Source organism: Malania oleifera, chromosome 6, assembly GCF_029873635.1.
Source record: "Malania oleifera isolate guangnan ecotype guangnan chromosome 6, ASM2987363v1, whole genome shotgun sequence".
NCBI lineage: Eukaryota > Viridiplantae > Streptophyta > Magnoliopsida > Santalales > Ximeniaceae > Malania > Malania oleifera.
The window spans coordinates 51,043,004-51,115,092 of NC_080422.1; the positions used below are offsets into that span (position 1 = coordinate 51,043,004).

The 72,089-nt window shown below is 36.5% G+C and overlaps 1 protein-coding gene across 1 annotated transcript; it reads right to left on the reverse strand.

Moving 5' to 3' along the window:
- Positions 1-7,238: 7,238 nt before the first annotated feature.
- Positions 7,239-36,508, reverse strand: LOC131158261 (uncharacterized). The gene is made up of 4 exons (XM_058113001.1): positions 36,162-36,508; positions 35,199-36,027; positions 34,687-34,853; positions 7,239-7,850 (listed from the first exon to the last, which is right to left on the reverse strand). Exons 1-4 carry the CDS (start codon positions 36,374-36,376, stop codon positions 7,643-7,645), a joined length of 1,419 nt encoding a protein of 472 aa, XP_057968984.1. The 5' UTR covers positions 36,377-36,508; the 3' UTR covers positions 7,239-7,642.
- Between the last annotated feature and the right edge of the window lie 35,581 nt (positions 36,509-72,089).

The window sequence follows — 72,089 nt, forward strand, 5'->3', positions numbered from 1 at the left end:
AAGTTGTGTCTTCATGCTTTTTCTTAAAATTTTTCTCTTTGTTTTTCTCCTTGAATTTCAATTTTTTACACTCCCGCTTCATATGCCCCTTTTTATGACAATAGTGACACTCAATATCTCTTTTTGAAACTAAGCTGGACCGGCCTCTTGATTTATCATTGTGGTGAGAATATCTACTTTTACTTCTGCCACTCCCCTGATTTTCTGTCACAAGTGCCTCTGAATGAGAAGAGTCAACTGATTTTCTTCTAATTTCTTCATTTAACAAACTGCTAGTTACTTGGTTCATAGTAACAATTCCATCAGGAGCCGAATTACTAACTATCACAACCAAAGTCTCCCAACTTTCCTGCAAAGAGTTAAGAAGCATTAAGGCCTACAATTCATCATCAAAAACTATTTTCATAGTAGCAAGTTGATTGATAATATTTTTCTTCTCATTCAAATGCTCTGTAATAAAACCACCATGTCACGCCCTGAACCCAATAATTGAACCCAAGGGTGACAAAGTAACCTAACCTATCCCTGTATCACCAAAATCAAGATACAATACAATGAATGAGGGTCCAAACCCATGGGATTCCCAGGCACCCTATACACATTCACATACACAATAGAAACACAACGGAAGATAAGTCTTTCTATACACAATCTGTACTATACCAGAGTCTATACAAAGGAGTCCAACTTCACAACAATACAACACAACCCGAGTGACAACCATAACCACAAAAGTGAACCCGATACAGTCCTAGTACTTACCCAAGTATCTCTCGCAGTATACCGACCACTATGCTCCCAACACCAGGACACTAGTTTCGGTTACTCGAAGTATCTGAAAAATATATACGTATAGTAGGGGTGAGACACCTCTCAGTAAGGGTAGATACAGGTTATATTTGTGTCTGCCATTTGATTGTTATCATGATAGCAAAACATACACAGTTAAATGCAATTTGCAGTATTTCCACAAACAGTTTCAAAACAATGCATACACGCACACACATATAATCAAGTAATTCGGTGTCGTCAAACCCTTTGGCTCGAAGCTGGCCTGCAATACCCAGCGTTGGCCCATAGCCGGCCCATGATACACGGCGTCCCCAGCACATGGCGAACCCCAGGCTCCCATGACATCGTAACAATACAAACTAGTGGATCCACACCCTTCGGTGATCAGCCAGTAAGGCTCACGCCCTCGAATATAGAGCCGGATATTCTTACCAAACATGGCAGGTGATAAGCACACACCCTTGGATATAGAGCCGGACACTCTTCAATATTTGGAATAACTTGGAACCCAGTTCTTATTGCATTTCATCAAAAACACAACCATGCATGCTCATATAACCAAACAACCCACACCCATTTGGTAATCTATAAATCATGATTTTTCAAGCGTACACAGTTTAATAGAGTCAAGGCATGGCCATCCCCAACACAATACATAACACAGTATACCAAAGGTTTTCCAAAAAAAACCAGGGAATGCAGCCCAGTACTCCCTTTTTTTCCCAAAAACTATTGCATGAAAAATTCACAATTTTACCCGTTAGATTTCCCCAAATGAGTAACCAAAACGCATATAGGACCGTAAATCATAGTTCTACCAAGTCTGATTTCAAAAATAACCGACATAAACTAAATCCCCTTACCTTTTCCCGAATGACAAATCTCGAACTCCAAGGCCCCTAAACTGCGAACCGAGTTCCAAAACCTACAACCCACAGTACAAAACTCACTCACAACTCTGTTACCTACAAGACTACAGAATCAGAACTGATAACCGAGTCTTACCTCTATTTTGGGCTAAAACCCGAGAATGCCCGAAATGAAAATCCAATCCGTAGAACTTGTAGAAAATCCTTCCTTGATCCTTGTGGTAACGTCGGATCTACGATTCCCACTACATACGGTGAAGAAATCTAGAGAGATAGAGAGTACGTTGAGTTTCTACAGAGATAGAGAGAGAATTTGAGTTTTCTTAGTTGAGAAGTAATGAAAATATCTATTTATAACCCTTCTCTTAATTAATTAATTCCCTATATCACGGTTCAAGTTCGTACACACCATATTTATATTTCAAGTTCACCAATTTTTGAAAAAGAAAGGCTTTATTTGTAGCCGACTTTCTATCATAAAGACCCTCTAATTTTTTCCACAATTCATGTGCCGAAATTTTGGTAGAAACATGAAGAAAAACACTATCATCAATCCATTGCCGGATAACACCAACAATTTTCCTATTAAGTCTATTCCACTCATCATTACTCATGTCTTTAGACTTTCGGCTATCACCCTCAATAGGTCCATCCAAATCTTTGCAAAATAAAAGATCTTGCGTTTTTGTTTTCCAAGTTATCCAATTGCTTCCATTGAAACTAATCATACGACCAACATTACCATCCATTATTTACGCAAACCTAATGAATCCAAATAACACGGCTCTGATACCACTTGTTGGGAAAAATATTATATATGAACTAATTCCCACAAGTAAATCAATGGAGTAACGCAAATAATAAATAAAAATGAGACACACAAAATTTAACGTGGTTCCCTCAAATGTTGAGGTACGTCCACGGGGCACGGTGGTCCAAATCCACTATTACAAAAATGTTGTACAAAGTGGATACAAAAAGGCATAAGTCTTACAAATACACAAGAGTGTATAAACGAATACAGCAAGATGAAATGACCTCACCAAAATGATGTGAACAAAACTCCCAAAAAAATAACCAGAAGAGCACAGCCAAAAAATATCCCAAATTGTTGTTAATAATATACAACCGGAGTCACACGAAGATGAAGGTAGCAACAGGTTGTTGCACTAGAGAAGATGACCGGCGCTAGCACAGGCATGCTGCAAGAGCTGGCTGCAGGTGCTGGCTACAGGCGTTTGGAGCAAGTGAGGTAACATGTGAGCGAAAATTAGAATAGAGGGGCCACACTACTGTGCTACACCAAAAATGCTTAGGCGGGTAGAAGGGAGATGAAGAGGCTGCCTCGAGCATGAGGCTTGGGCTGCTGCACAAGAGCTGATTTTTTTATTTTTTTTTTCGGGAGTTCTAGAACACAGCTACTCTGGGAAGCCAATAATAAAGTAATAAAAGTGGAACAACATTCAAGTATTGGGCCCCACAAGGAGGGAAACCCAACATAACAAACCAACTATTGGAAAAATTATTAATAATAGTACTAAGAAAAGAAATAATATGAAGAAAAGATATCATTAGTGACACTAAAAAGGTAATGACATTTGCTTGAAAAATATTACTGTAAATACCTTTGACCCAAGAAATTTGATGCTGCTAATAAAACATCAATCAAAAAATAATAAAACATCAATCAAAAAATATTTAAGCAACGAGGGATTGCAAGAATTCTTCAAATTTAAATTCAAAATTCAAATCTAAGAATTTTGAAGAAATAAAATTCCTCAACCTATGAAATTTTTATTACTTTTTTCATGATTTTAAAACTGAAGAAACAAGAATCCTTGGTTAGTTTGAGTCTTTAGGAGAAAAGAAAGGAAAAGAAAGGAAGTTCATTGGTGAGAAACAAAACCAAAAAGAGAATAATAGAATAAAGGAAAATGAAGGAAAAGAAAAAGAAAATAAACTTTTAGAAGCTGAAATAAAAGAAAGAAAAAGGAAGAGGAATTTGATTGGTGAGGAATTCATTTATTTTTGGATGATTTTCAAAATTCAAAATCTCAGAAATGAAAATTATAAAACCTAGAAGCTGCAGGAGATTCTGGACGTTCTTTTTTTTTTTTTCCTTTTTCTTTTTCTTTTTCTTTTTCTTTTTACGTTCTTAACATGCAGATGAGCGGCATGTGGGGTGCATGCGTTGCCAGCGAGGGGCCTCTGGGGATGCTATTCCTGCTGATAGCAGATCAGGATGTGGTGAGTCTATTGGTGCCGGTGTGTCAAAACAACTCTGGCAAGGTGGAAAACTAAGGGGTCGTCAGCTGGAAATCTTCAGGTGGCGCATGGGCCGTCACCGAGTCACAGAAATTAACTGCAGGAAGGATGAAATTTGGGAATCTGCTTCAAGTGCTGTATGCATGCATGCATGTTGAAACTCCCAACCTCGACAATCACGTGAAAATCTTGAAAGAGTGAAAAATCTGAAGAATTTTTTTGATCGCAACCTTAGGGAAAAGAACTGGAAAAAGCAGCGAACTGATAATTGTTCAGAATTAAAAGCAGAGAGAGAGAAGAAAGAGAAGTAGAGAAAGAAGAAGACAAGAAGAAAAAGGAAGAAGCAGTATACTCTGTCTTTCTGCCCTTCAATATTTGTCTGACTGCTATTACTAATAATAGTAAAAACCATAAAAAATATATTTTAAATCCATAAAAAAATTAGCACAACATTTATATGAATGATCAGTGTACAATGATGACTACTTTGTCTATCCAAAATTATGTTCTTAATTAACAATCTAATGATAAATTTTCTTGGCTTAAACCTTTAAATAAATTTATTTTGCTTGATTTAATTAGCCTACTGACGCAGTATAGGACTCCACACCCACAGCACCAGGCTCAACACATACCAGGCCTCTGGCTGGCACCAAAATCTGTAGGATTGATCAAATCTAAACTCAAATTTTTTTCTTGAAAAACTGACGTGTAGTTGACCAAAGTTTGGCCGAGGCCCTCAGAACTATTGCTTTTTTCAAGCATTTTAATTTCTAATCACTTTAAAGAACATTAAATTTTTCTAAAGCCTAGGGATGCCTCAAACTTGAAATTGAGTTAGACATTACAAATTTTAAGTTTGCTCTTGAAAGGACAATTTAACTTTCTATACTTTGGGAAATTTTTTAAGTATATATAGTAAAAGAAGGTATATTAGATAGAGAATTTTTTAAGTGTTTTCATTTAACTCAAATGGGGAGAGTTTCCTTATTTACATGTAAATTCTCAATGAAATGTTATTTGAATGATTTTACAAGTAAATAATCTAGTCATTTTGCTGGATACAAAAACAACAATAAAAAGGGGGCAATATGCATCGGACATGCTTTTTATCCACTCACATCTAGCCCAAAGGCATGCATGTAATGCAGATTAGATTGCTTAGCTTAATGATACCCCAAGTGCTAGCCCAGGTGCGTGGGTGCAACTTGCACCCCTAGGCACACCTGAGAAAATTTCTTCGAGTACAAACTGGTACTTCTGAACATAAGACTTTCCATCAGAATCTCTAAGTGGAAGAGGAGCCCCATCATACATACTCTCTAATGAATAATTTTCCATGTGATGCAGAAGCATCTCAAATCCCCGAAAAGGAAGGCCAACTAGCGCAGATTTTACTCCCAATTACTGTAGGAGTTACTATCCCCAATCTTTTTATTTCAATTCTGACTAAAATTTCAAGGCTTCAAGAATCTAAAGTACAAAAAGCCAAATGAAAATTTCAGTGCCAGTGTCAATTTCACTTTCAATTTTGATTTTAGAAAATGATGAAAACTAGTAGTAAAGTATGGAATTTTTTATGAAATTTTAGAACTGTTGACAAACATAATAATGCAAGAATTAGAACTAAAATACTATAGTAAAATATATCAATGACAAGTATGTGTATATAAGGTGCAATAACGGAAACAACAATCATGTTAAACATATTGAATTAGCATTAATGAAGTTCATAGATCATTTAAATATCAGTTATTATGCAAACATAACTATTCTACGCATAAAAGGTCGCACACATAAAATGTTTTCCTTAATATAGTTATCATTTGGAAGGCTAAGGCTCCTATCAAGATCAGGACTTTCATGTGGACTTTGGCGTTCATAGTACTAATTTTATGACTTGTATCACGTATGTAACAAAATTTCTTCTCCATAAGTTCAGTTAAGAATCTGAAGGATGGACTATTAACTCTTTCCTTCTCTTCCAACTTACATAAAGACGGCCAAAAATACATGCATTATGGTCCCAATTAAAATCAGTCAAAAGCACAATGGAGTTCCTCAATCATCATTTTCCTATAGCTAATAGTTTGTGGAAGCCCAAGGCACTCTCCAACCTTAAGGTTTACGCGTGGATGGCCATCCTTAATAGAGTTAACAACAGCAATCTGCTGCATATTAGAAGAACTTACAAGGCTTCGTATCTTGACAAGTGCATGATGTGCTAGGCTAGTGATGAGTCTCATCCTCACTTATTTCTGCGCCGTTTTCATGGCTTGGCATTTGTGGAATAAATTCTATTTGGTTTGTTTGGTGAGTACAGGGTGTGACCTAGTTTTGTGGAGGCCCTCTTAATGATATCTTTTAGAGGTTGCGACAGCGTGCATTTCTTGCTGTTTTTTAGTGGTTTAATTGGAGAGGAATGCTCACATTTTTTCAGGATCATATTTTGCATGTTCATTTGATTTGGGAGAAGATTTGCTCTTTTTCTGCACTGTTATGGGCATTCTCTTCTGGCATTTTAAGCATCGTTTGTTTCTCTATGTTTGGTGTTATCGGAAGGATTTATTACCTGATTTCTCGTATTTCATTGTGGTATTGTCTTCTTTTTTGCTTCATCATGGAGGAATACTCTTCCTCCTTGTCATGGTCTAAAATTTTGGAAATTTTTCACTGAAATTTCAGTCAATCTCAGGCTTCGGGAGGGTACAAAACAAATCGGGTTTCTGTTTATTATTTGCAAAATGTCAGCCTACTCATAAATTTTCCGGGGAAATTCTATGAACATCAGCCAAAATTTCGACAAAAAAAATTGAAAATAAAGGGAGCAAAATTTGGGGGCTTTTTATTTTGCTTCTAAATTATCCACAATCATCCATCCCAACGTTTCATTCATAATTACCATAATATATTATGAATTTCCAATATTACATTAGATCAAAATTGAAATTTCCGCATATTGGAACCCTAAAAATTCCTATCTATCTCAAAACTTGTCTCCTTTTACATTCCTCCATTTAATAAAGTATCGTTTTCTATACATGACATTTTAGTTATCTGAGTCAAAAGTTCAGTCAATATGCAATAAATGATTGAACAACTCTTTTAAGTGTAGCAACATGCCTCTCTAATTGAGCTTTTCATTTCCATTCATAAAGACAATGCAGTCAATTCTGGCATATCACCAACTACATAAGGCCTATTTTAAAAATAATCAATGCCAACAAAATATATAACGCAAAAGAAAAAATCATAAGTTTTCATATGGAAAGTGAAAAAAAAAAAATATATGTAATACATAAATTAACAAAATTTTGATTTTGTAAATTTATTTTTTTTAAAAAAATTTGAAGTAAATTTTTTACTTACTTTTTTTTCATATTCATTGTTTAAATAAAATTCCTGATACAAACAAAACTTAAATAAATTTTAACTAATAAAACTCTATATTACTATTTAAATGCCACTGCATTGTTTGATCCCATCACTCACTATGAAGAGTTGGGGCGTGGGAATAAAAACGTCACAGTGATTTTAGTTCCCAGTCCCTAATCAAATTTAGCATCATCTGAAGTACCTGTCTAAATCAGATCTGGGAACAGCACAAACTGGTCTCTTTGCCTTTCATAAATGCAGAACTCATAACTGATGAACCCAGGATGGGCCATGGCCAAAACTTCTGTATCAAAGACCTCCCCATGGAAGTATGGTCAATTCTAATCACCAGTCAAAGCTCGCGGTCTATGCTCAATAGTAAAAAGAGACAGCCCAGTCTGTGAAACGGCTCTCACAAATGCCATGTTTGCTGTTAAAGTTGGAGCATGCCAGTAATCTCCAGTGCCAAAAACAACCTTGTTTTTCAATGCCAACTTTCTGGTTGTTGGTAGGCTCATTATGCGTGTTGAAGGACTATCAGGTACAACTCTGTCCCAGTTCTCAATCATGTTAGTACAGAAAAATATTGATATAATCAGCTAGTAATAATGCATGAAAGTAACAGGTGCAAAAATTAGCAATCAGTAAAATAAAAGGCATCAGAGAATTATCACCAACAAAGCTACGCAGTACACCAGGTCTACAAACAAAGAATCTAACAGTGCTTTCAGAACATAGCAAGTTCAAAAGGTAAACAAGGTAAGGCAGAGGTGGAGGTTGGTACAGAAGGAGCTAGGAAGCACTGACACTCTCAACAACCTCCAAGTGTCGATGTCCAATGTATGTTGGACATAGATACTTGTCCAACAAGGCCCAACACTTGTCAAAAATCAAATTTTTTAATTTGATTTTTTCCAGAGACCTAACACATCCAGAGACAGTCAACACACCTTTTGGGTGTTTCTTGCATGGTTTTGAATTGCGGTAGCGGGTAGTGTAACGTAATGATAACAAGTGTAACGACAAGCAGGAGTAGCGGATGTTACATTACGGGAAGTGGGTGTAATGGCTGTGAATTTTTTTCAAGCACACACAAACTTGTGTATTTTGGATCCTTTAGTTCAACCAAGTTATTTGGTAAAGGCAAGAAGTTTACATTTGTTTTAAACCACCATTGATAGAAAAATTACGTGCGCATGTATTTATACTTCTCATTATTCTTATGTGAGATAAATTCTTATGTGTGCTAAATTAATTAATAAAAAAAAGACATTATACACTCCATTAATCTATTAGACACATAAAACAAATGAATAATACAAATATAAAACAACTAAAAAAGAAATAAGGTCAAAGTAGATGCTCCTCACCTCTTGGGAAGTGTTATGGGTCAGCAGCAAAGCTGCTTCTAGACATTGTAGGATGAGGAAAGGAGAGAGAACCCAAATGCTCCAACCCAAAAAGGAACAGATTTGGCAAGTTTACAGCCCTAACAGAGATTAATGCAGGAGGTTGGAGATACACCCTACACAGCAAGCTGGAGGAATTTTGCTTTTCTGGAAGCTTTCAATGAGATAGTACAAGATATCTACAGCTGCAGTCAATCAGTATCAATGAATCATTCCTATCCCCAAGAGAAAAGTCCACGCTTGTGCTTTACAGCAGAGAGCTTCAGTTACCTTGCCAACCACTGCAGATGTCTCCATCCCTTGATGAAGCTGGGAGTAAATCCCTCTGAGGTAGTTTGCTCTTGCTACCCCCAGATGGACCTTTAGCTTTGTGCAGAAGACACACATAGCTGCAGGGACTTTCAAAACCAGTTGTTAGAGAAAATAAATGACACTCTTTTGCATGTCCTGTGAAAGCTCGAATCAGGCTTTAGGAGACAGCTGGCCACAAGCAATATGATTTTTTTGAAAATTCTGGGCCAGGCCCCCACACGCCCAAAGTCCTCAAGGATGTGTTGGCTCAGTGGCTAGGCTAGGTGTCACGGTCCGCCTTTTTCACACCGTTGTGAAGGGCCGTGCGGCGCTAGCTAAAGCACTCTTGCTTAACTAGCCAGCCTTTTGTTTACCAACATTCATCCACGAAGCACTTTCATTAACATTCAATCAGATAGCAGCGGAAATAATAATCAATTCATGAAAGCCGTGGCAACCAAGCAGTAAATATTGAAGCAAACGTAATTCATTAACAAATCCTCCGTTGACATGTTGTACTTAGCGAGGGAGGCAAGTAGGCTAAGCACGTTGACAATTGCTAGTGAGTTTTACAATGATTGATGAACACTCACCCTCCCCTAAAGAGCTTTCTAGGCCATTCTCACTCTAGCACTAGGAAACATCAAAGTGACCGAGGAGTCATACTGCCTTATTTGGCTTACAATGAAAGAAATACTAGAAAATAACCCTACACTAGTATTTACATGATGGAAACCCATCCCAAACACACAAGATAAGCGGTCATAGGCAAGCATAATGCCCTGAACAAGCTTAGCCCGTGACATTCTCCCCCACTTATGCGGTTGACGGCCTCGTAGACTTTTGGCGATAGGTACACTTCAACTTTGTCCACGAATGGCTTCAAATCTTCCGTAGAAATCCAGCTGATTTCTTTGTCATCAAGGCGCTTCCACTTCACTAGGAACTTCTGCCGCTTCTTCCTTGAGGATATGAACTTTCTGCCTGCAAGGATCTCTTCAACATCATGTCTGTCAGGTTGCACTGTCTTCAACTCTGCGCTGTTTGACTGACTTCTGCTCAGGTCGTTGGTGTTGGCGTTGAATGGCTTGAGGCAATTGACATGAAATTGAGGTTTTCTCTGCTGATCTGCCCACTTCTTCATTTGCTTAGAAGCTTTCTCCAGATAGGCTTGGGCAAACTCTACATTCTGTCCTCCTTCACTGGTGAAGATGTACGCCCTGGGACTCTTTCGTCTGTACGGCTCGCCCACTGTGTGAGGTAACAGTGGCAGCTGGTCTGTAACAAGCTCAATAGGGCTCTTGTTAATAGTTGAGCGCCTTTGGGCGTTGCCACAGAATGGAGCCACATCAAGTAGTTGCACGCCATTCTTCTGGTTGTCATTGACACAATGGCACAAGTACTCATCTAGTAGCTCTCTGAATCTCTTCATCTGTTCGTCTGTCTGTCGATGATAACTCGAAGAGATGTCAAGGTGTGACCTGAATATCCTGAAAAACTCTGTTAAGAAGTTGTCAGTGAACATTAAATCTTGGTCACAAATAATAACTTGGGGAACACCCCAATATCTCACAATAGTCACAAGGAACAATTGTGTCGTCCCCTCTGCCGAACAGTACTTTGGTGCGGCCATGAAAGTACCATACTTCTTCCGCTCCCCCTTGTCTTGTTGGCAAGTGAGACAAGTTTTGGTATAATTAACCACATCATCCCGCGTGTGCGGCCAATAATACCTTCCCAGTAGTCCTGTCATTGGAGTCATTCTCCGCGAATACCCCTTAACGAACTTCCTGTAGAAACTAGTAAGGCCAAGAAGGGAACGCAACTCCTTCACTGTCGTGGGGATCTTCCGTTCTTGATTCATCCTTACCTTCTCCATACCCCTCCGGATACGACCTTGTTCAACGGCTTGACCAAGGAATTTGTTGCTCCACCGAGCGAAAGAGAAATTCTCCTTCTTCAAATTCAGACTGTTTCCCTTCAGCCTGTCGAACACCTTCCGTAGATGCTCTTCATGTTTCCTCTGAAACGACACCGATGCTCCCAACGGTGTTTTGGAAGGGCGAACACACCCCGCTTCCACTTCATCAAGCTGTTTCCCCAACTCTACTATCTCTCTAGGCGCAATCCAACATGGCCCTTTAGCAGGTGGTTTCACTCCTGATAACAACTTGATCTCTTGCTCCACAGTCCGTCGTGAAGGCAAATTTTGAGGCAGCTTATCCGGCAACACCTCCTTATCCTCATCCAACACCGCTTGGATGGGCGTAGGCTCCAGCTCTTGGCCTACTTCTTTGTCTACCACCACCGTGGCTAGACGTGTCTGCTCACCCTGACCCAATCCTTCATTGAGTTGTATGGCTGAAAGGGACTTCCCTTCGTCTCCTTTCGTTGCAACGACTTGCACCATGCACGAGTGATCTCCCATCAGACACAGGGAACCAGCCGAAGGCATCAGCACTGCCCTCGTCCCCATTAGGAACTCCATTCCTAGAATGACTGGATAGTCATCCAATGGCACCGCTGTGAAATTCGTATGACCTTCCCACTGTCCAAGCTTTATCACCACTTGCTTGGCTACTCCCAGAGTAGGCTGGGCTACAGAGTTAACTGCTTTCACGCGTTCTGTATCCTTCTCTAAGGATAAGTTGAGTCTTCCTGCTTCCAACTGCGAAACAAAATTATGAGTAGCTCCCGTATCCACCATAGCGCGAGTACTCTTCCCATTTATCCTCAAGTCCACAAACATTAACCCTTTTGCTCGTGTAACTTTCGGTGTTTTTGCCTGCTTTTCCAATGCGTTCACTAACCGCACTGAACCCACCCTCGGGGCTTCATCCTCTTCCCCGTCGTCTTCCACTGCCTGTTCTACAATGGAAGCCTGTAAGGCATTAAGCGATGCTTTGTGAGGGCACTCAAAAACTCTATGAGGACCTCGACACAAGAAACACTCAATTTTACTCTTCCCCTTTCCATTGGGTGTGTTGAACCCTCGAGACGACGAAGCTTCCTGTGAGGTTGATGAATTAGGGTCGGCTCCCCCACTCTTGGGTTTGCCATTCTTGAAAGACTTTCCACCGTTTCCCTCTCCGCCAAACCGTTTGGACGAAGCGGTCTCATCACCAGCGTAGTCTGTCAAGCGTTCTGCAGCCGCTTGTGCAGTTGACAAGTCTTGAACCCTTTGTCTATGAAGTTCAGTTCTTGCCCACGGTTTCATCCCCTCTAGAAAATAGAACAACTTGTCCTTCTCCGACATATCCCGAATATCCAACATTAAAGTAGAAAATTGTTTCACATAGTCACTGATTGACCCCGTATGCTGGAGATCTCTCAGTTTTCTCCTTGCATTATTAACGTTCTCAGGAAAGAATTGGGCCTTGAGCTCTCTCCTCAAGTCTGCCCAACTATCAATCACACAGCTTCCATTCTCAATTTCTCTGTACTTGGTACGCCACCACAGTTTGGCATCACCAACCAAGTACATGGTCGCAGTATCCACCTTTGCCTGTTCTGAGGCCATCCTCACAACGCGAAAGTACTGCTCCACATCAAACAAGAAGTTCTCTAACTCCTTGGCATCTCGGGCACCCCCATACGTCCTGGGTTCTGGCACCTTGGTTTTGCTAACTCCCGGAGTGTTGGAGTTCCCCATAGCAAGAACCATCACATTTACCTTTGCATCCAGATCTGCCATCCGGGCTTGCAAAGTTTCCACAGTGTGGCGAAAGTCCTCTGACATGTCGCCTATCAAACCTGCTTGATGTTTTTGTGATCCCCTCACTTCATCAACAAGTTCTCTCATCTGGACCACCTCCGCGGCCATAGTGTTGGTTGACTCTTCAACCTGTGCTTCCAGCACGCTGATCCTCTCAGCATTGTTTGGTGCCATGGTCACTTACCAAAGCTTTCCAAACCCAACAACGAAGGTAATCGAATTCACGTAGCAACTCAACCTTGGGCTCTCACCAAGTGTCACCGACTTGGCTCTGATACCAAAAGTCACGGTCCGCCTTTTTCACACCGTTGTGAAGGGCCGTGCGGCGCTAGCTAAAGCACTCTTGCTTAACTAGCCAGCCTTTTGTTTACCAACATTCATCCACGAAGCACTTTCATTAACATTCAATCAGATAGCAGCGGAAATAATAATCAATTCATGAAAGCCGTGGCAACCAAGCAGTAAATATTGAAGCAAACGTAATTCATTAACAAATCCTCCGTTGACATGTTGTACTTAGCGAGGGAGGCAAGTAGGCTAAGCACGTTGACAATTGCTAGTGAGTTTTACAATGATTGATGAACACTCACCCTCCCCTAAAGAGCTTTCTAGGCCATTCTCACTCTAGCACTAGGAAACATCAAAGTGACCGAGGAGTCATACTGCCTTATTTGGCTTACAATGAAAGAAATACTAGAAAATAACCCTACACTAGTATTTACATAATGGAAACCCATCCCAAACACACGAGATAAGCGGTCATAGGCAAGCATAATGCCCTGAACAAGCTTAGCCCGTGACACTAGGCCAAGGAACCTTTGGCATAACAAGTAAATAGGATGGGACTGGCTAAAATTGGGAGTTTTTTCCATATTTAATTTTATTATTTAATAAAATATTAAATAATAGTTTGATTGGAGAAAATTTTCCCATTTTGATGCAGCCCAAATCTCGCTGGATGGTCCAGCGAGATTTAAATAAAACTCGCTAGACCATCCAACGAGTTTTAAATGAGGAGGTGTTCCCTGACTAATGCGTGGCACCCAAATCTCACTGAACCATCCAGCGAGTTTTGCATGGACGTGTTTTTCCTCTCTCCCAGCGCATTTAGTTTGTTGCTCTATCTGGGCACAAATTGGAGAAAGCCATGGGCCTTTTGGCGCATGCAGTATCTGACCTCTGTCTCGGCAAGCCGGCGTTAAGGTCCCTCCCCCTCGCCACCACTGTCGCCGACACCCTCTCTACTCTGAAGCTCTCTGATGACAACTACATCAGTGTATGGAGCTGTGACCACTCCTCCGCAGCGACCAACGACGATGAGGACTGCCACTGCAAACGTTGGAAAACCCCGGTGAAGTCGTCGGAAAACCCATCTCCGGCCAGCCCCAAAAGCCAGTCTAGGCCACTATTTTCCGACAACGACGAGATCCGCCTCCTCAAAGCCTTCTACAAGCTCACCAAGGCCTTCCCTTCTCCGGTCAGCCTCGGCTCCCCGACCCCCAGTCTCACTGCGAAGTCCCTCTACGGCGACTTCAGCCATGCCCAGGTCACCCAAAAGCTCCGCAGCCTGCGAGCGAAGTACCACAAGATCGCCCGAACTACGTCCCTCATAAAGACCCCTCACCAGCGCCAAATCTACGAGATTGCCTGCAAGATCTGGGGCAAAAGCCAAGCCCTCAAACAACATTCAGACACAGAGCAAGCCGAACCCCCAGGGAAAAGTAATGTTTGCCCGGCGAGAAAAGAGGAGGCAGAGGTGGAAAATTTCCCAATTCTGATGCAACAATTTTCTCGGCACTTTCCAGGAAACGAGATATGGAGAGAGGGGTTGAGGCGGCTGGAGGGATCACAATTGAGGGAATTGAACAAGAAGTGGATGTTGCTAGAGGTGGAAGAAGCAGGGATTTTGGCAAAGAAGGCAGAGCTCTCATATGAACTGACCAAGCTAATCATGGTGGCGTCTGTGTCTTCTTCAAACAATTAATGGATTGGGTCATCGATAATCTGGCTAGTGTTCACTAACTGGGTTTTGGTTTTCCAACATAGGGAGGGTTTCTGTAATTCCAAAAAAGAAAAATTTAGGTTCTTTCTTTCTCAGTAGTTTGGTGTTTATGTTGTTTTATTTTTGGGTGTGATAAAGATTTGTGTTTTAATGTGATAAAAATTAAGAAAAAATTTATTCGTTAATTTGTTAAATATATATTTTTTATTTTCCTTAATAACAGTGGATTCCTTTTCTTTTTATTTTCTTTATATTTTCCAAACTACAAACGGATTACTTTTTATGTTTGATTCTAAGAAAAGTAAAAAATGAAAAATATAATAAATTGATGAAAAAAATTAATTTTACAATCACTAATATTTAAATTTTAAATTTTTAAAAATTATAATAAAATAAATTATTATTAATAATAGTAAGTAATATAGAAAGAATATGATAAAAAAAAGTTTCTTTTTTTTTCTTTTCCTTTCCTTTCCTTTCCTTTTTTATCTAAAAAAAATTATTTATTTAAAAATACTTTTAACCAAATACAAATTTTACCTATCTTGTACATTCTGAAATTTGGAGTAAAAAAACTATTTTAAAATTTTAATTTTAAAAATTTATTTATAAAATATTATATTAATATTTAAACTCCCTTAAATGATGTAAAACTTTATGTCATTAAATTTATATCAAAATTTCCTCCCTAGCCCTTATACTTTCCACTTGGAAGTATTTCTCAAAATACAAAGAAGGATTGGATTTGCAGAGGACTTTCCTTCCTTCTTCCTCTCCTTCTTATTGGACTTTCCTTCAAATTATATAGCCTTGCACAAAACGCATACCTTTCTACGCCGAATCAGTCATAGCATTCAACTACCACACCTTCTACCTTCAATTTTACCTTGAATAAGGCTCCACATGCACCACAAGTTTTGGAATCTTGGGCAAGATGACAAAGACGGGAGCCTTGAGTGGAGCAGCAAGGGAACACAGGTTTTCTTCTCTGCAAAGGTAACATATCACATCCACCATGCAGATCTTCCCGAAGCAGTGGCAGTACTTCTGGGTGACCTGCGGAGCTTCTAGGTGACCTGGGCATGGCTGAAGTCGCTAGAGAGGGACTTCGCAGTGAGACCAGGGGCCAGGGAGCCGAGGTCGACCAGAGAAGGGGAGGCCTTGGTGAGCTTGTAGAAGGCTTTGAGGAGGCAGATCTCATCGTTGTCAGAGAATAGTAGCCTAGACTGGCCTTTGGGGCTGGCCGGAGATGGGTTTTCCGACCGCTTTGCCAGGGTTTTCCGACGTTTGCAGCGGCAGTCCTCGTCATCGTTGGTCGCTGCGGAGGAGTGGTCACAGCTGCATACACTGACGTAATTTTCATCGGAGAGCTTCAGAGCAAAGAGGGCATCGGCGACGGTGGCGTCGAGGGGGAGGGACCTCAACACCGGCTTGCCGAGACAGAGGTCGGATACCTCATGAGCCAAAAGGCCCATGGCTTTCTCCGACTTGTGCCCAGACAGAGCAACAAACTAAATGCACCGGGAGAGAGGAAAAACACGTCCATGCAAAACTCGTTGGATGGTCTAGCGAGATTTAAGCAAATCTCGCTGGACCATCTAGCAAGATTTGGGTGCTACGCGTCAGTCAGGGAACGCCTCCTCGTTTAAAACTCCCTGGATGGTCCAATGAGTTTTATTTAAATCAGTCCAGTGAGTTTTATTTAAATCTCATTGGACCATCCAGCGAGATTTGGGACGCATCAAAATGGAAAAATTTTCTCCAATCAAACTATTATTTAATATTTTATTAAATAATAAAATTAAATATGGAAAAAATTCCTAAAAATGGGCCTTAGCCACTTCATGGAGGATAAGGCTGACCAGTCCCCTCACATCAGCCCACACCAGCTAACAAAATCGACAAGGAGGCCCCCTCTTGTCTCCCCCCACCCCCGCTCCCCCAAAACCTGCTCTGCTCTACCATTCATCCCCTCTCTTGCCATAATCATCCTGTCCACCTCTTCAGTCCATTACCGCCCAAAGAACTGCAGGTCGAACACAAAATGTGGAGCCGCTTATATGAGCAGAGATTCATTCTGCAGAGTGCAGATTCACCTTTGCAAAACAAAAAATCACATGCAGCAGATTCATTCTCTCTTGATCCTCAGAACCTGCAATTCTTGAAGCAGAGAATGAACAAAGATCAACTTCATTTACATGTTTTCTAGAATGCTGTGACTGCTTACAATCAGCAATTGCTCCCTCAACTAAAGTCTAGGTCTTTGAATTGGCACTGCTACTCCTCAGGGACTATAACTGATCATAAAACCCATTAGGCTTCAATAAAAAGGGTGAAGATGCCAAAGATCCCACCCCCCAGCCCATGTGCCAACCCCCACCCCTGGATGGAAATCCCTGGAAAGGAGAAACTGAATTTCCAAAATTTTCCCTAAATGGAAATCCAAATGGATCTAAACTCTATGAAACCCCACTCTGCCAAAACCAAAATTGAAAGTGATAAATTAGAAGAATTATCAGCAATATTATTTGAAAATTCAAATTAACCCAAAAGAAAAACCATTCAAATTCCCAAACCAAAGCTCCCAAATCTCACTGATGATGAATACAAAGACAAAGACAAAGATGAACAATTTGTCGCAGCAGAGTGCAATTTGATTGCCCCATAGAATGATCTCCTGTGGCTGCTGCCACCATCTTCCTCAATTTGGGAAGGAGATGTGGTAAGTCTTTGGAGGTCGTGAAGCTCAGCTATTTCCTCATCTTGAGAAGAAATTGATGCTAACCTAGACAAAAAAATAAATATATACTGAATTTATTACTCTAGATGTGGAGTTGGGATAAATTATTAAATTCATCCAACCTTTCTTTTGTTTTGAATTGCTTTTTATATCTTGCATGGCCATCGATTTCCAGTAATTAATTTAATATAATACTAGTAATTAGTTGCTTTGTTGGAGGTATTTTTGTCTTTTGAGAGGCTAGCAAGTTGTTAAGATGTCCTTTATAGATGGCAAATCAAACATAGGACAGGATTACTTTTACAGCCAGTCCAATCCAGTTCAGTTCAGTCCAGTCTAATACTGTCAATCTTGCCACTGAACCAAATGCAACCTAAGGGCTTTGCCAATCTTTGGGCAGCCTCAATTTGGGTTCTTTGCCCCTTTCTCAGCCAATGAGGACCCAAACCATGATCAAGCCCTCAATGCCTCAGTTTCTTTTGGGATTCCCTTTTGCTCAAGCCTGGAACTCCAACTTATGCAGAAGCAGATTTTGCAGCCAGAGAAGACAACCTTGCAAGATGCATTGGGCTCTTCATTTACATGGATGGATAAGGAAGCCTAATGTTAAGCCCAGATTTTGACAAATGCTTGGATGACACTCGAGAAAATCCTATTTCCTCATAAATTGACTCAACTGAGGAACTGAAAGCACTGGGTGTTGACAGTGTTTGCTCCAACGAGCATGCCTCTAACTGAATCCTCCAAAGATGAAGATGGTTAGACTACCAAAGTTTCCTTCGAAGGCTTCAAAGAAAAGGCCATGCGCCTCTTTGAAGAAACAGAGAAAAATCAAAGAAAAGGGAAGCTTATCATAAAAAAAAAAACCACAGGGCAGCAGCAAGAAGGATGCTGATAGAGAACTCAAATGATTGAATTCTCAGCAAACTATGACAATAATGGGGGAGTTTTGGACTCAGCGGTGGCTGGTAGAAGACTTGGTGAAACTATGTTGATGAAATCTGTATCTTAGAAATGCTAGGGGATTAAATGACAAATCAAAGGGAATTGATTAAATGTTTCCTCAAGTAACGAAAAGGAGACATAATATGCTTACAGGAAACTAAAACTGAGTCTGTAACTATGATCAGAAGCCTATGGAGGCATAATAACTGCAATGGATCTACCTTGAAGCTGCTGGAAATGCAAAAAGGTATCCAAACTGAGGACGGGTTTTTGGAGTTAGCTCACCACTACGGGATCGCAACTGTATCAGCAGTTGTAGCATGTGTGTCGCCCAGGGCATAAAGGGCATATGATGACATTGGACCATGCGACAATTTCTCTCTGCTACCTGTCTTTTAAGGAACTTGGATGATAGCTTCATGTAGATTTTCACTAGCATTTTATGGTCCAGGTAAAGGGCCGGTCAGGAAGGTTCTGTGGAATGAGCTCTTTGAGGTCAAAGCCAAATGGGATGCCCCTTGGTCATTGAGGGAGACCTCAACATGGTTTTGTATCCTAATGAAAGAAGTGGGGGGGGGACCTGGAGGGCATAAGCATGGTGGTCTTCTCTTCATTTTGAAGGGGTAAGCAGGCTTTGTGGTTGCCATAAAATTGAAGGGAAAGAAAGAAAAGCAGAAAATTTATGGAATATGAACACTATCAAGAAAAATTTACTTGAAAAAGATGTGATCCTTAGCAAGCCTCAAGATGCTTGATGACAAAGAAATAGCTCAAGGCCTCAATGCTGAAATAAGAAGACTTCTTCTCATAAAAGAAACAGGCAGATATCTTTAACATGGAAGAAATAACCTAGAGACAAAAATCTAGGGCCTTCATGGCTCAAAAGGGTGATCAAAATACCAGCTTCTTCGGCCAAACAGAAAATGCTCCACAAATGGTCAACGCCTTGACCAGAATTGAAGTAAAGGATAAGATTTTGATAGAGGAAGAGGCTATCAAAGAGGGCATTCATGACCCTTTAAGAATATTTACTCCGAACCTGTAATTTGGAGACCAAAAGCTGATCGCATGACTTTCAGCACTTTCAAACCCTCCATTGCTCAGTGGCTAGATTTTTCATGAGATCGTTCTTTAAGCCCTAAAGACTGCAATGAGTACAAAGTGCCAGGCTGTGATGAATCACTTCCGCTTTCTTTAAAGCAAACTAGGACCTCCTCAGCCTCAAGCAAGACATTGTCAGGACTTTTTATGATTTTCACAGAACTTTCAATGCTGGGTTTTTGACAAAGTGAAGATGCCCCATTGATCTCTCATCAAGGAATGACATTTTGTGTTGATAAAAAGAAATCCCCTATGAAAGAAACTCCAGAACGAAGTGAAATCCTTCGATCTGAGGCTAGAGAAAATTGGAGAGTTGTTTTTGATTATTTGCGAGAAGGATCAGATTCGCAATCAGTGGGTGAAAGTGCTGTTGTCAGCTATTCAGTGGATTGTTCAAAGCATGACCTGGCCTGTTTTGAGTAGCATCATTCGCATGAAAAGGCTTGGTCAATTTGGGTATCTGGTGGCAATTACACCAACGGTAGAAAATTTATAAAAGTAGGCTTGATCTCTAAATGTAAGTGCTATTTCAATTTTCATTCCAGGGGGTCCACAAAAACTCAGATGGAGAATTTTAGTGGATGGATTACAAGGGCTCTTAGGCAGCAGGGGTTAAGCATTCCAGAATCGAAGGAGATTCAACCTAAATGCTGTAAGGATGTTCCAATAGAGTCAAATAATTTGAGGGAGGATAAGTTGTACTGTGCATAATGTGATGGAAAGTGGCTTCTTTTGGGGATTAGTTTTCCGAGCCGGAGACAGAGATTAGCACGTGTTCAGTTGCCTTGATGGATAGAAAGGAAGCACTGACAGCAATGGAGAATCTTTGCTTAACCAATTTACAAGGGAGAAGCCAGGAGAAGATGCAAGAGTAAGTCCTTCGACCTCCTTCACATGAAGTGATTAACGATAAGACAGTTGACGAGGCTGTTCCAGATGAGGAGATGATGGATCCAAATACGGCTAGGGTTTCATTTGTGTAAGAAGGGATGCTGAAGGCTGGGTGATTGGACCCGGGTCTCTTATAATTATTTTAGACCTGGGCCATATTTTAAACAGCAATGCGGGCTTAATTAAATTTCCATTGAGTTGGTCTGTTTAGCAGGCCCATAATCAGAATGAAGTTAAGAACTCAAGCCTGTTTAACAAGAAGGATAATCTTCCAGGTACTCCTCAGCTGGACCACCTTAATGGGCAGGCCCAAAATCTATCCTTATGCCTAAATGGATATTCCTTTTGAATGAAGCCCAAATTCATTCTTTAAAAACTCAAGAGGTGGTTGGACTTCACCAACCCTCTGAGTAGAAAGTAGAAGATAATACTAATTGCTCATCTTCAAAGCAGATCCTTGGTGGCCAAGAGCATAGAAGCATCTGCTCTGGAAATAGAAAAGGGAAAGAGGTGGCATTAAAAAGGCTAGTTTTTAAAAACTCAACATGTAATCTAGAGGGAGAGTTTTCACCTCTAGAGGAGAGATCATCAGTGGGCAGATCATTGGGGATGAAAAAAAGGGTAGTTTCCTCTAAGAATCTTAATTCTTGTGAGGATGAAATTCAGGATATTATTGTTGGTTTGGAGGGAAATATATCTTGTTAGGAAATAAATTCAGATAATTTGAGGAGTCAAAAGGTTGATGCTCGCAGAAAGGAAGTGCAAATGGGTTTCCAAATGAAGAAACATTTGAACAAAATCAAGATTCTTCTGGTAAGGGGAAAAAATTCTTAAGAGAAATTCAGAAGGTGTTTTAAGTATAGTGGAGGAGCCAACTGGAGAGAGGTCTAGCATTTGCAAGGATAAAAAGAGGCAGGGCCATGTCCCGGATGATGAGAGTGAAGGCAATAGTGAGTTTGAATGTGATAGTGGTTTACTTTTGGACGAGAATCAGGATCAGCATGGCTATATGCCTAATTCTTCTTTTGATTGTCTTGGGGGGTTAACTTATGTGCTGCCACCACCAATGGAAGGGTTGGAGGGGATTAGTATTTTGAACATGATGGTACAGATAGAGAGCAAAAGGGTAGTGACAGAAAATTGCCCACCACAGTTCAAGAGATTTTGGAGAAGGGACTTCAAGCTCAAATTTTATTGGATAGATTGGGCCTTCAATTAGCTGGTTGCAAAGGAAATAAAGTTCAGCTTGACAGTGGTAAATCTAAGGCAAAGAAAGGTATGAGGGAATTAGAAAATTGGAAAAATTCAGTGAACTATGATGGGAAGGGCTTAGAGAGGGGGTTTCTCAATTCATTTTAGATTTATTTTTTTCCTTAATTTCATTTTTCTATTTTGTTTTTCCTGTTTTCTTTTTTAGGATTCTGTATCCTTGTGTAGATTGTATATTCTCTCCTCCTCTTAATATATCTTTTTCTGTATCAAAAAAGAAAAAATTGATTTTCACAGAGCAGCCTCAATTCAACAGTTGCTTCCTCAATTCTTGACAAAGCAAACCATTGGGTATCAAGGATTTTCAGCCTATCAACCTAATGGAAAGTATCAATAAAATCTTTCCAAGATGCGTGCCACGAGACTCAAGAAAGCAAATTCAGAAGTTACTGGCCGGCACCAACATGGCTTTGCAGAATGTGACAGATCATAGATGCAGCCTTTATTGCATCTAAAGTGGTGGATCTCTAATCCAAGGAAAGGAAGTGGGGTGATTCACAAACTTGACATGGAGAAAAATGTGAGCATGAGAGGTGGGATTTTCTCCTCCACTTTATCAAAAAATGGCCTTTGATTTTCTCCTCCACGTTATCAAAAGAATGGCTGCTGAGGAACTTAGGTGTGAAAAGATCCACCAAAGTGTTACCACTTCAACATTTTCAGTGCTCATTAATGGCAGCCAATTAGATTTTTTCCACTCCCCTATCCCTTATTTTTTATCATGCCATCGTGATAATGGAAGTTTTGTCTATCCTACGTGTAAAAAGCCACCAAAGGAGGTTTTTCCAAATGTCTAGCATCAGGAATGGCAGCCATGGTCCAAAATTTCCACGAAATTGTCGAAATTTCCAGTTTCTGTCACCCTCGAAAATCGAAATCAAAATGGAAGCTGATTTCCGCCTTGTATAATTTTTGTCGAAATCTCAATGAATCAACCGAAATTTATCAAAATCTCAAAATTTTAGCGAAATTATTCCAAATTTGTACTATGCAATAAAATTTCCCCGGAATTCAAATGAGAGATTTAGGAGTGAAGTGAAATTTCTCTCTTAATTTATTTTATTTATTTTGATTGAAACAAAAGATTATTACAAGTGCTTTTGAAATTATATGAAAAGGTAAACTTAGAACAACATTTTATTTAACCATTCGTTTCTAAATTATCATTATTTGTATAATAAATAATATTTAAATGATTTATGAATTTCGCTTGCATTAACTGATTCACTAAATATGTTTAATGTACATTATCTTAAAAATATTTTTGATGCACATTATATTACAACTTCTCCACTTCATACACAGCATAGATGTATTTGCTTGTAATATATTAGTCCTAAAACTTACATTGTTATCTTTATTAATCATTTCTAAAGCTTCATAAAAGAATTCCATGTTTTACTACTAACTTCCATTATTTTTTCAAATCGAAATCGAAATTGACATCAAAATCGAAATTTCCGTACTTCTGGAGCTTCGAAATTTGAGTCAAAATCAAAATTAAGACCTTGATGGTAGCAAAGTGGAAGTCTCCCAACCTCTCTTTGTTGATAGCACCATTGTTTTCCATGACCGTGAGGCTGATCCTCGACAAATCCTCAATTAAAGACGAATTCTTATCTGCTTTAAAGTAAACTCAAGGCTGAAAGTTAAATTAGGAAAAAGTGAAATTCTTCCAATGGAGGACAGCACTGGGGAGGTTCCCCTTGCAGGCATCTTGGGCTGCTAATTGTGGGGCTTTTCCATTAATCAACCTTGATCTCCCTATTGGAACTAAATTTAAAGACAAGTTTGGGATCCTGTGATTGAAAAATTTGGGAAGAAACTTGCCAAATGGAAAAGAAATTATCTATCAAAAGGAGGAAGACTTACCCTCATCAAGAGCATCCTCTTAAACCTCCCACTTTATTATGTGTCCCTCTTCCCCTTTCCTTGCTCAGTTGCTAAAAGATTGGAGGGCATTCAAAAAATATTTCTTTGGGGAAGTATGGGGGAGGATTTAAAGTACCATCTCCCAGTTTATTCCTTCTAAAACTGCAAAATTACATTTCATATATTCTATCTTATTTCTACGTATCCTAGAACTTCTCGATTCTAAAGCTTCTCTCCATGACTATTAATAGAGTCTAATCACCTCTTGTTTTATCCATCAAAATATCATCTACAAACAACATACTCCATAAACCTCATTTTAGGTATCCCTAGTATGTTATCCCATGACTAATGCAAAAAGATAAAGGACTTGAAACAGACCTTAGAATCTCCACCTGTAGCCCTAAGCCCCCTAACGCTAGTCAACACTCCATTGTACATATTCTTAATGACATTTATATACCTACTACATACTCTTTTTTCTCTAGAACCAAATAACTTTTTTTGTGTACTCTATCACAAGCTTTCTCTACATAAATAAAAACAATGTACAAATATCTTTTCTTTTTCTTAAACTTTTCCATTAATATTCTAAATAAATATATAACTTCCATACTTGATCTCTTACAATAAAACTGAAATAAATTTCTAAAAACCTTATTTCTAACCTCAGTCTTTATTCAATTACCTATCCAAAAGTTTAATTGTATGACTCATAAGTCTGAGGTCACACTGGTTATTAAGATTTTAAATATCTTCTATATTTTTTATATAGGTATTAAAGTGTTTTTCCTCCATTCATTTCACATCTTCTTGATTATAATAATTGTATTAAATAAATTAGTTAACCATATAATTCTATTATCACCTACGCATTCCAAACTTCAATTGGGATGTCATCTATTTACATCACTTTTCCATTTTTCATCTTCTTCAACACAAACACATCTTCATTAAATCTAAATTTGTAGATAAATCTCAAAATTTGAACTTTTTTTTTTTCTCATTTATAAATTCTAAGTTTAAGCCTTCTACTTGATTTTCATTAAATAGCTTATTAAGTTTGCCATCTTTCTTTTTTTATCTATTTCTTTGTTGGCGGTTATATATGCCTTTTTAGTACTATTATTATTATTGAGTGTGTTAGTATGTTAATTAGTGAAAGTTAGTGAGGCTATAGATTTCATTAGAATGTATTTAAATTTGTATTATAAATAGAGGGAGAGATCTATCTTCAAGTTAGGTCATTCATTTTTAATCAAATCTTGACATGGTATCAAAGCATGATCCTATCTAAACCCTATTTCCCTCAGCCGTCGCCGGAAAACACCACTCCCGTGGATGTTCTTCCCTAATCCACCTCCATCCCATACTAAATCACAAAACCAACCATATACCTATAATCAAACCCCACCACGACAACCCAACCCACAAAACCCCATCGCCAGAGAGCTACCCACGCGCTGGCCAAATTCCGGCAGGGCCGACCCCATGCGCTGGCAAGTGAGAGCAGTTCTGGCCACTTTTTCTTTTTTTTCTTCTGCCATGCTCTGATTCCTTCTTTAGACTATATTATCAAGCTGTTAGGCTAGTTGTCTGCTAAAAAATTCAACCTTTTTCGACCATGCACTCGCGGTATTCCGTTAATTTTTGTTCAGGGTTTGTGAAGGCTTCCTTGTGAGTTTTTTGGACCCGTGGCAGCGTTCGTATGTTCAGTTGTGAGGCTGTGGCAGTGCTATATCCGTCGGCGAATTGTTCACCATGTCCGTGGTTGCGTCGGTGCTTCACATGGGTTCGTGATTGTTCCAATTATTGATTGTTCTTCTTGTTTTTGGTATGGTTTCTGCTTATGAGTGCTGTGGTAGCGCTATATCCATCGGTAAGTTGTTCACCTTGTTCGTCGTTGTCCCGATTAGTTTTGTTTGTTTTTCTTGGTGTGATTGCTGATTTGTGAGTGTTGGGATGGAATCTATGAATCCCAAAAGTTTGTTTCCTACATTGCAGCTGCAAATAACAACTCAAACGTTGGATGAAAAGAACTATGTTCAATGGTCTACAGCTGTTCAGATTTATTTAGCAGGATTAGGGAAATCTGACCACTTGCTCCAATATGAGTCTTCCAATGAAAAGAGAAAAGACGCATGTGTTCAGGAAGATGCCTTGATTGATTCCGTTTTATGGAATTCGATGGAGCCACAAATTGCACGGATGTGTGTGCATCTAGATACATGCAAGGAGATTTGCGATTATGTCAAACTTCTTTCCTCCAGTAACATTACGCATATGTATGATTTATCCCACGAGTACTCTCAGTTACAACAAGGAGATAGGAAGCATTGCAGATTATTTTGGAAAGATGAAGCATATTCACAAGGAGCTTAACATCGTGCAACCTATAACTGCCGACGTTCATGAGATGTAGAAGCAGAGAGAGTAGATGTTCTTCTTCGTGTTCTAGCAGGCTTGAGACCTAAGTTTGAGACTGTTCCGTCTCAGATACTCAGTAGTGCCGAGCTGCCATCATTTGCTCATGTGTACTCTCATGCCCTTCGTGCTTCCTTTAGCACGCATTCTCCTGCTCTTGCATCTAGTTCTGAGAGGGCAGCCTTTGCTACACAGTGATTCTAGTTCTCTATCATACAACCACAAAAGTTATTGCAGTGTTCAAGTAGTCGTAGTGGTAGAGACGAACGAGGCATAGGTACTCCTCGCAAGTGCACTCATCGTAGACGGAATAATCATAGTATTGAGCAGTGTTGGGATCTTTGCAGCAGACCTTCACGTGTTGCCACCACTGACTTTCACACTTTTGGGGGCAGTCACTGAACAATTCATGGATTTAGTAATTTTGCTAACAGACATAAGATTGAAAGGAAATTCGAGAATATATAAAACCGAAGGAAGCTAAATAGAAGAAGTGGGATTGCTCAGTGACATTATTCTCTAATTCTGTGGTTATTCAGGATTTGAAGATGAGGAATACAATTGGTAGAGGGCGTGAAGTTGGTAGACTCTATCACTTTGAGCCGCTATCTCCTTCTACCGCCTGCACTCATGCTGCCACGCCTTTCCAAATCCATTGTCACTTGGGTCATCTTTCATTGGAAAAGTTAAAATGTCTTGTTCCTAGTTTAAGTTTTGTGTCTAGTCTCGATTGTGAGTCTTGTTAGTTGGGAAAGCACCATCGTGTTTCTTTCGCTTCCCGAGTCAATAAACGAATTGCAAGTCCTTTCATGTTAGTTCATGTTAGTAGGTTCGTGTCCAAATTGGGTTTGCGGTACTTTGTAACCTATGTGGATTATTATTCAAGAATGACTTGGTTATATTTAATAAAAGATCGTTCTAAGTTATTTCATGTATTTTGTGCCTTTTATTCTGAAATAAAGATTCAATTTGGTTTGCCAGTTCGAATACTTCGAAGTGACAATGCTAAAGAGTTTTTTAGTGCACAATTCATTACTTATATGATTCAGTTTGGTATTGTTCATCAATCATCTTGTGCCCATGCTCCTTAATAAAATAGGGTTGCAGCATAACAAAATAGACATCTTCTTGAAATCACTCACACTTTACTTTATCCAATGCATGTACCTAAAGTGTTTCGGAGCGATGTTGTACTTACTTCTTGTTATTTTATCAACAGAATATCATCGTCTTTCTTAGTGGTAAAATTCCCTACTCCATTCTCTTTTCTAATTTGCCTTTATTTTCTCTTCATCTTCATATATTTGAATGTGTGTCCTTTGTTCATCAACTAACTCCTAGGGTGGATAAGTTGGATCTCGTGCTATAAAATGTGTCTTTGTGGCTACTCGTATACTCAAAAGGGGTATCGTCATTATAGTCCTGTGCTGCATCGCTTCTTTGTTTCTGTCGATGTTACCTTCTTTGAGTCTACACCTTATTACACCCAATCGCTAAGCGCTTTTAAGCTCAATGAACCTCTTCCTTTGCCTAATCCTCCAAATTCTACGTTGTTGTCCTTGCCCAAACAACCATCCGAGTCTCCATGTAGTTTGAGTTCTTCTCATCGCCTTGATCATTCTAATTTTTTGCAAGTGTATTCACGACAGTGGTTCCAAGGAAGAGAGTCCCCTCTAGCTTCTACTACCACGCCTTTGGTTTCCTCATCTGATGATTATACTTCCTATGATGTTGATCCTCCTATTGTTGTTTGGAAAGGTAAACGCACATATACTCAACACCCCATTTCCAACTATGTTTCTTATGACTCATTATCATCCTCCTATTATTGATTTATTACTGCTCTGTCATCTACTACCCAACCTAAATTTATTTTAGAGTCTTAGCCCATTTAGGGTGAAGGGATGCTATGGTTAGAGAGATGAAAGCTTTACATGACAATTGCACTTGGGACTTGGTACCTCTTCCTTCTAACAAGTTTTTGGTTGGTTGTCGCTAGGTTTACATTGTGAAAGCCAACCGTGATGGTTCTATGGCTCATCTTGTTGCTAAGGGACACACCCAAGTGTATGGTCTGGATTATTCTTATACTTCTCCGGTTGCCAAACTTACATCAGTACATCTATTCATCTCCTTGATTACTACTTGTCACCGGCCTTTGCATCAGCTAGATGTAAAAAATGTCTTTTGCATGGTGACCTTGAGGAGGAGGTTTATATGGAGCAACACCTGAGTTTGTTGCTCAGGGGAAATCAGGCTTAGTGTGTCGGCTCAAGAAGGCTTTATATGGCTTAAAACAGTCTCCCAAAGCATGGTTTGTTGGTTTCAGTGTTGTAGTAATTGAGTTTAATCTTCAGTGGTGTGTTGTGAATCATTCTGTATTTTTACTTGAGTTTAATCTTCAGTGGTGTGTTGTGAATCATTCTGTATTTTATCGTCATACTTCATCAAGTAGGATCATTCTTGTTGTTTGTGTGGATGATATTGTTATTACAGGTGATGATGATAAAGGTATTCAGAGTCTCAAACTTTTTCTATAGACTAAGTCTCATACCAAAAATTTGGGACCGTTAAAATACTTATTGGATATGTAAGTATCAAGATCTCGTATCGAAAATGTTGTTTCACAAAGGAAGTAAGTTCTTGATCTGTTAGATGAAACTGGCTTGTTGGCATCTAAACCGGTTGATACACCCATGGATCCTAACAGCAAGTTAATGCCGAATATGGGTGATTTGCTACCTAATCCTGGACAATACTGGAGGGTTGTTGGAACGTCGAATTATCTCATAGTTACTCAACCGGATATATCTTCTGCAACAAGTGTTGTGAGTCAATTTCTAGACTATCCAAGGATGAGTCATTGGGACGCAATAATTTGCATCTTAAGATATCTCAAAGTTGCACCTAGGAGAGATCTTTTATATCGTAATCAAAGTCACACTTATATCCATGGATATACAAATGCAGATTGGGTTGGATCACCTTCCGATTGAAGATCCACCACCAGCTACTGTATCTTGGCTGGTGGTAATTTGGTTTCTTGGAAAAGTAAGAAACAAACTGCGGTGGCAAGGTCAAGTGCTAAATTAAAATATAGAGCTATGGCTTACAGTACATGTAAACTTGTCCGGTTGAATAACATGTTGGAAGAATTGGGTTTCCCGCATTCTCAACCTATGAAGTTGATGTGTAATAATCAAGTTGCTCATCATATTACCTCCAATCAGGTCTTTCATGAGCGTAGGAATCACATTGAATTTGACTGCCACTTTGTTCGAGAGAAACTTGTGCAGAAGCTCATTACAACCGCTTATGTGAAGTCGGACATGCAACTTGCTGATTTGTTAACCAAAGCATTGGGGGGTGCTTGTGTTAGATTTATTTGTAACAAGCTAGGAGCTTATGACATTTATGCTCCAACTTGAGGGGGAGTGTTAGAGGTTATATATGTCTTTTACTATTATTATTATTGAGTGTGTTAGTATGTTAATTAAACTCCGCCTATGATGCACTTGGTGTCCTAATTTTTTCACACAACCGGCCCCAAGCCCAAGTAAAGAAGGAGGGTTGCGTTAGGTAGCTGACAGCCAGCTTAAAATTTGTCAAATCACTATGATATGAATCCTTACCAAATATTTCCTGAGGCATCCCCTACGAGCGACGCATTGCAATTGTACCACCCAAGTGTAGCGAAAAGTGGGCAAGAATGGGCTAAGTTGTCGCCCCAAAGCAACGCGCCGTGTCGGCGCCCAAGTGCGGTGTCAAATAGGTGAGGGTTCCTACATCATTCTAGACATGGGCAGGTAAAGACATTAGTTCAGGAAATTAGGATTATATTAACAACTTGGAATATAGGGACACTTACGGGTAAAAGCATGGAAATTGTGAATACAATGATCAGAAGAAGGATCAATATAATTTGCCTTCAAGAAACTAAGTGGGTGGGGAAGAAAGCTAGAGAAATTGATAAATCAGGATTTAAACTTTGATACACTGGAAAAAAAAAAAACAAGAATGGAGTAGGAATTATTATAGACAAAAACTTAAAAGATAGTGTTGTTGATGTAAATAAAGTAGGGGGTAGAATTATAAAAATCAATATGGTATTAGGACAAGAGATAATAAATATCATTAGTGTTCATGCACCTCAATTCAGTTTAGCATAAAATCTTAAGAGACAATTTTGGGAAGATATGGATAGTATTATACAAAGCATAACAGGGAATGAGAAAATATTTATAGGAGGAGATCTCAATGGACACGTTGGAAGGGATAATAAAAATTATGAGAGGATACATAAAGGATAAGGATATGGAGACAAAAGTGAGCCCGGGGAGATGATCTTAGACTTTGCTATGCCATATGATTTTAGTATAATGAATACTTGCTTTAAGAAGAGAGAATAACACTTAATAACCTTTAAAAGTGGACAAAATAGAAGTCCATAGATTTTTTTTTAACTAGGAGGGTAGACCGTTTATCATGCAAGGATTGTAAAGTTATTCCAGGTGAAAACCTAACCACACAACATAGAGTCTTAGTGTTAGATATACGTATTAAAAAAAGGAAGAAAAAGGATAAAATAAATCAGTATAAGATAACTAGGTGATGGAATCTAAAAGGAGAAAATATAATAAAATTTAAAGATAAAATGATCAAAGATGGGGATTGGACTATAGAGGATGAGATAGATACAAATACTCTTTGGAATAAATTAGCTAGCTCTATTAAAAAGATAGCAAAAGAGATTTTAGGTGAATCAAGGGGAAGATTCTCAAATAGTAAAAAAAGTTGGTGGTGGGATAAAGATGTACAAAAAGCAATAAGACAAAAAGAATTCGGTATAAAACGTGGCAAAAATGTAGAAACATGGATAACTTTAAAAAGTATAAGAAGGCAAGAAAAAATGCAAAAAAGGCCGTTTGTAAAGCTAAATACAGATCATTTAATAGTTTGTATGATAGATTAGATACAAAAGAAGGGGAAAGAGATATATTTAAACTTGCTAAAGCTAGAGAAATGAAGAGTAAGGACTTAGGAAACGTAAAATGTATAAAAAGTGAGGATGATATGGTCTTAGTTAAGGACGAAGACATTAAAGAAAGATGGCGAAGTTACTTTAATAAGTTGTTTAATGAAAACCAAATAGAAGACTTAAACTTAGATTTGTCAAATGAGGAAAAGACTAAAAATTGAAATTTATTCACAAAATTTGAGTTAACGAAGTTAAATTTGCACTAAAAAAGACAAAAAAAATGGGAAAGCTATGAGACCAGATAATATCTCAATTGAAGTTTGGAAATGCTTAGGTGATAACGGAATTATATGGTTAACTAATTTATTTAATACAATTATTAAAAATAAGAAAATGTCAGATAAATGGAGGAAAAGCACTTTAATACCTATATACAAAAATAAAGGAGATATTCAAAATTGTAATAATTATCGTGAAATTAAACTTATGAGTCATACAATGAAATTATGGTAAAGGCTAGTTGAACAAAGATTAAGGTTAGAAACGAAGGTTCCAGAAAATCAATTTGGTTTTATGTCTGGGAGATCTACCACAAAAGCAATATATCTTTTAAAAAGATTAATGGAAAAGTTTAGGGAAAAGAAAAAGGACTTGCATATGATATTTATTGACTTTGAGAAAGCATATGATAGGATACCTAGGGAAGTTCTATGGTGGGTTTTAGAAAAAAAAAAAAAAAAATGGTATATGTAGTAGGTATACTAATGTCATTAAGGATATGTACGATGGAGTAATGACTAGTGTAAGGACTATAGATGGAGAAACTAGAGAATTTCCAATCACCATAGGTGTAAATCAAGGATCTTATTTGAGTCCTCATCTTTTTGCTTTAGTGATGTACCAATTGACTAAAAGTATTCAAAAGGTGGTTCCATGGTTTATGTTGTTTGCAAATGATATTGTATTAATTGATGAAACTAGGGATGGAGTAGAGGCTGAGTTAGAACTATGGAGAGAAGCTTTGAAATCTAGAGGCTTTAGGATAAGTAGAAATAAGACAGAATATATAAAATGTAATTTTAGCAATGATAGGAGGAATATTTGAGACAAAGTTAAACTTGATAATGAAGAAATAAATAACACTTGTAGATTTCGATACCTTGGATCTATTATGCAAGCTAAAGGAGAAATTGAAGATGATGTAGTGCATAGAGTTAAAGCAAGTTGGGTAAAATGGAGAAGTGCTTCAAGTGTGCTCTGTGATTGTAGAATACCCTTAAAATTGAAAGGAAAGTTTTATAGGACAGCTATAAAACCAGTCATGCTATATGGATCGGAATGTTGGGCGACGAAAAAACATAATATCCAAAAAGTAAAAATTGTCGAGATGAAAATGCTTAAATGGATGAGGGGCATAACATTGAAAGATAAATTAAGGAATGAACATATTCCTGGTAAGTTAGGTGTAGCTCCTATAGAAGATAAGGGAGGGATGACTCAAATGGTATGGACACTTGCAACATAGGTTGCATAGTGCACCAATGAGGAAGAGTAAGTTAGTTACCGTGAGGAGCAGTAGAAGGGGTAGGGTTAGACCTAAAATAACTTGGGAGGAGATAGTGAGTAAGGATTGAATATCCCTAAATCTGTCTAAATAAATGGTCTATGATCGCATAAATTGGCGGAAAATGATTCATATAACCAACCCCTCCTAGTGGGACTTAGGGTTTGGTTTTGTTGTTGTTGTTGTTGTTGTTGTTGTGTTAGTATGTTAATTAGTGAGGGTATTATTGTCATTAGAATGTATTTAAATTTCTATTATAAATAGAGGGAGCGACCTATCTTCAAGTTAGGTCATTCATTTTTAATCAAATCTTAATATTATTTAACTAAAACACTATCATCCACATTTTTTCCACACTTGATATTACCTAGGTTGCTACTCTTTCTCTGGCTCTAGCAAGTTTAAATGTTTTTACCCTTCCCCTATATCTAGTTTAGTATATAAATTATAGATACTCTATAATTGCTCTATGTTAGCTTCACTAACAACTTATTTCGCATCTTCTATTGCCTCTTTATACTTTTTCAAATCTATCCATGTTCCTATGGTTTTTTCATGTTTTAAACCACATTCTTTTTGTCTTAACGACTTTTTGGTCGCCTTGATCTCATCACCCACTCTCTTTAATAATCAAGCATCTTCCTCTAGATTCACCTAAAACATCTGTGCTCTTTTTCTATCTCTTTGACAGACTAAACTATCCTACTCCAAGGAGAGTTTGAGTCTACATCATCTCCTTCTCCTATTGTCTTGTCACCATATTTTATCATTTGATCTTTAAATTTTATTATATTTTCTCCCCTTAGGTTCCACCTGCCACCTATACTCAATCTATGTTATCCTTCTCTCTCATTCTTAATGCATATACCTAACATTGATATGCTTATGTTACGCAGTTAAACTTTCACAAGGAATAACTTCACAATCACTACATGATAAAGGATCTACCCTCCTGATTAAGAAAAAAAAGTTATTTTGACTTTTATTCTGTCCACTCTTGAAAGTTATTAAACACTCTCCTCTCTTATTAAAGCATGTAATCATCATTATAAGATCATATTATATGGTGAAGTCTAGGATCGTATCACAAATTCATTTTTTTCTCATTATCCATGTCTCCCATGTATCCTTCTTATAACTACTATCCATTCCAATGTGATTCAAATCTCACTCTTTGTTATCCTTGTATAGTACTACCCATATCTTCCCAAATAGCCTTTTAAGGTTTTCCATTAAGCCTATTTGGGCAACATAATGCCTAATGAAATTTATTATTTCTTATTCTAAAACCATCTTGATTTTTATGATTGTATCTCTTACTTTCTCAACATTTACAATACTATCTTTTAAGTCTTGGTCCATGATTATTCCTACTCGATTCTTATGTTTTTCTTTTTCTTTTTTTTTGTACCAAAGTTAAAATCCTGATATTTCTATTCCTCCAGCATTTTTCCCTATGCAATTAATTTCTTGAAGGCAAATATGTAAATTTTTCTTCCAATAATTGTGTTGACTATCTTCATGCTCTCACCAATAAGCGTCCTTATGCTCAAAGTTGCTAATCTAGTCCTAAACTCCTAAACTAACTTCTCTACCAACTCATGTCCAAAAATGATACAGGAACCCATTGCATGGGTTATGGTTACAAAAATGGCCTCTTAGTTCGATTCACAAAATGGAATGGTTATTGGATAAGAAAGGAAGTACTTGAAAGACAAAGTATTATGCAAAAGTTGGTATTATTCCAATGCATGTGGAATATATAAGAAATGGTCATTCTCAAATTTTACCATGTGAATGTCTGATCATATGTTATTCCATAATATTCCAAACAACATGTGTACCCAAAGTCACCTATAAGTTCCTAATACAAAGAATATCACAACAAAAAAAAAAATCATTTCAACATGCTTCTTGTCACCACAATTCATCAATAGCACTAATAATGTAGCTTTATATGCCCTTCCTAGATTTATGAGAGAGACAAAAGCATAATAAAAAAAACTAAAAATAAAAACAAAAAGGAATATCAACAGAAAGAAAACATTATTTTGAATCTTCAAGAATTGAAAGTAAAAATTTGACATTTCGCGGCCCTAGTATAAGAAATGTATATTCAATAATAAAATTCAGCAAATCAAACTAGTTGTTCAAGAAAATAAATTAAATACTCAGCAAACTTACATTAGGCATTCCAACAACCAATCAGCTCTCACTTTCTCATTAGAACCCCCACACATTAATACTAGTTCCTTGAATTCTGAATGCACACTTTCACATATGATGCATTTTCTTCCAAATATTTTACCATGCAGTTCTGCATGTATTGGATTCTGAATTTCAGAACTCACCTAGAAAAAAAAAATCAAGAAAAGCTTATTTCAGCTTAACAAGGATGTTAACAAATGCTCAAAAAACCACAGGCATGGTGAACAACAGCAATATTTATCAGAGTTTAAAACTATTTGAGCCTCCATGCACAGTGGCTGTATGTCATAAAATTCAGAACAGCCTACATTAGACACTAGCTTGCTAATATTACTAGAAGTCACAACTTTCTAAATCCATACATCAAAACTATTTTCTAGCCTAGACCTCATTGGATGAAACACGGGCTGAAAAGTTACATACAATATACAATATTAGATAATGCAAAACGTAGAAGCACGGCTTACAATAACGAATTGTAAAATTACCTGTGCAATGACAAACTCAAAGTTTCCCTTGAACCGCCTCCTCAATTCACTCTCTGGTGTAGCCAAAAGTTTTCCTGTACCACCATTACTGATTCCTGATACCAGAGCAATCAGCGCTGTGGTGTCAAAATTTATTATGCCATCTTCACGCGAGAAACCCTCCACAGTGAACGAGGAAAATTTCATTCCTGAAATGAGAGAACAGAAGCTACCACCCAAGTCAATAACTGTTCGCTCTCCCCAGAGTTCGGGCCCAGAAGCTTCCTCAAGCAGGTGACTTTCTACCCGCCGTGTAACAGCATTCTGATCAATACAATCGACCTTTATTTCAAGTACACGAGCCTCTTGATATGATCTTCCCAGTACATGAATCCAATCACCTTCTAAATCCTCAGAAAAGTCGCAATCAAAATTAGAAAAACCCATTTGGCACTCAAAGGCTCCGAATTCATCCTGAAGCTTCTTGCAAACTGAGTCATCGAGTCCCTTAGCAAAGAAAAGAATCAAGGAGGAGGGTTTTAGCACGAGAGAAGAGACAGAAGCAGCAGCAAAGACTTGGTGGATTCGCAGCCGCAAGCCCTTGTCGTTTCCGCGAGACCCATCCCAAGAAATGTACTTAGGGTTCCTGTCGGAGACGACGAACCAGACGGGGTTCCCATTGAGAGTGCAAACTATGTCCACGTATACGCCTTCTTTTGCACGATTCTGTTCACTCGCAATCGCCGGAGAATGCGAGTTTATGGGAAGTGGCTTGCAGACGCGGGAGACGCCGGTGACGAAAGACTGTTCGAGAATGTGAACCACAGCTTCCAGGTGACCGATGTTTGCGCTGCCATTGCATTTCACTGTGTTATTAGAGAAAATGATTAGAAATAAATTATACACAAAAAAAAAAAATTGAAAAGAAATTGTTCTCCTGCCGCAGAAATTTCCTCCTCAATAAATTGATGAAAAGGAAGGTACCAGATAGGGAAGGATGGTGGATTGGGGGAAGATGATGATGATGATGATGATGATGATAAGAAGGAGAGCTCGGAGTTGGCCAATCGAAGGAGAGTTCGCTTGGAGGAAGGGGTGATGTTGGTGGAGTAAGGCAGCCTCTCTATTCTATCCATAACGCGTCTGCATCTTGTCTTCGCCTCCTCAACTGCTGCGAACCCTAATTCTTCATTCCCCATTCTTGCTCAGTTGCGGTGCAGTCTGGCGGTGCAGTCTGGCCTTCTGTGTCTTTTCGGTCATCCCCGATTCACCAGTCGCGCCTCTTCCACGTTTGGACCATGGCGACCTTTACTCAAAAATCATACTATTTTAATGAAAAATATTCAGGCAAAATTATATAAACCGTTTAATAAAAAAAAATACTTACAAAATCATTATGAAAATAAAAACTATAAATAAAATTTAAAAATAAAACTCTTGAATTTAATTCTGTATTAAATTTAGATTAAAAGTTAAAAAGTAGTAAAAAATAATTTATAATTGACTTTATTATTATATTTAAATTCATATAATCATTCTATTTTTATTTTAATTTAAAAGTGTATAAAATGAATAATTTAATATAAGAGAATTATTTATGAATATTAAAATTTCTAACTAGAGGTTATTAAAATAGTTGAAAATTATAAATTGTTAAAACAATTAAAAATCATAAAATATAATTTTTAATTTTTTTTTTCACAAATAGCTAAAAACAAATAATAGAAATAGAACACTAGTAATATAAATAAATCGTTTCTATAATTTGTTTCTTTATTATGTGGAAAAAAATAAAAAAATAGTAAAGATATCACACAGACCCTAAGTCATCTTGTGATTTTATTGTGCTCACAACATCCTTTTGTAATTTTTAAAAATATAAAAAATATATAATTTCGTTAATTTACTAGACAAAAAATTAATATATTAGATACATATTATTTGTTAGTGGAAAATAGCCTTGAATGAATATTTTTCATGTAATAGATGTGTGTGAGTATTTATAATGGAATTCCTATTTGGATGCGTCCGTGAATATTCACTACCTCTATACCCCGATACCAATGACTCTAACTAGTCCTTGGACAACAAAAACAAACTCCATTGCCTTCATCTTATTCTATTGAAATTTGTATACTAACAAAATTTTCATCCATTTTTTATGATGGCACGGTAGATCTTATGTGGATTGATGATCATTCCTAATCTTTTATCTTTTTTTGTTCTTCTATGTTTTTTTAAAGCCCATTGTTTTTTGCGTTCTAGGAGTATTTTTTTTACTGTCATGGTTCTTTGTCTACTTTAACAAATAATTATAATGCATGAAGTCACTATCTTAAATTACAAAAAATCAAACTATTGTAAATGGCTCATATGTTGAGTGGAACGCATGTACAAAGAAAACATGGTGAAAAATAGAGAAGCTCGTGTACAAAAAACAATCTGTTGACTTTTTGAGTTCGTCTCCTATTTTGATTATGACAAACCACAATATCTCATCTGTGTACTAAGTGTATAAACAAGTTTACTTTTCTAAGCATGGTTGACGGATGAGAAATGGAGACCGAAAAGTACTTGAACGAGCACATTTTTCGATGTAATCCATGGAATTGACAAGGAGCAGAGCATGAAGTCTTTCTGTATTTTAAGTTGTATTTTTATATTTTATATTTCATTCTGGGTCTATAATATTATTAATTCCAAAGGTATGTAATAATTAATGCATTTGCATGCATGGTAGGATCTATAAGCTCAGCAATAACCGTAGACAGACTATAGGTTAATCAGAAGACCCTAGACAAAACTTCGGTCGATCAACGCCAGGTTTTTAGGCCTACTTGAAAAGCCTAGACCATTGACTTACCCTAGGTCCCTACACTTACACTTAGGAAAGTCCTTATTATCATATATGCTATTAAGGGAAATCAATTTTCAAAAATAGGACTTAGGTGTTAAAATTCTAAGGATTCAGGCGACTGAACCTTGGCGTTGAAAACACCTCAGTCGATCGAACAGTTGAAAAGTCAAACTGTTGACTATGGCTTAAGCGACCAAACAAATTTGAACTAAACGTCCATGGTCGACTGAACCCAAGTCTTGTCTTTTTTCAACAACTCGGGCGCCTGAATATTTACGTTCAAAGTACCCTTGGGCAACCAAAAGTGCAAGTTCAACAAACCAAACTTGAGGTCAAGCGACCAAACCTTGAGCAGGTTGGAAAATCGCCTAGTTCAGCCACTCAAACCTATCCTCAAGCACCCGAACATGGAAAAGTTACTTTTTCTCATGTGCCTGTTCAGGCGACCGAACCTATGGCTCAGTCGACTGAAACTCTTAGGTTGGCCAATTTTTACCACGGATAATTAAGGGTAAATCGATGTTAGTTTTATTAAACATGTTTTAAACAATTTTAAATATTACCTTTGTGTCCCAATGGTCAAAATTTTATGAGTGACTATATATATGGGTTCATTTGCAAAGATTAAGCTAAGATTAGGGCTTTGGATTAAAAAAATTTCAGAGAAATTTTTAGAGTTTCACTTCCACATATAAGCCCATATACTCCACCCTTTTTCATTCCTTTGTTAAAACCAATTTGGTGAGAGTACTTTTGAGATTATCTACAAGCTTAGACTCTCATATTAATTGATGATTTTATGAGAGTTAAGTTCAAAAGTCCCCCCCCCCCCGATTTATTTAATAACTTCATTGTGTGGGGGAAACTTTGAAGCTTGTGAGTCTTGGGATTTGTATTGCAAGACTTCAAGGCTTGTATTTTGATTGTGTTGACCCTATAGGTCACACCCGATTTTGATAATGACAAATACTTTGGTATTTAATGGTTGCCAAGTTTGTGTGCAGGTTCTCATTGACAAGTTCATATAATGGCATGCGGCAACCTGAAGAGAAGTGAAGACCCCGGCACATTTATTATTTGTTGTAATGTTATTAGGTCTGTAATAATTTCATTTCAAAAAGGTCTATAATAATCTGCATTGCATGCATGTAGGAACTATAAAGCTTAAGACCTTAAAGACCTTAAGAATCACCCTTCGGTCGACCGACGCCAGGTTTTTTGGCGCATTTAAAAAAGGCCTTAGAAATACCCTAAGTCTCAACACTTAGTGCACAAAGTCCCCTATATCACTTATCATAATCACGGGAATCAAATTAAGGCTAAAATGAACTTAATGGGAAAAGTTGAGAGGGTTCGGGCGATTGAACCTATGCCGTGTAAAACGGCTCGGGCGACCGAACTAGTCAACATGTTGACTTTGTGTTAGGGCACCTGAACTCGTTTTGAGTGTATCGTCCTCAGGCACCCAAACTTATGTTAGGGCACTTTTCAACTACTCGGGTGACCAACCGACACGTTCAAATTGGGCTCGAGCGACCGATCTAGTACTACTCGGGTGACCGAACGACACGTTCAAATTGGGCTCAAGCGAACGATCTAGTCAGTTCGGTTAACTGAACTATGAGCCAGGCACCCGAACTAACGAACAAATGCTACTGACTTTTGTTCGGCTAACCGACTCAATCTTTGGACACCCAAACCACTAAAAACTGGATTTTTGACTAAGTCTGTTCGGGCACCCGAACCTCTGGCCAGGCGACCGAACCTCGTGGATTAAAATATTTTTTACCGAATTTTTAAATGGGGTAGACTGGGTTAATTTTCTTAATGGCTTTTGAAATAATTTTAATTATACCAATTGTGTCCCCAATGGTCAAAAAATCCTCTTTGCCTATATATACCCATTCATTTGTCATAATTAGCAAGGATTAACAAATTTGATTAGAGCAAAACTCTCTCAAAATCTAAAACCCTATTTTAACCTATACTACTCAAAAACACCCATACACTTCATTTTCTTAGATCTTTCAAGTGTTGTGAGTATTTCTAAAATTCTTATGTCCAATCTAGCCTACTCATACTCTCATTTTCTATATTGATTGTTTGATTTTTGTTGAAAGTAAAGCATCAAGTTCTTTCACTGATTTAACTTGATAAATCTTGTGTGGGAAGACTTGGAAGGTTGTGGTTCTTGCATTGTCATTGCAAGTAACCCAAGCCTACATTTTTTGTGTGCAAAAATCATTTTACAAAGCTAGATTTCAAATAACTCTTATGCTTGCTACATTGAAGAAAATATGTTTGAGTTTGTTTGAATATTATTGCTAACATTTTTGAAATCCTAATCTGAGATTGAGATATAGTTTATATGGTTTTCAAAGAATAGCTTATTTGATATACACTCTTGTGCTTGATTACATAAAATCATTATTTTGAGTGTTGATTGCACACATAGAGCACCGAGCTTATAGTTCATACATCATTGAGGTACATTGATTATATTGCGCGTATTGGGTACATATCTGCTTTACATGAAAACATAATCACTGTACTAGTTATGTTGTGAAACAATACTGCTGTATTTCCAGGCGTGGCCTGAGGGGGTTTGATCTAGCTCGGAAGGATCAGGTCGGGGTCAGCCCTGTGAATTTGACCTAGGGCCTTTTCCGCCCCGCAAGGAGAATTTGTAAAGGTTGAGGTCAGCCTTGTGCAAATTGACCTAGTTGTAATCGGTGTCACTCCACCCGTTAAGTGAGCTTTAGTGGAATCCTCGAGTTTTCGAGTTAGAGACGAGGACGTAGCCACAGTTGGCCAAACCTCGATAACATATCGTGTGTCAGTTTATATTTCTGCACTTTATATTTACCGCACGTGTATATTATTGTGTGAATGATGCACATGATTTAAATTCTGCATATTATACTTATCTGCGCATTTAGGTAGATAGACCTAGGTTGTGAATGTACTGTTGCTAAACTTGTTTAACCTAGGAGAAAAAGTTTTAAATTCCAATTCACCCCCCCCCTCTTGGGAATACACCAAATCTAACAGATTGTGCTAAAATTATTTTTGACAAGCTTGTGCTAAATATATCTTGTATGCTTAAAGTTTTTGAAAAACATCTTTGAGATATTTGACTTCGATTGTGTTAAACTTCCTTTGATAAATTGTTTGTTTAATATCATAACTTGAATCAAAGGTTGAAACTCTCATATATACGTTCACACACACATTTTGGAAAGTTTACATATTAGATCTCACCTGAGCATTAAATCCATATCATTTGTGAGTGCATATTTATTTGGACTGTATTGTGATACATATATGTTTGTGCAGAAGCGCTTAAATTGTACTCAAAATTTCATATTCATTTATTGTATTCCAGGCATGGCCTAAGGGAGTTTGATTTAACCCGTAAGAATCGGTAGGGCTTTCTTCGCCCTACAAGGAGAGTGTGTAAAGGTTGAGGTCAGCCCCTATAATTTGGCCTGATTGTAAACGGTGTCACTCCACCCGTTAAGTGAGTAATAGTGGTAATCCTTGGGCTTGCGAGCTGAGGCGGAGATGTAGGTAATGTTCACCGAACCCCGATAACATTTCTTGTGTCTGCTTTTAATTTTCGCACTTTAAATTTTAGCACTTGAATGTTTATGATTTATTATTGTGAATGATTGGGTTTATAATTACATAGACAGACCCTGTTATGTTATACTATTGTTGGACATTAAACCTAGGAGAAAATTTTTTAATACCCAATTCACCCCCCTCTTGGGAATACACCAATTCCAACACAATCGACAATTTTAGAAAGTTGCATCGACAATTTGCTCTCAGGATTAAATTGTCGACGGTTTGTTTGAAATTGTCAACAGTTTTGCTTGATGGTTTCAGGTTCAAAAGAAAACAGTCGACTGCTTTATCGACTGTTTGGTCTTGACATTAAACCATCAAAGGAATGTTTGAAACTATCGATAGTTTGGCTCGATTACACAACGCTAGTTTTCAAATTTTGAATTAGGAAGTTGTATAAGTAGGGTTTCGGGGGGGAAAACGTCTAGGAGGGGTATATATACATGTTGTATGTTGTAATTCCTTGTCTTTTGACAGAAGATAGTGAAAAATCATTGTCGTTTGCTCTCGTGGATGTAGGCATTGTCGAACCACGTAATTCTTCGTGTCATTGTTCTATTACTTTCATATAATCTGCGTGAGTGTGTTTTTTTTTTTTTTTTTATATATTTCACTTTTGGTTACCGCATTATAAGAACGTTTTGTTTCTGCTGTGTATTCATTTGCACTATAAAATTAGTATTAGATTATTAGGTTATAATGGCTTCTGAAATTTCTTCTACAAAGTTCGATGTTGTTAAATTCGATGGAATAGGAAATTTCGGACTATGGCAGAGGAGGGTTAAACATCTATTAGTGCAGTAGGGTATGGTGAAGGCATTATACGAAAGTCAATTGGAAGACATGGATGAAACAAGTTGGAAGGAAGTGGAAGCGAAGGTTGTGGCGACTATCAAGCTTTGTCTGGCTAATGAAGTGTTGTATCACGTCATGGATGAGGAATCTCCGGCGGCTATTTGGCAAAAACTAGAAAATGAACAAGTTGTATCTTAAGCAGAAATTGTATTGGATTAAGGTGGCAGAGGGTTCGTGTTAAAAATCCAACCCATGAGTATATAGTCCAAGAGGGGGGGTGAACGGACTCTTTTCGCATATTTGGATTTTTTCTACAAAATAAAAACTCTTACCAAGATTACAAGCAATTATATCACAATATATAAAATAAAATCAAGCACAAGACATAAATAAAGAGTATAGGGAGAGAAAGCTTAAAACCGGAGTTTTAATATGGTTCGGCACCAAGCCTACGTCCATGCCTTAGCACTAAACTAAGGATTCCACAATCCACTATAAAACTCCTTCACCGGGGGAGCAAACCTCACAACTTGGGTACCAAACCCTATACTTGGGAAAAAAATCCCTACCATGCTCACAAAGAGCCACGAGGTTCACCAAGAGCCTTACAAGATAGTTCACCAAGAACCTTCACCAAGTTGGTTCACAAAGAACCTTTACAATAAGATGGGCATACAAATGATGCTCCTCACAATGAGCTAATTGCAATTACAAAACAAACCTCACACTACTCTCTTAAGGAATGATTCAAACAAGATCAATAAGCAAGAGAGAATTTTAGCACTTGTGAATGAATGAACAAAGATGCAAAGTGCTTAGGTTTTGTATAAAGTTATATTTTTCACTATGAACTTGTATAAATTACCAAAACCATACTAAATGGGTCTATGGACTTGTATTTATAGCCAAAAACCCTTATTAGCCATTATTGGACCGTTTGGAGCAATTTCCAAAAGAAACTAGTTGTTTTCTAGTCGTTGGTGGCCCCCACTTGTCAACTAGTATCCCAAATCGGAAAAAGTCATCAACATGAAAGTTGTGGGATTTTTTCTTAACTTTTCATAGGCACCAAGATCGTCCTTTTTGGACTTTTCCAGAAAAATTTATGCCCCAAATATCGAAAGGTGTTCAAGATATTTAAGAGGTGCATAACTGAGGTTTTAAACCCAATCAAGAGCAAGTTTGTAAAATATTATAACACTAATATAATTTAAAACTTGCCCTTATGAATTTTATTTTGAATAGAAGATATCTTATTTATGAAAACATTTTTGAAAGCTCATTTTGATATCTTATATGCTAAATATGTCCTTTATAAAAGTATACTTGACTTTCTTGAGGCTTTAAGACATAAAACATGCTTATGACACAATTGAGACTAAGTATGAAAATGTTTATGAAACCAAGATGTTGAAAACTTGTCCCTTTCGAAAACGTATTTGAGTTTAGGATTTATTTGACAAACTCTTTGATTAAACTTCGAAAACCATGAATGTTGAGTTTGTGACTTAGGTGAAATCCTATAAACTCATGTGTCCTAGTATGCATGTGCATTTTGCTCAACTCTTACTAAAAAATCATGGATGAAACAAAACGCAAGAGTTACAAAATAGTATATGTAACACCCCGAACCCGCCAAATGGGGCCCAGGGTGTTATGAGAACAATTCCATGTCCCTGATACCATTCACGCAGCAGAACTAACTAAACAACCTCAAATGAAATACCAAAGTACTATATACATATATTCAACCCATAAAGAAATATAACCAAATTCTTCATATTACATATCCAGAAAAGAAATTAAACATAGAACTGCACATATATTCGTTCTTCTAACCACTCACAAAACTAAACCCTACCCTGGAGCTTTCTAAGCTTTATCACCTGAAGGACCTGAAAAGAATAATAAATCGTCAGGGTGAGATACCTCTTGGTAAGGAAGAAAAAGTTATAACAGTGTGTAGAAGAGAGTTTAGTACATACAAAAATAATCATCTATTATTCAATATCATTAGCACCAAAGAATCTGCATCATCAATTACATTTGATAACATACACACACAACATAAATATTATAGTGATATTTCCCGAGAATAAGGAAGTTTACCCACCTATACAAGTAGCTTCCCCATGCTCTAACACTAATGCTAGGACACTCACTTTACTCAGTAAGCCTTTGAGTTAATATCCAGGCAAAGTCTCCAAGAATATGGAAGAATACCTGTCCATACAAGGAGCTTCCCTCTACTCTAATACCATAGAAAATTATCAGGGCTCTCACCTTTCTCAGCAAGCCCTGGGGCAGAGAATTGTACTTTACCATAAATACTTATGTAATTAAATTTATATGCGTTTCAACACTAATCATTTCACAAAGATCCACGTATACACACATATCACAACCCATCCGCAAGGGATATACACATACTTCATTCACACCCACACAGGGGTCCATAACCACACAGGTAATACTATGATGCCCCGAACCCACCAAGTGGGGCCCGGGTGCCACATGTTCCAATCACCTGTATCTAATACCATAATTAACATCCACGCAACGGAATACAAATAAATAACCTCAAATAAATACCAGAGTTCAATATAACAACCCAAAAACGAACACTACAACATCTAGATATTCATATCCACAACCAGTATTTAAAACATAATTCAGTACAAATATATACTAGTATCTTACAATATCCCAAAAAGAAACCACCAAAAACAATCTCAGCCAAGGTCTTCAAACCCAATCTACAGAAGAACCTAAAAATTTGTTAATCCACTAAGGTGAGACACTTCTCAGTAAGCGTGTAATAAATTATAACAATGTGTGACAAATAAGTTTTAATATTTACATATCAAAATAAACTGCTTCTCATATAACATCAATAACAGTTGAGAAAACGTATCATTACTAATATCATTGACATCTAATATCATACACACATCCAATATATACAAGTACATAATTTTTATACAAGAGAAAGTTCCCGAGGATAGGGAAGATTACCCGCCCATACAAGTAGCTTCCCTCTGCTCTGGTACTAAAAACTACCTACCAGAGCACTCACCTTACTCAGTAAGCCCTCAGGTGGAGAATTACCTCGCCGTTAGTATACACATCTTTATTATTTTAAAGACAAAGGTTTTCAAAAATCGGGATGGCTACCCACCTATACAAGTAGCATCCCCTTGCACTGATACCAAGAAACTACTTAGTAGAGCACTCGCCTTTCTCAGTAAGCCCTCGGTGGTCTGTTTACTTCGCCGCATGCACACACATGCATTCACAGTATGTTATACCATTATTATTATGTTTTAATTAAATTCACATGCACAACACATCCACATAGGAATCATGCAACTTATACTTCGTTTTCCGATGTCCTCAATACATGGCCCACACAAAGCAACTGCGTATATATCAATACGTGGCCCACACAGGCACTTACGTACTTCTTATCTACACGTGGCCCACACAGGCACCACTACCCACACAAGGTACATAACATAGCCCACATAGGCACCACCATCCACACAGGATACATAACATGGCCCACACAGGCATCATTATCCACACAAGATATAACGTGGCCCACACAGACACCACTCCAGCTTCCGCGACATGTGGTCCACACAGGCACCATTATTCACCAATATCCAATCCCATGACCTACCCATCGTACATCAATAAAACAAGCTCCTCGACTTGCCAATGTCCTACCCCAGATAAATGACAATATGACAAGTTCCTCGACTTGCCAATGTCATATCATGATTTATATTTAGGCAATCTAACAACATCCTCATGCCAACTTTATATTAAGATGCCTACGAATAACCACACTAGTTAGTTCACACAAACGCATCAATGCATTACCACACAGGTATCCAACAGATCAATACATTCTCACACAGTAGTCTAACAGATCAATACATTTCCACATGCAAATCCAAATACTACAGTAATTCATATTCAATTTATTAGGAAAAAATGTTCCCATGTCACACAAATTTAATATTATATGCAATAATCCCAAATATAAACCTTAAACAAAATCATCATTTTCCAATACTCAAGTTGTTCTAAAAAAAAATCATATAGATAAATAATAAATTTCATATGCTCGTGAATAACCAATTCATCTTAATAAAATATTGATATAATTTTATTCCCCCTTACCTAATTTCCTGAACCTTGCCTGCAGGGTTCCTAAAATTGTACTCGCGACATTCACCTGAACCCTGATTCAACCAAATCAACCCCAATAAAATATTATTTTAACATTTCCTAATTTACAATAATTAAATAACAATTAATTTTTAAATAACCTATTTATCCTAGTTTTGGGGCTATGCCTACAACGACCTTACGAGAAATCCACTTCGCTAGACTTGTAGCGAATCATCCCTTGATTCTCATGGTGGTGTTTGATCGTCAATTTGTCTTAAAATTTAAGAAAAATTGAGGTAAAAGTGAGAATTTGCTTTACCCCAGGAGATATGCCTACGTTGCTCCAATGAAAAATTCACTTTAGTAGAAATGTCGGTGGCGGAGAATGGAGTCCAGTGGTATTTTCAGATTTTCAATTGGGCGAGAATCCGCCGCGAAATAGTAGAGAAAGGAATGGAGAGCGTGAGGAGAGATAAAGTATTGGCGTGAGTTTTTTTTTATCTTTCTTTCTTTCCCTTTCCTTCCTTTCTGCGTAAGAAGCTTTCTTTTTTCTTTTCCACTTCCTCTTTGCTCCAGGAAGCTTAAGAACTCAATTTTCTTCTTTTTTTTTTTTCCTTTTCCTTTACTTTATAACTTATTATATAATAACTTTATATATACTTATATATATATATATATATATATATATACCTACAATCCTCAAATTTCTTAATTTAATTAATTTTCTTAATAATTAATTAATTAATAATAATAATAATTTAATTTTTATTTATTTATTTATTTGGTCATTACATTCTCCCCTCCTTATGAAATTTTGTCCTCGAAATTCGTTAATAAATTCTTTTACAAAACTCTAAAATTATTTAATTATCATTATACCACGAATTCAATTTACTCCACAATTCTAAGTAAGCATATGAATCTAAAATCAAATCAATCTTTAATATAAAATCATACCTGCTCTTGCACCATGAGCAATATCCTTATCAGTCGAAACCATGGTATATGCATGTGCCGGACCACCATGAGGCAGTGGCCCATTCCTTTGGTGCTGATCAGGAGTGGGTGCGTTGTTCGACAGTCTCTGATAATCTCGGGCCATGTGGCCGTATCTGCCGCACTGATAGCACTTAATGTTCCTGACTAGGCATTCTCCCCAATGCCTCAACTTACAATGAGCTCAATAGGGAGGTGACGAATCGCTCTGACATCCTCGATCACCTCTATCAGATCTCTGTCCCGTAACATATCTATCCCTCTTCCATGAACCCTGTCTGGCATCATCAGAAAAGTTGAGAGGCATAGGCCTCTTCCTCTGCTCTTCTATCTCTGCACTCCTCTACAAACTTAATTCTACCATGGTGGTTCTATCCACTAACTCTAAAAAGCTCTGTACCTTCAGGACTGCCACTTGTTGGTGAATTCTCAGTTTTAATCCCCTCTCAAACCACCTCGCCTTCTAGAACTCATCTGGAACCATAAAAGGTGCAAAACGGAAGAGCTCCATGAACTTCATAGTGTACTTCTGCATAGTAAGTTGCCCTTAAGTCAGATGGAAGAATGACTCTGCCTTTGTAGCCCTGGTGGTGGCAGGGAAGTATCGATCGTAGAAAAGCTCCTTAAATCGACTCTAGGTCATATTGGTGGGTACTACCCGCTGATCCTCCAGCAACTTCACTGCTTGCCACCAACGCTCGGCCTCCCTTGTTAGCTTAAAGGTAGCGAAGAGAACCTTCTATGCCTCAGTGCAAGATAACACTTGTAATGACCTAGAATTTAAATAATTAGAAAATATAAAGAATAAAATGGATTAAAGGAAAATAAGAAGGAAGAAAGGAAGAATTAATAGGCCTCGTCAACGAATGTCCTGTAATGGTCGACAAGTTTCCTTCTAACTTCGTTGACAAACTCGGTTTCTCATCGAAGAAGAAATCCCGAGAGAGTATATTTGGAACTCTGAATTTCGTTGACGAAGTCTCTATAGCGCCTCGTCGACGAAGCCCTGCCTATAAATAGAGAATTCTTCGTTTTTCAGCGAGAATTCAAGAAACTCTCTCTCCTCACTCTCTCTAAACGGTATCCCAGCCTTCTCTCTTCAATTTCGAGCCAGATTTGACCCGGTTTGATGATTCGAAACCACTAGGAGGTTCGTAGGATCATTCTTTACAAGGCTGTAGGAGCTGATCGTTGGGTTGTGAGGTTTGGGAAACATCCCAAAATCAGGGTAAGTAAGTTATTATGGGATTTCCTTAATGAATGTTGTTATTTGGAGCCTAGGAAGTAGTAAATAAGTATTTTTTATTTAGATTTAAGTTAATTGGAATTTATTTTAATTAAATTAGGATTTTTTATTCAGGGTCCAAGTGAACGCTGCGGGTATCGGTTCGGGGATCCTGCCAGCGTAGTTTGAAAGTTAGGTAAGGGGGAAATTTATGTATTAAAGCAAGTTTTTATGAATTAAAAAGGATTATGTGTTATTTATGTATACATCTTTTTATGTGGGTTTAAAATGCTAGCCATGAAATTCATGTTTTCTAAGCCTAGGATTGTTTCTATAGCTATGTATATGTGAAAGTAAATGGATGAAAGTGAAAAGAATTTTCTGAGGAATTAAGTAAGAAATGAAATGTATTTTAGCATATAAATGTTAATTATGGGTTGGCTTATTTTTTTAAGGAATGTATATGAATTTTATTGTTAAACTGTGTGGCATGAGATTCTGTGCAAATATATATTAAATGTATGAGATGCAGGCTAAGCTAGTAAAGTATTGAAAATAAAATATGATATGGACAATGTTGCGTGTGTATGTTAAATGCAACCATGTAAATGTAAGACAGCTGAAAGACAGTCATGTTAGCAGATTCTAGCGCATTTCTATGTGGACTAACTGTAGCAGATTGTAGCGCATTTTTATGTGGACTAATAAATGATTGCTAAAGACCAACTGTAGTATGAAGGAATGAAATGAAAATGTTATGCAATGAAATGACAATGAAATAACAATGAAATGGAAATGAAATGAAATGACAAATGTGAACGATACAAATAGGAAAGAGTCACTTAAAGTGAAACGAAATGCAAAGTTAAGTTATGAACATGAATGAATGTGTATGAATGTATAATGACAGAAATGAATGATGTATTATGATATTAGAAGTATGTATGTACATAGAACATGTTACGATTGGGTAAGGCAAACTCTTCGCCTGAGGGCTTGCTGAGAAAGGCGAGTGCACTAGTAGTTTCAGATGTGGCAGTAACTGCAAAACGTACTAGGGCAGAGGGAACCTATTTGCATGAGCAGGTAGATTTCCCTATCCTTAGGGCCTTTGCCGGTAAATTATTGTTGAATGCGTGAGTACGACATCAAGTTAACACTTGAGGGCCTACAGAGTAAGGTGAGTGCCCTGGTATGCTTTCGTTGTGACCTTAGGGTTGCCTAAGTATAAAAGCAGAGGGGTGCTACTTGAATGAGCTGGTAATCACCCCTATCCATGAGTAATCTCGTGGGCCAAATCTCTGCACGTGTTTGATTAGGTTCAGAAAACGATTTCAATATTATGAGATGATTTGCAAATGTAATTAAAATGATATCTATATACCTCATGTTAGTCATACACTGTTTTAATATATGTATTTCTTTCCTTATTGAGATTTGTCTCACCCGAATATGAATGTTTCTTTTTAGGACATCCTCGAGGCTTAGGAGCTCAAGGGCATTTTAGCATTTTTTAGGACTATAAAAGAAAGGGTATATGTTGATAATACTTTGGGGATGTATATGTTTTACGTTTTATGTTGTTATGTTTTAAGGATGTGAGTAAGGAATGATCGTGAAAATACTAGAATGCTTCAGAGTTGTGTATTTATGGAAATGCAGGTGATGGTTGGTTTTTATAGATTTATAGATAGAAAATAGAAAACTCTGGTATTACGGTATTATGATTTTTATATTATATGGAGATTATGTTTAAGTTTTCCGCTGCGTATATCATGAATTATGAATTATCAAGGATTTTATCAGGTATAATAAACCCGGGTTTAAGGGTTCAGGGCGTTACAACATTGCCAACATTTTCTCCATTTCTTAGACCCAACTCTCTGCTACAAACGGGTCAACACCGCCCACAAATGTAAAACGTTTTAGGCGAGTAAATTGATTAATCAAACAGCCTTGGTTCACAGGTGGGCAGTTTTGCCCTTCAGAGTCTCGCCTAATTTCTTCCAGAACTTGTCGAGCTAAACCCCACAGTAGAGTGGAGGTATCGATCTCTCCCACACTGGTAGCTCCTACATCATTCTCCCCTCCAGCATCAACGTCATTTCCCCTGGAATCCATCCTGTAGACAGGACAGAAGTGAATTTAGAACCTTCATATCACTTTAGGTACAATTATAAAACAATGAATTAGTTTAACATTTAAATCCTTAATTAAAATATCAAACAACTAGCTTATCCCCAAATCAACTTAACCTTCAAGTTCTAATTCTGAGTTCTAGTCTCTCTGCTCAGAAACATCACCGTCAACGAATTTACCGTGGTTTTCTGAAACTGGCCGGATTCAGAAACTCACAGAAGTCCATCAAGGGATTTCTGCCTCTAAGCTACAAAACAAAACTCAAAATCTCTTATCAACATCCTAATCTACCCATTCCTATCCTTATCCTTATTCATACCTATACTCTGGTATTAATCAATCCTAAAGTCTACAGAACCTATAACCTGATGCTTTGATACCACAATGTGACTCCCCGAACTCGCCAAGTGGGGCTTGGGTGCCACGTGTTCCAATCACATGTATCTGACACCATAATTAACATCCACGCAACAGAATATAAATAAATAACCTCAAATAAATACAAGAGTTCTATATAACAACCCAAAAACGAACACTACAACATCTAGATATCCGTATCTACAACCAGTATTTAAAACATAACTCAGTACAAATATATACTAGTATCTCACAATACCCAAAAAAGAAACCACTAAAAACAATCCCAGCCTAGGCCTTCAAACCCAATCTCTTGAAGAACCTGAAAAAATTGTTAATCCACTAAGGTGAGACACTTCTCAGTAAGGGTGAAATAAATTATAATAGTGTGAAACAAATGAGTTTTAATATTTACATATCAAAATAAAATTCTTCTCATATAACATCAATAACAACTGAGAAAACGTATCATTAATAACATCACTAACATCTAATATCATACACACATCCAATATGCACAAGTACATAATTTTTATGCAGGTGAAAGTTCTCGAGGATAGGCAAGATTACCCGCCCCATACAAGTAACTTCCCTTTGCTCTGGTACTAAAAACTACCTACCAGAGCAATCACCTTACTCAGTAAGCCCTCAGGTGGAGAATTACCTCTTCGTTAGTATACACATCTTTATTATTTTAAAGGCGAAGGTTTCTGGGAATCGGGATGTCTACCCACCCATACAAGTAGCATCTCTTTGCACTGATACCAAGAAACTACCTAGTAGAGCACTCGCCTTTCTCAACAAGTCCCCGGTGGTATGTTTACCTTGCCGCATGCACACACATGCATTCATAATATGCTATACCATTATTATTATGTTTTAATTAAATTCACATGCACAACACATTCACAAAGGAATCATGCAACTTGTACTTCATCTTCCAATGTCCTCAGTACATGGCCCACACAGAGCAATTGCGTACATATCAGTACGTGGCCCACACAGGCACCTACATACTTCTTATCTACATGTGGCTCACACAGCACCACTACCCATAGAGGGTACATAACATGGCCCACACAGGCGCCACCATCCACGTAGGATACATAACATGGCCCACACAGGCGCCATTATCCACACAGGATATAACGTGGTCAACACAGGCACCACTCCAGCTTCCGCGAGACGTGGCTCACATAGGCACCACTATTCACTAGTATCCAATCCCCATGACCTACCCATCGTACATCAATAGAATAAGCTCCTTGACCTGCCAATGTCCTACTCCATGTAAATGACAATATGACGAGCTCCTCGACCTGCCAACGTCATATCATGATTTATATCTAGGCAAGATAACAACCTCCTCATGCCAACGTTATATTGAGATGCATACGAATAACCATACCAGTTAGTTCACACAGACACATCAATGCATTACCATATAGGTATCCAACAAATCAATACATTCCCACGTAGTAATCCAACAAATCAATACATTTCCATATGTAAATCCAAATACTACAGTAATTCATTTTCAATTTATTAGGAAAAATGTCCCCATGTCACACAAATTTAATATCATATACAATAATCTCAAATATAAACTTTAAACAAAATCATCATTTTCCAGTACTCAACCTGTTCTAAAAAAAATCATATAGATAAATAATAAATTTCATATGCTCGTAAATAACCAGTTCACCTTAATAAAATACTGACAAATTTTATTCTTCCTTACCTAATTTCATGAACCTCGCCTGCAAGGTTCCTAAAATTGTACCCGTGACGTTCACTCGAACCCTGATTCAATCAAATCAACCCCAATAAAATATTATTTTAACCTTTCCTAATTTACAATAATTAAATAACAATTAATTTCTAAATAACCCATTTATCCTAGTTTTGGGGCTATGCCTACAACGACCCCACGAGAAATCCACTCTGCTAGACTTGTAGAGAATTATCCCTAAATTCTTGTGGTGGTGTATGATCATCAATTTGAATTTAAGAAAAATTGAGGTAAAAGTCAGAATTTTTCTTACCCCAGGAGATATGCCTACGTTGCTCTAATGATAAATCTACTTCAGTGGAAATGTCGATGGCGAAAAATGGAGTCCAATGGTATTTTCAGATTTTCAATTGGGCGAGACTCCATCGCAAAGTCGTAGAGAGAGGGAATGGAGAGTGTAAGGAGAGATAGAGTACTGGTGTGAGTTTTTTTTTTCTTTCTTTCCCTTTCCTTCCTTTTTACGTAAGAAGCTTTTTTTTTTTTATTTTCCACTTCCTATTTGCTTTAGGAAGCTTAAGAACTAAGTTTTTTTTTTTTTTTCCTTTTCCTTTACTTTATAACTTATTATATAATAACTTTATATATATACCCACAATCCTCAAATTTCTTAGTTTAATTAATTTTCTTAATAATAATTAATTAATTAATTATTAATAATTTGATTTTTATTTATTTATTTATTTATTTTGGTCGTTACAAATATCCACACATGACTCATATCCACATAGGAATAACGTCCACACAGGACTCATAACCACACAAGTTGCTACACAAGCTTCTCAACCACACAGGTTACAAATCCACACACAACCCTGTTCATAGTAAATCGGTAAAACAAACTCCTCATTTTACTGCCAATGTTTTATCCCCTTAATATAAATGCTCATATAACGACCTCATTATACCACTGCCAACATTATATGGGATTTATATCAGGTACGGTATAATGACCTCCTTATACCACTATCAACGCTATATCGCAATTTACATGAACCATAAAATAATATGTTGACCTTACGAGGCTTAAAATATTATTTTGATGATAACAAACAAGAGAACTTAACATGTTTGGTTGAGTAATAACACTTCAGGATTCAAGTATATGAATACAAAGATGAATGCTAATAAGAATCATTGATAGCTTATACGCCAAAGAAAGATGATCAGATGAAGTTTAAAGAGTTGAAGCAAAGAAACTTTTGAAGATGATATATTAAAGCTTGAAGATCATGAGAGAATTAATGTTAAAAAGGACTTGCTAAAAGCTTAAAGCTTGAAGACAAGAGATCCAAAAAAAAAAAACAAAGCAAGAGAACCAAATAAAAACATGAAGACTTAAGTGCCTAGAATGACAAAAGTCCTAAAAGTCTTTATATAAGTACTTTGTATTTAAATATCTTATGGAAATATGTTTGAAGCTCTTTAGGGGTTATGGACTTAGAGACTTTATTTTGAAAACCTTGAGAAAAAGTTTTATGAATGAGCAAAGCAAGAGAGCAAAGAAATTTTTGAAAACAAATCTAAAAAACTTGATTTTAGTCTGCCCAGTCGTTTGATGTGTACCCTCATAAGACTGAAGATGCACCTTTAGAAGCCTGAAGTTTTACTTTAGACACCTGAAGAATTGCCTCAGAAGACTAGAGATTTATTGGATGAAACACAGAATAGGCAGAACACCTTCAAAAGTTTGAATGGTCAGTTTAGTCGTCTGAACAAGAACTTCAGAAGTCTGAACCTACACTTTAGTCGTCTTGTAACGACATCCCTATTTTACCATAATTTTTTTTTATAATCACATTTAATATAATAATCCTGATATCCTATTCAGCTAATAAAACATGATCAACCTGGACACATGGGTACCAGGGATATACCTGAAATACAACCCTGATACCTAAGCAGCGGTAAACATAAATCATATACATATCAAGTCATCCAACCAACACAATACCAGAGTTCTATCAAACTTGTCATATACATACACACATCCCAAAAAGACCAAAAAGTGTCCTAGGGTCATAACCCAAAAATCCATCAGACCTTAGCATAACAACTTACCCTTCTAACAAGGTAGGACAATCAACCTCTAACGCTGCAGAGCTCTATCCGCTCTTCTATCTGGGTTTCCTGAAATGTTTATATAGCTGGGGTGAGATACCTCTTAGTAAGAGAAATAAACTAACATCGGTGTGTGGCAACATGAGTATTTTCGTGTTATACATGTAATAGTTCATAAATTATATTAGGTAAAACTGTCTGTATCATATTGGCATAAAACATAATTTATCATAACATGGTATAACATACTGAGTTTCTATACATGAAAATCATCTTATACAACTGTATATGAAATAACACCTTGGATGGATAGTTGGTTGGTGTTATGTCTTACCCCCACATGACTAGGTTGTGCGGCTCAAAGGCTGGACCTAGCAATGGCTGGCCGACCATGCTAGATCAACATAAGTTTGTAAGTACGATGGGTTTGCCCCTCCTGGTCCGGATGCTAGAGGGACGCCTGCACTACCATGAAACCACATGGACTGCCGATCTCCCACAATCCCTTACGACATGTGGTAGTACTAACATATGCATAATCGTGAACATATAGCTACGGTACCGTACTTCGTGAAAGCCTAAACCAAGCCATCTGGGTTCTGATAACATATAGTAAGTTTCATATAATGATTCATAGTTGTTTCATAATAATATTTGTCATAATAATATTTTCATGAACTTTTGCATAACATATCATGTAAACCACGACCCTTGCGCCAGCATATTATATTTTGTAAAACGCGACCCTTATGTCGGCATAGTATATCATGTAAAACCACGACCTTTACGTAGGCATATTATATCATGTAAAACCACGACCCTTACGCTAGCATATTATATCATGTAAAACCATGACCCTTATGCCGGCATATTATATCATGTAAAAGCATGACCCTTACGCTGACATATTTTAACATACATAGTTTTGAAATCCCTGTACTGTCTTAACATCATACTTTAAACATAGTTCTTGTACCGTTTTTAATATCTTCCTGAAATAGTGATAATATGCTTATTCTGAAAACATAATATTCCGATATTACATACAATCATAGAATTTCATACTTATGCCACACAAAAATAAATAAAGTTCTAATTGTAAGATCTGCATAAAAATCATATCTCTTGCTAAAATGTATTAAAATCATTTTCTTGTTAACAGCAGTATTTCCAAACCTAGTTCTATAACATAATTTTTCTGGAAATATAAGCTGAATAATAATAAATAATTTCATGAAATTACTGATTTAATTTATCCCTTTACCCAGCTTATTGAAAAGCCAACAAATTAGCCAATCCTGTACCTGTGGTGTTCCCAGCTCAACACCCTGAAATTTACATTTTCCCCTTCAAGACTTCAGTATTATCCTTCCTAACATATTCTCCTCAGTCTAGAAACACCAAAAACCTAAAAAAACTTAAAATAATCAACTTACCCAACTTTTGGGATGGTGCTCAAGTTGGCCTAACGAACGATCTACTCCTGCAAATATGAAGAGAAACTTTCCAAGAGTAGCGTGGCGGCTTCAGATCGTTGAAATGGTGTGAAATGAGAACGGATTTCTAGAGAGAAGGAGGTGGGGATGAAGTTAGAGAGAGAGAGAGAGAATTCTTGCATGTTTCTTGCATAAAAAATGAATTCTTGGCCTTATATAGAATGCTTGTCAACATGACCTCGTCGACGAGTCACACTTCCTCATCGATGAGTCCAAGAAGGAGTTTCGTCGACGAACACCTTCTCCTCGTCGACTAGTTTTAGGTTCTGGAAATAGTCCCTTAGTAATTTCCCATCAACAAAACACGCGTCCCTGTCGACAAGCCCAAGAGCCCTGCTCATCGACAAGCACTTCTACACTTGTCGACAAGACCCTGCTGAAACCCCTTTTTGAAAAATCCTTTTCTTTCATTTATTTTATTATTTAATTACTATAATTATTAAGGTCTATACACTTCTGACCTTATGGCTAGTTCAAATTTCTCAAAGCATTAAGGAACCTCAGATGACTAAACTCAATACCTCAGGCGTCTGAACACTATTAACGACCAGAAATTTTAAATGTTTTAAATTTTAAATAAAGGTTTCTTGTGCCCCAAAATCAATGAAAACTTGGAAGATTTCCAAGTAAACTTGGGCATCATGAAACCACTTTTCCAAGCCTATAAATATATGGTTTTGCAAATCAAATACAAATCAAGAACTAAGAATTGAAAAATTTGCTGAAAGCTATCTTGCAAACAAAGTTCTCTCTTGCTCACTCATTGAAAAATATGAATTGCTGAATTTTTGAGTTGCTGATCCATCCTACTCTCAGTTCCTACTACTGATATTCATCTAGAGAAGGAATTGGTGAAATCTATACTTGAGCTTCAATTCTATTTCATATTGATGTTTGAATATTAAAGGGCATAGTGTTTAAATTTGTACTAATCTGCTCTTTAAGAGAGTGTTCTTGTATGCAACTATTATTTTGTGTTTCTTGTAGTTCTTGGACGATTCCAGGTTGTTGGATCATTGACCAAGCATGGGGTATCACTTGGAGAGGTGATTACTCTAGCCTATTGAAGGAGTGCCCAAGTGTGGGGTATCGCTTGGAGAGGTGATTACTCTAGCCTAGTGAAGGAGTGTTTGAGTGTAAGGTAGCGCTTGTAACAATTTTGTTCCGCCCGAAAAGGAGCAGGTATAGTGGAATCCTTAAGTGGTTTGCCTAAGGCGAGAACGTAGGTTGGGGATAAGCTAAACCTCGTAAAAGCTAGGTCTCGCTCTTTTTTCCCTTACTCTTTATTTTTTAGCATACTTATAAACTGCATGGATGTTTTAAATTTCATGATCATAAATACTATGTAGTTTGGAAATTGAATAAGCTGAAGTTTAATTTGTTTTTAGGATTGCGGAAACTGAAAGGGAGTATGTTGGTTGATCAATAATTTGCAGAAACCATAAGGGAGTATGTTGATTGGTTAACACCCAAAGACTCTTTTAAATTATGCATCATATTGAGAAAGCAATTTCATTATCTACAGGGCTTGAATCAAATCCATTAATACAAGGATAGAATCAAATTCATATACACAGGGCTGCAGACAAACAAATACTTTGAATTCTTGTAAAATTGCCATAGAGTTGCATATCATATCTTGAGTTGGTATTTTTGGTTGTTTAATTTAAAGTTGTTGGTGGATTGTTTGAGTTTTGGTTTACTTATATTAAGTTTTGTTTAATTTTATGGTTGTGGATTGAATAAATAAATAAGGTTTGGTTGTATAATTGTTGAATTAATAAAAGGTTAAGAATTCTTGCAAAGAGTTGAAAGAAAATTTTAAATCCCAATTCACCCCCCTTGGGACTACACCTCAACTTTCAATTGGTATTAGAGTAGGATTGTAGCAAATCCAAACTAGTAGCTACATAAAGATCTATACGGCACACTTAGGTGTAGCTCCCTTTGCCGAGGGTCAATATCAACTAGGCCTCCCATCTTTTGTGGTATAAACTATGCATTTTGGAAACAAAGAATGAGGATCTACCTTCAAACCATGGATTGGAAAGCATGGATTGTTGTCAAACATGGTGATCTTACCCCTACCAAACTTGTAGATGGTAAAGAAGTACATAAAGAAGAAAAAGAATGGACCGACAATGACCATAAGATGTTACAAGTAAATTCAAGTGCTATGAATGTATTATATTGTGCCCTTGATATAAATGAATTCAATAAGGTCATGACATGTAAATCAACCAAAGAAATATGGGATAAATTAGAAGTAACTTATGAAGGTACTATTGATGTAAGAGATAATAGGATCGATATGCTCACTAGTGAATATGAAGCCTTTAGGATGAACTCGGATGAATCTATCACTAGTATGTACACTAGGTTCACCCACATAATAAACTCCCTAAACGCATTAGGAAAAACCTACACCACTTATAAAATGATTCGAAAAATCCTTAGAGGACTTCCATCGATTTGGGAACCTAAGGTCACTGCAATAACTGAAGAAAGAAATTTGAAAAACACCTCACTAGAAGAACTCATAGGATCCCTTCTCACATATGAAATGTCTATGAATGAAAGAAGTGAAAAATCTAAAGCCCAAGAATCAATTGCTTTTAAAACTTCAAACAAAAACTCTAGTGATGAAGATGAAGATGAACTAGCCTTCATATCTAAGAAACTTGCAAACATCCTTAGAAGAAAGAATAAATTTAAACGAAAAATTTCAAAACTCAAAAACAGAATCAAATGAAGAAGAAACCAATGAAAATAAATCAAAGAATAAAATCCCCACATGTTATAATTACAAGAAATATAGACACATAAAACCAGATTGTCCACTGCTCATGAAGGATTCTAAAAAGAAAAAGAAGAGGGCAATGAAGGTCACTACATGAGACAATCTAAGTACTAGTAATTCAGAGAATGAATTAAGTGACCAAGAGATTGCTTATACTTGCTATATGGCATGGGATGATGATGATGATGAACAAAGCTCTTCATCCAAATCAGTTAATGAATATTGTAGTGATTCATCTAATGAATCCAATGTTGAGAGCATGCTATCTTAGGAAGAGTTACAAAATGAATTATTCAAAGTTCATAAGATCATAGTCAAAGTAACTAAACAATATACTTCATTGAAAAATAAGAATGAAGGTACAATAAAGGAGTTGGAATCCCTTAAACATGCTGAAAGAGAGAAAGATTTGAAAATCAAGAGATTAGAAAGAAAGAATGAAAAGATGATGAAGGATATAGAAGATCTAAGATTCCAAACTTCTATAAAAATTGAGAAAGACATATATATTTCTGAATTAAAAAGTAAAATCAATGACTTGTCTCAAGAAATAGTGAAATCACAAGTGAATGACAAGAAAGATATAGAGATAAATGATCTCAAAAGTCAAATTGAAGATAACAAAAAGATCATTTACAATTTTACTAGAGGAAAAGAAAATTTTGACAAAATGATTGGATCACAAAGAATGTCCTTAAACAAAGAAGGCATAGGATTCAATGGAATTGAAAATAAAAGGAAAAAGAATCTTTATATGGGATATTTTACAAAAGCATCTAAAGATTACGCTAGCACCTCCTCACTGCCTACACACACACACCACATGTTTTCTATGTAAGAAAAAGGGGCATATTAAGCTTGAATGTCCATTAAAGAGGAAAGGTGTGAAAACTAAACAAGTATGGAGAATTAAAGAAACATCATTTCTTAAACCATCTGGACTTAAGAAAGTATGGGCACCTAGATGAAAATCCAAGTTTGTAAACTAAGGATCCAAAGATATTTGGATTAGTCATTCCCCTTAGAAATTTAAAAAGTCACTTAATTCAATTTTCAATGAACTAGTTGAAATGAAAAGATGAGTTTTTTATCATATTAAAACTAATAAAAATTGTTGGCCTCCATCAATGAATGAATCATACAATGCTTAAGTTAGAAAACATTAAGATTTGAAAAGCAAATTTTGATATTCATATGAAATCGAAAGAAAGAAAATCAAAAGCAAATTAAGCTTATTGCATGAATATTTTGATAAGACAATTTGAGCAAATAGTAGCACAATGCATAAATACAATAATATGCTCCATGCTTATATATGCTGATATGCTACATGCTAAATGCTAATATTTTGAGATACATATGTGGTGAAATATATGATATACTACATGCTATATTTTGATATGCATATGTGGTAAGATACTAATGACATGATAACATGAACTATATGTTGAGCTATGCTATGCTAAAATGCTGACATATATGATATCATGATATTAACTTGACGTATATTTATGGCTCACTATACATTGAAAATTTTAGCATGAAACTAATAGGCATGATAATGATTAAGAAACATGGATCTTGGCATGATATGATATTTGTATTGGTATCTATGAAAAACATTGGTATCCATGAGAATGTTAAGTGATACTTGAGAATGACAGCATATTGGTATCCATAAGTAGTGCATAATGTAACATTAGCATTGATATCTATATTAGTATTTGTGAATATATCAATTGGTATTTGAGCATGATAACATAATTGTGTCTATAAGCATGTTATGATCTCAATATGACATGATCTATGAACATGTTATGATAATGACATGATATTGGTATTATTCTTGATATTAGTATCCATGAGCACATACATGATATAAATCAATATTTGAAGCACGGGATGATAAAATTAAAAAGCACACTTGGTATTTTCATGAATACATAGTTCATTTCACAAATGAAAATATGAATATATTAAATTCAGGGGGAGTGCTATGACTTATTGCTTACATTATGTTTTTTTTTTTAATTTTCAATTGGAATCATGAAATAAACAATCAGTATCATGAATTAAAGTCAAAGAAGGGGAGATTGTTGTAAGAAAAGATAAAGTAATATGCATGATGAATTTTGAGCTAATATGAACCTTCACTTAGATCTTTTGCTTATGGTTGCTCATAGCCTTAGTATTTATATGTTTTTTTTTATATCTTATTCTTTTTGATTGATGTCAAAAGGGAGAGAAGTTTTGGGCAAAAATTGAGCATGAGCATGATATTGTATATGAGAGTATTTGATCTTAAACTTGAATGATGTGATGAGCATGACAGTAAAAGAATTTTTGAAATTGATCTTGACATTGTTGTTACGATAATGCTTATTGTAAGAGGGGTCTTTTTAAGGCTCACTCAAAATTTTGCTCCTTGTTTGTCATCATCAAAACGTGGGAGATTGTTGGGCTTACAAGGCTTAAAATATAATTTTAATGATAACAAACAAGAGAAACTTAACATATTTGGTTGAGTGATAATATTTTAGGATTCAAGTATATGAATACAAGGATGAATGCTAACAAGAATCATTGATAGCTTATATGCCAAAGAAAGATGATCAGATGAAGCTTAAAGAGTTAAAGCAAAGAAAATTTTGAAGATGATATATTAAAACTTGAAGATCATGAGAGAATGAATGTTAAAGAGGACTTGTTAAAATCTTAAAGCTTGAAGACAAGAGAGCCAAAGAAAAACATGAAGACTTAAGTGCCTAGAATGACAAAATTCCTAGAAGTCTTTATGTAAGTATTTCGTATTTAAATATCTTATAGAAATATGTTTGAAGCTTTTTAGGGGTTATGGACTTAGAGACTTTATTTTGAAAACCCTAGGAAAAAGGTTTTATGAATGAGCAAAGCAAGAGAGTAAGGAAATTTTTGAAAACAAATATGAAAAACTGGATTTTAGTCTGCCCAGTCGTCTGAGGTGTACCCTCAGAAGACTAAAGATGCACTTTTAGAAGCTTGAAGTTTTACTTCATACGTCTGAAGAATTGCCTCAAAAGACTGAAGATTTAGTTCAGTCATCTGAAGATTTATCGCATGAAACACATAATAGGCAGAATACCTTCAGAAGTTTGAATGATCAATTCAGTCATATGAACAAGAACTTCAAAAGTCTAAACCTAAGCTTCAGTCGTCTGACTCTGTGTCCAGTTCAAATTTTTCAAAGCATTAAGGAACCTCAGATGACTAAAATCGATACCTCATACGTCTGAACACTGTTAATGACCATAAATTTTAAATATTTTAAATTTCAAATAAGGGTTTCTTGTGCCCTAAAATTAATGAAAACTCGGAAGATACTCCAAGTAAACTTGGGCATCATGAAAACACTTTTCTAAGCCTATAAATATATGGTTTTGCAAATCAAATACAAATCAAGAACAAAGAATTGAAAAATCTGCTTAAAACTATCTTGCAAACAAAGTTCTCTCTTGCTCACACATTGAAAAATATGAATTGCTGAATTTTTGAGTTGCTGATCCATCCTACTCTCAGTTCCTACTACTGATATTCATCTAGAGAAGGAATTGGTGAAATCTATACTTGAGCTTCAATTCTATTTCATATTGATGTTTGAATATTGAAGGGCATAGTGTTTAAATTTGTACTAATCTGCTCTTTAAGAGAGTGTTCTTGTATGCAACTATTATTTTTGTGTTTCTTGTAGTTCTTGAATGATTCCAGGTTGTTGGATCATTGACCAAGTGTGGGGTATCGCTTGGAGAGGTGATTACTCTAGCCTATTGAAGGAGTGTTTGAGCATGGGGTAGCACTTGTAACGATTTTGTTCCGCCCTGAAAGGAACAGATATAGTGGAATCCTTAGGTGGTTTGCCTAAGGTGAGGACGTAGGCTGGGGATAAGCCGAACCTCGTAAAAACTTGGTCTCGCTCTTCTTTCCCTTACTTTTTATTTTTCAGCATACTTATAAACTGCATGGATGTTTTAAATTTCATGATCATAAATACCGCGTAGTTTGGAAATTAAATAAACTGAAGTTTAATCTGTTTTTAGGATTGTGGAAACTGTAAGGGAGTACGTTGATTGGTTAACACCCAAAGACTCTTTTAAATTATGCATCATATTGAGCAAGTAATTTCATTATCTATAGGGCTTGAATCAAATCCATTAATACAAGGATTGAATCAAATTCATATACACGAGGCTGCAAACAAACAAATACTTTGAATTCTTGTAAAATTTCCATAGAGTTGCATATCATATCTTGAGTTGGTATTTTTGGTTGTTTACTTTAAAGTTGCTGGTGAATTGTTTGAGTTTTTGTTTACTTATATTAAGTTTTGTTTAATTGTATGGTTGTGTTTTGAATAAAGAAATAAGGTTTTGTTGTATGATTGCTGAATTAATAAGAGGTTAAGAATTCTTGCAAAGAATTAAAAGAAAATTTTAAAACCGAATTTACCCCCCCCTCTTGGGACTACACCTCAACTTTCACAATATACATCCATAACATGACCAATCATCCAAGCACGTCAGTGCATTCACCACAGTATGCACAATCAGAAAATATTCACAGTTTAACAGTATTCACAACCAAGCCGAATTTACAACCCAAAGAATAATCGTAAGCAAACAATAAATCATAATCGAGCGGTACTCGCAACCATTTAATTTTGAAAGTTATTTTCATGCCACACGGTTTTTCCCCAAATATGAAATGTAATCAAAATCATTTTTGATCCAAAAGCCTAAACCATTCAAAAAATTACACATAAATATATAAATTTGTATACTTGAATTTAACCGGTTTAAAATTAATAAAAAGTTGCTATAACGTTTTCCCCTTACTTGCTCCTTGAGATTCTACTTAAACCGAATTGAAAATGTGATCCTATATTCTAAAAATCCTAACTTAATTAGTTTAACCCGAGGATATTTATCATTTATCATCTCCTAGGCCCACACACTCCTAATACTTAATTTAATATTAAAAATACCCTACTTATCCTGGTTTTGGAGTGGTGCCCAAGTACTCCAAATTGAAAATCTACTCCGCCTATGTTTCAGAGAATCTTCACAAAAACCTCATGGTGGTTTCTGATCTTTGAATTGGGCTAAATCTGGGTCAAATTTGAAGAAAGAAGGTAGGGAAACCAAAACCTAAAGAGAGAAAATGAAATAGGAGAGAGAATTTTGTGGAAGAAATGATTCGTGGTCACTATATACCCAGGCCTTCGTCGACGAGTTTAAAAGAGTCGTCGACAAAGCCAAGAAGAACGTTCATTGACGAGGTCATTATGTTCATCGACGATGTTAGCTTTGGTGTATTCCCAAGATGGGGGTGAATTAGGTATTTAAAATTTCTCTCCTAGGTTCAATTTAACCAGCAGCAGTATTGCATAATCCTAGGGTCTTTCTATTTAATCATAAACTCAATTAACACATGTACAACATATAATGAATTAAACATAATACATACATGTGCTGAAAATGAAAGTGCGAAAAATAAATTATGAAAATATAAATTACACGCACGATATGTTATCAGGGTTCGGCCAATACTGCCTATGTCCCCGCCTCTAGCTCGCAAGCCCGAGGATTCCACTAATGCTCACTTAATGGGTAGAGCGGCACCATTTACAATCAAGTCAATTAATGGGGCTGACCTCAACCTACAACCGCACCTAACCAGGATGGTGCACTTAGCTTTCTTAACTGGGTTTAAGCCAATCCAGGACTATTCAGCAGGGCTAGTCTCCCTCTTCAAGTTCAAGCCTAGAATACAACAATCAATATAGTTTGGCGTACAAATAAATGCTTCTTAACTAAGTAGACTATGTACTGATTCAAAACAAGCACTAATCAATGCACCTCAAACAAATAGGAACTATAAGCTTAGTGCAATACGTGTGCAAAAACACTCAATCTAATATCAATGTTCAATCAAGAACAAGAGTGTATCAATAAGCTAATCTTTGAAACTTTGTATAAAAATATTTTCAATAACAAGTTTAGGGTTTCAAAGATTTCTTCCAAGAGTATTCTAAATATCTCTAAACAATATTTTCTCAATATTCACGCATAAGGAGATATTCAAAAATAAGCTTGTAAAACGATTTTTGTGCAACAAAAAAATACAAGCCCAAATGAGTCTTGCAATAACAATGCAAAGATCCACTTAGTTATAAGATTTTTCCCACACTCAGATTTATCAAATTAAATTAGTGGAAAAATCTTTGCTTAACTCTCAATATGAAAATTAAATATCAACAAATGTAATGAGAGTTTCTAGAAATGTAGAACAATATATAAACACTCACAAGACTTTGATTTCTCCAGAGAAGGATAGTATATGAGTGTATAGGGTTTGAATGAAGGAATAGGGCCCTCAAAAATTCAAAGGAAATTTTGCTAATTAAAATCCTTAATCACATACTAATTATTGCAAATGAGGGTATATATATAGATTTTACAAAAAATATGACCGTTGGGACATAGAGGGTATAATTAAATTTGTTTTAAACCATTTTACCCTTAATTAACCTGAGCTCGAGAAATTCGGGCGCCTGACCCTTGGTTTGGTCACCCAAACAGACACAACAGAAAAAGTCATTTTTGAACATTCAGGTGCCTGAATAAGGAATTGGTCTGTTGAACCAAAGGTGATTTCAAAAGACCGCGGTTTGGTTACCTGGTCATGAGTTCGGTCTACCGAACTCATATGTTTGGTAGGCCGAGGCCTTTTTGAATGTATAAGTTCGGGCTGCCGAGTTGGTGGGAAAAGTCAGAGTAATGGTTCGGTCGCCCATAGATGCTACGGTCAAAATGGTTTGGTCGCCCGAAACCAAGTCAACATTTTGATTGGTCAACAATTCAGTTGCCCGAAGTGTTTTGAACACTATAGTTCGGTTGCTCGAAGCCTCGCTAATTTTTCCCTTTACGTCCATTTTTACTTCAATTAATTCCCTTGATATTATAAGTGATTTTGGGGTCATCTTATGTGTATGTACATGGACCTAAGGTCATTCTAAGGTCATTGAGAGTACGCCCAAAAACCTGGCGTTGGTTGACCAAAGTCTTGTCTATGGTCTCTTAATTTCCAAGTGATGTGTAGGGACCTAAGGTCGTTCTAAGACTTTTGAGCTTGTAGTCCCTACATGCATGATATGAAGATTATTACAGACATTTGGAATTATAATTATAGAACTGAATAAAGCATAATATAAATTACAATATAAGCAAACATTCTGGGTCTTTAGTCTTCAAGTCTTCACATGCCACTGTGTGATTTCGTTAATATGAACTTGCACACAAACTTGACAGACATTAAATACTAGAGTATTTGTCATGATCAAAACGGGATATGACCTATAAGGTCAACATATGAAGTGTGTAAAAACCTGAATTTTCCCTGCTCTCGGTAATTCCTCGTCGACGAGACACATGTACTCGTCGACGAGAAGAACAATTTTGTCGACGAATCCCTGCTTGATACCCTTTTTAAATTTCTTTTCCCTTTCTTTATTTTCCCTTTTTCTGTTTATTTTATTTTATTTTTCTAAGTTCGGGTTATTACAATCTACCTTAAAAACACCTCATTACATATAAACAATTCTACATTAAGCTTCCTTGGGTGCTTGAGTCCTTTTCGAGTGAGTGCCCATCTGATCTTTCCTTCTTGACGTCTACTCCATCCGATCTTTGCCTTTTGACCAATACTTTCATGTATTTGTCACCTTAAACTTGTACTAAACATGACTTGCAAAGATGGAATGCACTAGGAACAACAAATAGGTTAATATCATCAAAATGTGGCGAGTCATCTCAAAAGGAGATTGTATCTTCAAAAATAAAGGTGGGGAACCAAAAAAACTTGAGGAGATGTTGGACATCGAAATAAGGTTAGTTGAGCTTAACTTCCAAACTAGAAATTTTCTTTATTGTGCTTTGAGTGACAATGAATACAATCGTGTTTGTGGTTGTGATAGCGGTAAAGAAATATGGGAAAAACTTGAAATCACATATGAAGGTACTTCACAAGTTAAGAAGTCCAAAATTTACATGTTAGTCAATGAGTATGAAATGTTTAAAATTGATGAGGGAGAATCTATCACATCCATGTTCACTCGGTTCACGCACATCATAAATGAATTAAAAGTACTCGGTAGAACTTATTCTATGGAAGATAATGTTCAAAAAGTTCTACGATCTTTACCCGAACCATGACATGTTAAATCAACCATCATTGAGAAAGCAAAGGATCTAACACAAGTCACACTTGATGAGTTGATTGGGTCACTTATGACCTTTGAAATTAAGAAAAACTTGACTTTGGATCCTAAGAAGCCTAGGAAGGATAAATGTATTGCTCTTAAATTTCTAATCCAAAATTCAAAGAAATGCTAGAAGATGATGAGGACAGTGAGGATGATATGGAATCACTCATAAAAGACTTTAAGAAATTCCTTGAAGAGAAACAACATTTTAGGAAAGAAGAAATGAGCAAAAATGAGAAAGAAGCACATCCATGCTTCATGGCTAATGAATAAGAAGATGAAGTAAGTTCGGATGAGGAGTATTATGCACCTTCATATGATAAAGTTGTGAATAATTGTGCTAAATTGTTTAATGAATTACTTTTAGTAAAAAGGAAGAACAAAAATATTGAGAAAGAGCTTGCTTTGTCAAAAAGAAGTGAGTTTTCATTGAAAGAAGAAAATGAATCCTTTAAAAGGGAAAATGAAGAGCATAAAACTTTACAAGTTAAAATAAAAAATTTTAAGAAAAAAATTGTTAAAATGCAAAGGTAAGGAACCTTGTCTTTTGTTCCTCCTTGAAAGATGAAAATTGCTCTTTAAAAAGTAAAAATGTGGAGCTTGTTTCAAAAGCTCAAAAAGACCATAAATTTTTCAAGAGCAAGTAGAAAATTTGAAAAATCAAATTGGAAATATTTTGAAAGAAAACACTCTCTTGAAAAAGAAAAAGGAAGATCATGGCAAAATCATTAAAGGAAAAGAAAACTCCAAAAAAATAAATAAATTAGGAGTTAAGAAAAATGGTTTTTGCAAAAAGAATTTTAAACCACATGATCATACATCAGCAAGCAAAAATAATGCTAATAAGTCAAGACCCTCACACACAAACAAAATTTGTTTATATTGTGAAAGAAAGGGTCATATAAGATATTTTTACCCTTTTAGAGGAGATAGAGGCAAAGAAAGGAGGTTGGAATAGGTAGTAAAGAAGAAAAACCCCTTGACACCCAAGAAAGAATGGGTACCAAAAGGTAACACATGATTTTTATTGCTTCTTTAGAACTTAGGATTAGGAAATAAGATTTAGGTAGACTTTACTACACCTAGGTAAAAATGAAAAGGGAATTTGATGTGCTTAAAGTATTAAAATCCCAGATTATGCATCTTAAATTGTTTACTTACTTTGCTAGGAATCTTTAGAAGTTCATGCCAATGTTGATAAAGTTCAAAATTAAACCAATATGATGCTTTAATTATATATTTCCTTATTTGATTGTTTTATGTTTTTTTTTGGAAATATTGGCTATTGTTTATGGGATGAAAATTTATGTGCTCAAAGATTTGAAAATTTTTTTTGTGGCAAAATTTGTTTTGATGATATATGCTTTGTTTGGATATATAGTATAAACATCTTAAGCATAACATAATTGGTCCCATTCATGAATATGAATTTTACACATACTTACCTCACCACCTTGGAAACTAATCTTAGGGGGGAGAAATTTTTTATGAATAACACCTCTTTTTTTTATGATGATCAAATGGGGAGAAGTTTTATGATGTTATGCATGTGGGGGAGAAATGTATGTGGGAATGTATGTGGGGTAGAATGCATGTGGTAATAGGAAAATAACATGAAAGTTTAATTTACTTATTGTCTTGTCTTTAATGAACTTTCTATTTTATGGTGTGCATGTTTAAAACTCTAATGGATATGAAAAATATAGTTAAAAATTTTTATACCTTATATGCATAAAGTAAGGGAGAGCATATTGTAGATATGCATATAGAAAGGGGGAGCATATTTTAGTCCCATTCTATGATATGCATAATTTGAGGGGGAGCTTTAAATTTTACCCTATAGAGAACACCAATGGTTTGTCATCAACAAAAAGGGGGAGATTGTTAGCCTTGGATGCTACATGAGTTTAATTGTTTTATTTTGATGATAACAACCCCTTAGTGGTTTTAGGTGAACTAATATTTTCATGTTAAGCTATAATAAGTATAAACTCAAATGCAAAGATTAAGTAAAATAGTAATAGGTTAGACATCATCAAAATGGAGAGATTGTTAGCCTTGGCGCCTACATAATCATGTTTACGTGCTTTGTTGATATTAACCTATTTGTTATTCCTAGTGCATTCCATCTTTGCAGATCATGTTTCGTATAGGTTCAAGGTGACAAATACATGAAGATATTGGTCAAAAGGTAAAGATCGAACCGAGTAGATGTCGAGAAAGAAAGATCAGATGGATACTCACTCGGAAAGGACTCAAGCACCCAAGGAAGATTAATGTAAAATTGTTTATATGTAATAAGGTGTGTTTGAGGTAGAATATTTTATAACTCTTGCGTTTTGTTTCATCCATGATTTCTGAAAAAGAGTTGAGCAAAATGCACATGCATACTAGGACACATAAGTTTATAGGATTTCACCTAAGTCGCAAACTCAACATTCATGCTTTTCGAAGTTTAATCAAAGAGTTTTTCAAATAAATCCTAAACTCAAATATACTTTCGAAAGGGACAAGTTTTCAACATCTTGGTTTCATAAACATTTTCATACTTAGTCCCGATTGTGTCATAAGCATGTTTTATGTCAAAAAGCCTCAAGAAAGTCAAGTATACTTTTATACAGGACATACTTAGCATAAGATATCAAAATGAGTGTTTAAATATGTTTTCACAAATAAGATATCTTATATTCAAAATAAATTTCATAAGGACAAGTTTTAAATTATGTTAGTCTTATAATATTTTACAAATTTGGTCATGATTGGGTTTAAAACCTTAGTTATACACCTATCAAACATCCTAAACACCTTTCGGTTTTTGGGGCATAAATTTTTCTAGAAAAATCCAAAAAATACGATCTTGGTGTCTATGAAAAGCTGAGAAAAAATTGCACAACTTTCATGTTGATGACGTTTTCTAATTTGGGACAATAGTCGACAAGTGTGGGCCACTAGTCGATGAGTAGGGTAGAATAGTCGATGAGACGCATCATGAACAGCGCACCAATGGCTAGAAAACGGATAGTTTCTTTTGGGAATTGCTCCCAATGGTCCAATAACGGCTAGTAAGAGTTTTTGGCTATAAATACAAGTCCATAGACTTGTTCAGTATGGTTTTGGTGATTTATACTAGTTCATATTGAAAAATATCATTTATACAAAACCTAGGCACTTTGCATCTTTGTTCATTCATTCACAAGTGCTAAAATTCTCTCTTGCTTATTGATATTGTTTGAATCATTCCTTAAGAGAGTAGTGTGAGGTTTGTTTTATAATTGCAATTAGCTCATTGTGAGGAGCATCATTTGAATACCCATCTTCTTGTAATGGTTCTTTGTGAACCAACTTGGTAAAGGTTCCTGGTGAACAGTCTTGTAAGGCTCTTGGTAAACCTTGGGCTCTTTGTGAGCATGGTAGGGATTTGTTTCCAAGTGTAGGATCTAGTACCCGAGTTGTAAGGCTTGCTCTGTCGGTGAAGGAGTTTTATAGTAGATTGTGGAATCATTGGCTTGGTGCTAAGGTGTGGATGTAGGCTTGGTGCTGAACCACGTTAAAACTCCGGTGTTAAGCTTTCTCTCCCTATACTCTTTATTTATGTTTTATGCTTGATTTTATTTTATATATTGTGATATAATTGTTTACAATCTTGCCAAGAGTTTTCATTTTGTAAAGAAATCTCAAATATGCTAAATGAATACATTCACCCCCCTCTTGGACTATATACTCCTAGGTGGGACATTTAACAGTTCAGATTTGAACCAACACATCAATGTATTCAATTAGATTATAAGTGATTTGATGTGGGTTGATGTGAAGTTAGAATAAGAAGACAAGGTGTTGATGATATTGAATTTCCTAACTATGTCTCATACATATGAAAATCTAGTTACAACTCTAATATAGGGAAAAGAAACCTTGAATTTGAAAAAGGTTACAAGTGCTCTGTTGGGTTTTCATCAAAGAAAAAAAGTCAATGATGAGATTTCACTAGGTAAAGGACTTATGGTGAAGAGTAACCACGAAAATGGGAGAAGCAAATTCCAAAGCGGATCGAGTAATAATAAGTTTTGATCGTAGTCCAAGAAGAAAAAGGACATATATTGGTTTAAGTGCGGGAAAAAGGGGCACTTAAAATTAGAGTATCCGTAAAGGAAGAAAGGAAATGCATAAAATCAAGAGGGTTCTTCAAAATCGGTGAATGTAGTGGAAGAAGGAGACTCAAAAAGCAGTGATGGTGATATACTTTCTATTTCAAAGGATTCAGATCGCGTCACGAATTCTTGGATCTTATATTC

What these genes read in the sequence shown, in the direction of transcription:
- LOC131158261 (XM_058113001.1), bottom strand. Translation starts at nt 36,376, where the DNA reads ATGGGGAATGAAGAATTAGGGTTCGCAGCAGTTGAGGAGGCGAAGACA. An exon ending in CCACCATCCTTCCCTATCTG is followed by an intron (nt 36,028 to 36,161) that starts GTACCTTCCTTT and finishes ATGCAATGGCAG; the next exon opens with CGCAAACATCGGTCACCTGG. An exon ending in TGGTTGTTGGAATGCCTAAT is followed by an intron (nt 7,851 to 34,686) that starts GTAAGTTTGCTG and finishes GAACTGGGACAG; the next exon opens with AGTTGTACCTGATAGTCCTT.